General features: G+C 41.0%; 4 protein-coding genes across 6 annotated transcripts; all 4 read left to right on the top strand.

Annotated features, from left to right (window-relative positions):
- Positions 1 to 12,466: 12,466 nt before the first annotated feature.
- LOC131575180 (ovalbumin-like) lies at positions 12,467 to 17,409 on the top strand. The gene is made up of 7 exons (XM_058830241.1): positions 12,467 to 12,634; positions 13,269 to 13,319; positions 13,861 to 13,989; positions 14,631 to 14,748; positions 15,426 to 15,568; positions 15,742 to 15,897; positions 17,014 to 17,409. Exons 1-7 carry the CDS (start codon positions 12,467 to 12,469, stop codon positions 17,407 to 17,409), a joined length of 1,161 nt encoding a protein of 386 aa, XP_058686224.1.
- A 10,083-nt stretch (positions 17,410 to 27,492) lies between these two features.
- Positions 27,493 to 34,886, top strand: LOC131575170 (serpin B10-like). Of its 2 annotated transcripts, none has more exons than XM_058830216.1 (8): positions 27,493 to 27,762; positions 28,871 to 29,042; positions 29,996 to 30,109; positions 31,773 to 31,907; positions 32,281 to 32,398; positions 32,752 to 32,894; positions 33,471 to 33,626; positions 34,473 to 34,886. In XM_058830216.1, the coding sequence occupies exons 2-8, from the start codon at positions 28,875 to 28,877 to the stop codon at positions 34,875 to 34,877; spliced, it is 1,239 nt and encodes a 412-aa protein (XP_058686199.1). In that variant the 5' UTR covers positions 27,493 to 27,762; positions 28,871 to 28,874; the 3' UTR covers positions 34,878 to 34,886. The 2 variants fall into 2 exon arrangements, with proteins under 2 accessions (XP_058686199.1, XP_058686197.1); XM_058830214.1 differs by having other exon boundaries at positions 28,865 to 29,042.
- Positions 34,887 to 36,171: 1,285 nt separating this feature from the next.
- On the top strand, positions 36,172 to 45,456 carry LOC131575171 (heterochromatin-associated protein MENT-like). Of its 2 annotated transcripts, none has more exons than XM_058830218.1 (8): positions 36,172 to 36,287; positions 39,043 to 39,219; positions 39,563 to 39,646; positions 40,041 to 40,178; positions 40,719 to 40,836; positions 41,534 to 41,676; positions 42,733 to 42,900; positions 43,952 to 45,456. In XM_058830218.1, exons 2-8 carry the CDS (start codon positions 39,052 to 39,054, stop codon positions 44,363 to 44,365), a joined length of 1,233 nt encoding a protein of 410 aa, XP_058686201.1. In that variant the 5' UTR covers positions 36,172 to 36,287; positions 39,043 to 39,051; the 3' UTR covers positions 44,366 to 45,456. The 2 variants fall into 2 exon arrangements, with proteins under 2 accessions (XP_058686201.1, XP_058686200.1); XM_058830217.1 differs by lacking the exon at positions 36,172 to 36,287 and adding an exon at positions 37,314 to 37,610.
- Positions 45,457 to 46,619: 1,163 nt separating this feature from the next.
- On the top strand, positions 46,620 to 70,453 carry LOC131575525 (uncharacterized). The gene is made up of 15 exons (XM_058831112.1): positions 46,620 to 46,659; positions 52,212 to 52,387; positions 53,431 to 53,517; positions 55,091 to 55,228; positions 57,181 to 57,298; positions 58,047 to 58,189; positions 60,235 to 60,402; positions 61,283 to 61,673; positions 62,564 to 62,729; positions 65,411 to 65,588; positions 66,326 to 66,463; positions 67,102 to 67,219; positions 67,457 to 67,599; positions 68,111 to 68,278; positions 69,632 to 70,453. The coding sequence occupies exons 1-15, from the start codon at positions 46,635 to 46,637 to the stop codon at positions 70,034 to 70,036; spliced, it is 2,562 nt and encodes an 853-aa protein (XP_058687095.1). The 5' UTR covers positions 46,620 to 46,634; the 3' UTR covers positions 70,037 to 70,453.
- Positions 70,454 to 70,663: the final 210 nt, after the last annotated feature.

Below are 70,663 nucleotides of genomic sequence, written 5' to 3'. Positions count from 1 at the left end.
TCTAATTATTGTCAGTAAATACATTGAGGAAATGTCTAAGAGATACAGCTTGAAAAACATGAAAAACGTATTTCTCTTAAAAGGTGGACTACTTCAGCTGTCTAATTCCCACAAGAACCACACAAGGAAATCTTTGTTACTGACTTTTGATAACATAATCCCCTAGAGACATTATTTTCTATTTTGGAGTCTTTAGGGGGAAGGTTCTTCAGGTTACAGTTTATTCAATTGAAAGACTTATTAGTGTTAATCACTGACTTAAGCAATCCTCCTTCTGCTGGCATACACGTGCAGAACTGCAAATCACAGTACTTTAAAAGTGCTTAAAAAAGGGAAACGCTTGGCAGCATTTGGAGCTATCTCAAACATTTTTGAAGTCAGGATTAAATATAACTTGAAATGATGACTACAGGAAAACATATCTTTTTGGCTGCTGTGAAGCCTATGGGAGAGTTGCAAATACTGGTCTTCCCAAGACAGTTATAAGGGATTAGACACAGTTAACACAAGTATTCAAGCAAAAAAGTACTTCTTTTTATACATGCAATTTCAAGGTTTACTGTGCATATCATGTTCTGCTTCTCTTCTAGCCTAAAGCAGTAAACAGAGTTTTGCTACAACTAAAACAAACAAACAAAAAAAGGCAGAATATATAAAATACTGTTCTAAGGGGCAGAGGGTGAAAGTTTATATACAGTTATAAATCTGTTATTAAACTGAAACAAGCATTGTCACTCTGCGCTTTCTAGGTGAAAATGAAATTAATATTTATTGAATTATATAACACAAATATAAAAAAATAACTATTATATTGTTTATTTGCTCCTTTGCTTGATGATTATTTTAAAGAAAATAAATGGAGAAAATCAATGGTAATGAAATGGTAAATGGTTTCTTAAAACGATGTATGAGAGGTCCACCTAATGTCCTCACTGAGAAACAGAAGTATTTGGCTCATTTTACATTGGGCCATTAGGTGTCACTAGGGATACAAAATGATGCCTCAAGTCTTCTGACAGACTGTTGAAAACTAGTTTTGGGAGCTTAATGTAGGTTCCAATTTTGTTCTTAATTTTTTTGCAAGCAGATAATTATGATCAATACAGTGAAAATGTAGACTGGTGGCACTGGGCTTGAAACCCAGCCATTTTTGAAGAAAAAGACAGAAATATTATTTGGTGAAAAATCAGACATTTTAAGATGTCTGTGTCCTGGAAAAAAGATCATGGTCAAACACTATAGAATGTATAGAGCTGTTTTGTTTATGAAAGAGAAACCATCCTCCAAAAAGAGGCTAAAATCAGAGGTAAAAGTGCAGATTCAGCAAGGCTGGATAAGATCCATACCCCTGGGCTGGGCCCAGTACTGCCCCTGTGTGTTGTTGGTCTGGGCTGGCAGGACCCTCTGCAAAGGCACTGCCTTGGTCAGTGTGGCTGCTGCAGCTCCCATGGGAAGCAATTCTGAAAAGACCAGTGTGGAGGGTGTTACAAAGGGATGAGGGAAGAGCAGCTGTGTGGAGAGCAAACACTGCCTGCTGCTTCGCAGATATGAAGTCCAGCAAGAATTTAATAACACGAATCCCAGCTCCCTCAAAGTCTAGGTATTGTCCTACAGTTCTTGTTGCTCCCTGGCAGCATCACTGAAGCTGGTATGTCAATAAACTGTCATCTGCCCATTCACTACACTCCATTTTCACTACATCCCACGTTCTTCTGGATTTACAGTACTGCCAGGGGTCTGTGGAACAAAATCAGACACACGCACAGGACAGCATTTGAAATGCTGTGCGAACTGAGTGTGCCTTTCCTTCTCATGTCATTTGGAGAAGGGTTGGATGTGACATATCTTCCCTGCCCTTTTGGGAATACAAATTTCTGAGATCATTCCATATCCCTCTCCATATATGACTTGTGAGAGAGGGCTACAGTCTCCTAAGCAAACCAAATCCATGGCTGAAGGCACAAGATTTACCAGGCTTGTGCTTTAACCATTGTCTCTAAAGGAAGTGCAGGACCTCACAGATGGTCCCAAACTGGCACCCTGTGATGATGCTGCTGGCATATCCTTGTCTTTATCTTGAAGTGAAGCCACATTTTTCTGTGTTAGTATACTTTCTTTCATCAGTAGAAATGATAAACAGAACATACGTATAAAAGTGTCAAGATCACACCACCAGTGAACATCTGCATTCATGGGATATGCAGTGTGCTGTTCCCTCAATAAAGATCCATCCAATGCTGCACCACTTTGGGATCTGACCACTAGAAGGGACATGAAATTGTCTGTGCTCTCTCCTTTCCCCCTCTCATGTAATTTCTAATAAAATACACTTTAATAATTTTCTTACTAGTGTCCAAAATGAACACTTGCAGCGTCCATCTTGCTGACGTTCATGCCCAGGCAAAGGCATGCAAACCAGCAAGGACCTGTCAAGAGACTCCACTTAAATTCTTCTCTTGAGTGAGAGGGATGTAGACTCCCATGGAGGCATCTCACAGCTCTGCCACAAACAGTGCCCTGATTCACGGCTTGGAAGCTGCTTTGCATGTCCCACACAGTCAAACTCTTATGAGAGGGATAATCTCAAGGCTAGAGGTTTCTGAAGTCCTGAGTCTTATGTAGGCAGTGACAGGGGCTGCCTATTCAGTATATCTTCGACACAGGAACTTAATGGTATTAAAAGAGGTTAGTAGAAAGCAGTTTTAAAACCCCAGCACATAGAGGTAGCTGACAACAAACAGCTGAATGATGGAATTAATGGTCAAAGAATGAAGAAGATGATAAAATTTCACATGATTTTAAAGGGAAACTGGAAAAAAAACCCATGGAAGATAAATCGATTGAGAGGTAATAAATATATAGAAAATACCACCAGCTATTTAAGTTCCAGGACTGACAACAGCCAGTGTTAGGACCCTGAAAGCACTACCAGCTTCAGCAGATTTCCTCAACACCCTCTGCAGATGGGTCTGGAGCCTGTATTGGACACTAGGGAACCATTTGTGAGAGGAGGACATGAACTGCCCTTGGCCAGTTGCAGCAAACCTTGTAATGAATGAAAAGAACTCACGGTATGCCAGTCAGAGGAGCATACAGCACCTCTGCTCAAGTGTAATTAAGAGAGAGTGGACAGAGACATGTGAGAGATGTGTTTGGAGAAAAAAAAAAAGGGAGAAGACATGAGGATGTTAATAAGAAGGGGATGTTATTAAGAGCACAGCTGAAGGCACACTCTTGGGAGTCACCTCTGGGGCACTGCAGCCACAGGCAGCTCATGCCAGGGCAGTGATACTCCTGAGGGACTGCTGCCTGCAGGTGACTGATGCTGAAGCAAGGACATCCCTGTGGAACTGCAGCTCCTGAAGCAGAATAGAGCACAGGATAAAAGTGAGCAGCAACATCTGGAAGATATAAACAGTCATACACCAATCACAGCCTCTTCCACTGCTTGCTGCTTCACCAAAGGGACTGGTGAGCACTGAGTGTAACAAGGAAGCTGAAACTACTAAGCATAAGAGACCTTTTGTATTGAAGAGAAATGTGGGGAAGCAGGATGAAAGGTCTGTTTTATAGTTTGTTACATTGATTTTGTCAGCTCCCAAATAAACAACAAAAATTTAATGTCAATCAGCAAGAAATTAAATGAAACTCCACAAGTTGAAGCTGTTGTCCAAGAGAAGCCGGTTTCAGCCTAGACAGAGTGCTGAAGTACACTGCAGGTTCCTGTCTCCAGTTCTACCTCCTGACAGATCTCAGTCCTAAGCCTTGTAGCCTTGTCTCCAGGCCCATCTCTTTTGCTCGTAAGTGTATGACAGAGCTCTGAGTGCACTAACAAATTTTTAATAGTCCTGCTCAGCCATACCTGGAGTCTCTCCCACACCTGTGATCCCAGGAGCTCTAAGGTAAGTGCTGGACTTTCAGTTCCCATCTGTATTACATCAGTGGTGTGTCAGTCTCCCAGTTCAAACACAGCTGTGCCCATTCCTGGCCAAGGACTCCTAATGTGACCTTGGCCTTGCCTTGTGATCACTGGACCTGGACCTACCTCTGCTGTGTGAATTGACTTTGTGGTCAATGTTGTCTTTGCACCTGCCTCATAGCCATGACGTCGCCTAATGATCCAGACTGCCTGTGATCTCCAGGACTGCTCTGCTCAGCTGCTGAGCCCTGGCTGGTGAGGCATCATCTAGCTGTGGCATCCCCCTTACCTCCTGGTTCGTTCCTTGGGTTTTCCTTGGGAAAAGCTGGCCTTTGCTGCTTCCTGACAGTGAGCTCAGTCCTCCCTGAGCCCTCTTCCGAGCACCGAGGAGCCTGGGTCTCAGGTCACACAGGGCCTTGTCCTTATAAACATTCCTGATCTCCACAAAGCACCCACTAATTACTTAGAGCCAGGCTCCTGAGTGAGCCTCCTTCCACCCAGCCAGACCATCTTTCTTGGCTTGTTCCTTACCAGCCTTGGGCCTGTTGGGGTGGTCTGATCATCCCACTCAGTTCCCAACCTCTTGTGCCATGTCCATTTCATATCCACTGCCCCTGTCCCAGCCCTGTGTCCCCCAAAACAGCCCCCTAACCCCCTACAGCCATGGGGACACTGAAGTGAGTCCCTCCCAAGTGCAAGTCTCCCTAAGGAGCAAGGGCATGCTGACCTCAGGGGGGAGGCTGCTGGTCCAAGCCCTGAAGGCCCTAGAAGCCCTCAGTGGCCTTGATCTTCCATGGGGCCTCTACCACCTGCCCAGAGCCCAGGATCCCATGCAATCCACCCCGCCCCAGGCCATCAGTGTGCCTCAGTGACACCACATCAGGGGCTGGTCTGTTCCCCTCAGTCCTGCCCTGCTTGGCCATGGGCCCTCTTGAGACCAACTTGTGCACTCATTTCCTGGCTTGAGCTTGAGCCTACTCTGTCACTACTGACCTGCCTGGTAGTCACTGGATCTGACTGCAGCCCTCACTTGTTTTGGACATGCCCTGTCACTTATATTGCCTCATGTTCTGAAGGCTTGGTTGGACCTGTCACCCTTGCTGGGTCTGTCCTGTTTCCCTTGCTCAGGTGCTATGGGGCTGGGCCCTTGTCACTGAGCCTCCCATTCCACAGGCAGCAACCAGCTCTCATTGCTCCCTAACCCTAGGCTCTGGAAACAGACCATGGCCCTGGTTCTCTTGCTGTGTCCATGGATGTTGATGGACCCTGTTACTGACATTTGGTTCTGCTTCCCTGTGGTCACATAATGTGGTGTGGCACCCAAGAGTGAGGGCACTGTCCTCTCTGGAGGCTGACTCTTGGCCCAGCTCACTGTCCTCATGGAGCAGCCCTGCTCCTGCTGCTTCTCTCATAGAGACAATTTTCCACCCAAAATATTGCCTGCTTACTCAGCCTATAGCTTTCCAATTTGACTACAAGGATATTCTGGGAGATCATCCTGAAGGCCTTACTAAAGTCAGGTGTACAATATCATCTGCTCTCCCTTTGTTCATACAACAAGCTGTCACATCCTAGATGCCAATGATGTTTTTCAGGACCTTCATGTGTCTCAAAATGTTCCTCAGAGGCTTTGCTTGGAAGCCTTCTGCAGGGATTTGAGCTTGAATACGACTGTACACCAGGGCGTTAGTGACCCACATAGTACTTGACAGGAGAAGGCACAGGCCTGAGCTTGCTGAATGTGGAGGTTGGCTCTCCAACCTGTGCTGTCCTGCACATTGCCCTGGGCTGCAGCATGAACTTTGCGTGCAAGTCAGAAGGGAGGAACCTGTAGATAGCTCCCACTTGGCATGAGTGACTGCATCCCCTGCATCCTTGCATTTATCATGAAGTGAAGCAGCAAGTTTTCATGTGAACTTGTTTCTCAGAAGAAATTAATTGTTTTCTTCTTTAAAAATTCCTGCAAGAGCTCTAAAGACCAAAGTGTCAGTGAACACCAAGTGTCATCTCCATGGATGCCATTCCTTGACTGGTGATCTTTCCAGTGCTGCACAGCGGGGTTACCTGCAGCTAAGGGAATATCACAGAATCATAGCATCAACTAGGTTGGAAAAGACCTTTGAGATAATCAAGTCCAACCTATGGCCTAAGACCACCATGTCAACTAGACCATGGCACTAGACCATAACCAGTCTTTTCTTAAACTCCTCCAGGTATGGTGGCTCAACCAGCTCCCTGGGCAGCCCATTCCAATGTCCAATCACCTTTTCTGTGAAGAATTTCTTCCTAATGTCAAACCTAAATCTCCCCTGGTGAAGCTTAAGAGTGTGTCCTCTTGTCCTATTCCTAGTTACTTGGGAGAAGAGGCTGATCCTCACCTGGCTACAACCTCCTTTGAGGTAGTTGTAGTGAGTGACAATAAAAATTATATATATTATCCTCTTTTTCATTTCAGTGTTAGCTGTAATAAATAGTATTTTAAGCAGAATTTTAGAGACTGTGTCTTGACACAGATCATAATGAGTACTAATCCTTAGTGCCTTCAGCAGTGCACTACTTCTTCTCAGTGACCACAGAGACCTGTAGTCTCCTCAATTCTCCTCCTTTTTCTTTCTGAAAATTAGTCACTTTTCCAAATCATCAGGAATCTTCTCCAATCTTCCTGACTTTTCTTTAGTCTTCATTTTTCTGTTCTACCTAAAGAAACTTTTCTTACTGTCCTTCACATCCCTTGTCAATTTTCCTTACAGCACAATTTTTGCTTTTCAGGTTCCATCCCTGCATGCATGGTGAAAGTTTCTATACTCCTGCCTGGTGGACTCTCCTTGCTTTCAACTCCTGTACACTTGCTTTTTGCATTTGATCTTGGACAGAATGAAGGCACCTTTATCATCAGAGACATGTTGCTTCCACAGAAATATATGTGGCACGTGTGGAAGCAAGGCAAAGGCTTTGCATGTATGTGAGGCTAAAACTCATTCAGCCACAGTGAGGATGTTTTTCAAGATCTGAGTCAAAGACTCCTATCCAACCTGTGGGATGTGATCATTGAAAATTATGCCATGAAGGTCACATCAACCTATGTCAGGGGGAGCAGTAAGAAATCCATGGGAGAGCAGTAAGAAATCATCATCTCTACAATGAAGTCTAAGCCTGTGTCAAGTTGAAATTAATAAAGGGATGTAAGATGTCATATGGGATATCGCAATGACAATTAAGAGCAATTACAAATGCCTGGTCACAGTCTGTGAGGGATCAAGGAAGCACTGCAGGCCACAGTGCACATCTCCAGTGGCATAGAGCTGTTGCAGAAAGGTGCCAGGTGGGCTATGGGCACCTGTCTGAAGGAGCTTGACCAGATAATTAATTTGCTTTGTAATGGGGAAAAAACAGAACCACAGAACAATGAAGAGAGAAACCATCATTGATAGCTGCAGCATCTAGGTTTGCAATGATAACAAGCTAGACAGTCAGCTGCAATCAGTAAATCTCTCTGTGAATGCTTGCCTCTGTCCCTGATTGAAAGCCACTTCTAGAGTCACAATGCGGAATGCAGACAAACAAAACACAATTAATATGTTCCCTTCTATTGGCAAAAGAGCAGGAACAAAACCAGAACACAATCCTGAGTTCTGGGTAGATTTTTGTGATTGGATGACAGGCTTTGTTCTGTGAGCTAACCTGGACTTCATATCCTTTTGTAGAAGTACCTTTTACATTGTCAGTTGTCCAAAGCTCAGGTACTCAAGAGTGTTGGTTTAGGGACAGCTCCACAATGAAATGCCTGACAGAGGAAAGGGCAACCGAGCCTTAGCTGACCTCTTTCTTGGGACAAGCATTGTCAAACAAGGATGTGTGACTGAACTGTTTGTACTGCTTTGCACAGCTGTGCTGGACAGTTGTCCCAGGTAGTCTTCCAAGTGCAGGAAGGTTTCCTTACTCTAGACCTCATGTCAAGCAGACTGTACGAGACCTTTACGTGTTGATGCTATGCTGATGGTCTGCTCTGATCTTCATTTGCTCATGGGTATATTCTGTTGCTTAAAACTGGCCTTGCATTAATTCCCAGTCTGAGCACAGAAAACCACACCAGACTCCTCATAAAAGAACACAGCCTGCCTTTATCAAACATTATCACAGCAGAGTTTATTATCCTCCATATATTTGCTTATTGTGGGTGTGTTTTGAACCTGAAACACCAATTCTTGGAGAGAAAGCATGATTTTTTTGTATACCTCATGGAAAAAGCCTCTATATTAAATGCATACAAAGCTGCCCTGAAGATCTGGAACCAGGATACTACACAGAAGCCAAGTTTTATATCTCACCAGATATAAAAAACCACAGGGATAATTTTTATTCTATTCTTGCATTGTGATGGTGTGGAAAAAAAAAGATCACTAACAAAAGTGCAGTTGCTTCCTGAATATGTTTGTAGGTCCTAAAATTCAGGCCATATATGATGAGCTGGACTTGTGATACAGGTCTGGACACTTCTGTAATTCATGAGTGATCAACCAGACTAAGGGAATGGGAATCATGGTTGTTTAGCAGAGAGTGTTGGAGGACATTTGAAAGGCAGATTTCACTGAGTTAAATGCACTGACCAACTCTTACATGCAGCAATGGAAGACCAGTGTGGTGGAAGCAGAACTAAACCCTTGCGGACACAAAGTGGCCCTGAACAAAAAAGGGGTAAAGAGTGAAAATTGTGGCATAAATCTGAGATATACTACAAACAATGTGAGAAAACAGCTTATTAAGTGAAGACACACAAGTTTGAAGAATCATGGAGTATCTCAAATTGGAAGGGAACTATGAGGATCATTGAGTTCAGCTCTCTGATCCTTGCAGGACTACCTACAAATAAACCATGACTAAGAGCATTGTCCAGACACTCACTGAACTCTGACACACTGGATGCTGTGACCACTTCCCTAGGGAGCCTGTTTCAGGGTGTGACTCCTCTGGATGAAGAACTTTTTCCCAGTGTCCAATCTGAGCTTCTCTTGATGCAGCTTCATTCCATTTCCTTGTGGTCCATCACAGCTCACCAGAGAGAGGAGAGCAGCACCTCCCCCTCCACTGCACCCATTAAGGAAGTTGTAGGCTGACATGAGGTCACCCTTCACCCTCCTCTTCTTGTCCTTGAGGCCTCTCACTCTCCTCTGTCCTCTTTGTCACTCCTCTGTGCACACTCTTATAGTGTGATGTCCTTCTTACATTGAGGTGCCCAAAGCTGCACACAGGACTCGAGGTGAGGCCACATCAGCACAGAGTAGAGTGGAAAATCATAGAATCATAGCATAGTTTGGGTTTCAAGGGACATTAAAGATGCCCCCTGCCACTGGCAGGGTCAATCACCTCCCTCAACCAGCTGGTGATGCTGAACCTGATGCACCCCAGTATGTGGTTGGTCCTTTTGGCTACCAGGACACACTGTTGACTCAGATTCAACTTGCCATCAACCCAAACCTGCAGATCTCCTTATGCAGGACTGTTTCAAACGTCTCATCCCCAGTCTGTACTTGCAATGAGGATCACTGCATCTTGCACTTGCTCTTGTTAAATTTCATACATTTGGTGATTGCTGAGCTCTCTTGTCTATGCAGATATCTTTCTAAGACCCTCGAGGGAGTTCACAGCTCCTCCTAGCTCAGCATAGCTGCCATATGCCCACTTTGGCATGTCCACTTCAGCTTTTTCATCATCATCTTAGAAGGATGACTGATAATCATTATTTTGTGGGCACAAAGCTTAACAGGAAACCAATGTGTGATACATGCCCTGTGACTTGGGGTCCGGGCACACCTCCCACCTCTCTTAATCATATGTCAGATCTTCTTTTGGCTACCTGGCGCCAGAAAGCACTTCTACCTCTCCTGATGTTCATGTTACCACCTCACCTCACCTCCTGAGCTACACACTGACAGACAGCAACTCATCAAGGGGAATGTAGATTTATATGGCACATTTATTTTCACAAGAGGAAGCAGACTGAGGCAAAGAACACTGCACTGCCTAAGCTTTTGACAGCAATACAGGAGCCTACTCTTCTTAATAGAGATCACAGTTATGCCCCATATGTTCTAAAGAATTATGTTGTACAGACTTTGGGATCCTCCTCCTGCCTTCCCTCCCCCCCCCCCCCCCCCCCTTCTCCCCATGCTTTTAGTAATCACACAGTGCTTTGCAGAGGTCAGAATGATTTCTTAACTGTTTGTTCATTCTATTATTTCAATACAGAACAATAGCTTTTATAAGTGAAATGCATTTATAACTAAAATATATTTGCTATTGTGTATTATAATTGTCCCACAGACCATGAACATTCCTCTATCTGGATTTCACAGTGCCTCCATCATCTGTCAGACTATTAAGTTACTTAGGGAAGATCTGAGAGATACAAGGCAAGTCCATACAGAAATATATTTGGAACTGTTTTTTACTTTATCTAGAGTTTTATGATTTGCTGTTAACCCCTGAGAATAAAATACATTGCTATAAAACCTAACTCATAGAAAGATCTTTTATAAATATTCCAGCTTCTCAAAGAAAATGTTCCTGTTTTTGACTTTTATCTCAATTGGTTTTGTCACATGCACTCTACTTTATTTTCCCAATATTTTTAGGAGTATAAAAGGCTAAATCCTGTCCTCTCTCCTCTCTAGCATGCATTTTGAACATTCAGAAAGTACTAACAGAAAGAGAGTTCTAGTCTATTACTACAACCATAGTAACAAACTGACTAATTACTGATGTACTGACTAATAACTGCTAATTATGTGCGACATCAGTAGGGTTTTCACATTTTTTGTTTTCACTGCCATTCCAGTATCTAGCTGCAAATTTCCCAGCCTTTTCTCCAGCCCAATGGTCCTGATGTACTGGTGGAAAGCACTGTTATTCAGAATAAAATACTAATATTTGATCTCTCTTCAATCAAACCCATTGAAACAAAAACCTGACCTTATACCATTAATTTATTTTTATGGTGTCAGAAGTCAAACTTCTGAAGGACAGCAATGGGTGGGTCACAACTCAGACTGTATAAATTCCCAAGGGCTCAGCCAGTATACCCACATACAGTTGGAAAGCTGTATTGTCTTTGGTGCTGAAACTTGAAGGTAAGCATTTCTCCATGAAAATTTACCTTTTCACTGAATTATTTCTTGTTTCTGACTAAACTTAAAAAGAGAGAAATTGTCTTTTGTTTGATATTTTTCAGGGCAGAATATTTCCATGATACCCTCTACAAATCTCACCCGTGTATATGCATTCTACGCTATCTTATTATGTGCAAAATCTGAATATTTGTGGTTTTGAGGAGATTTTTAAAGTTATTCTGTGTGCTCAAAATATTATTTTGTGCTCAAAACATGATTTTATGTCAGAACATTTTATCTTCCCATTCAGTATTTTTTAAGATTGATTTTGACAGACAAGTAATAAGTTTTCTTGCTTGACCTCTGGTTCGAAAGAGTGCATTGAGAGCTCAATTGTGGTGTTCTGTGAATTTGCCGATTTAGTGTGAAATTTCCCTAGAAGTTGCATTCCTGAAAAATACAATTGGTAAACAAAAGACAACATAAAAAGGTACGTGGGTGGAGAGATGTACAATTTTAAAATAACTTTTAAATTGGAAGATGTGTACAGAAAGGAAAGTGAGAGAAGTATGTGTATGTCTGTATGTGTATATCCAAGAGGCCAGTCACAAAACACTTTGGTAGAGTTGAACACTACAAAGAGAAATTGAGATCCTAGCATTTAATTCCTACATAAAGGGCTGGATTTTGAAAAACAACAATTTAATTTCTCAGACAGGTTATAGTCTGAGAAAACATAGCATATTTAAGCAAAGCAAGCTACTTTTGAAAGCACAATACAATGAAACATGAATTTTGTGCATCAGTCTTGCTCCTAGATTAGGTGAACTTAAATGAATTATATTGCCTGCCCATTACTAGGGTAAGCTACAGACCTCTGAAGATCTACTGACAGTAAGTACTGTGCAACAAATAGATACTTTACTACACCTACTTATTTTTAGAAAATAAAAATAGCTAACCTCTGCTTTTACCCATATCTCTCCAGACTTAGACCAAACGGAAATGTAATTTGCACATAAATTTCCAGCTTTGCATGTATATGAAAGAGATAATATTTTCTTTTTTTCATCAAGCTACTACAAAGTACTAAGGAATTGTAGCCTTCAGTGAACGAAAATAAGTAGAAACAATTGTTGTCTGACTGCTTTGAAAAGGTAAACAGAAAACACATACAGATTCCAGAGTTCTGAGGAACTGTTACAAAAAGGTAAACGTGTAGAAATGCAGAAGGAAACAGATTTGTGAAAACAGTTTCTAACATGCACAAGTGGTGAGTATAGAAATAGACATGTTAACATAGAATGATTTCCAAATTACTTGTTTATATCTTATAGCCTGAAAACTCCTATTAAAGTGCATGCGCTGTGTGTGTATGCTGTTCCCATCATGACATTGTTATTGTGCTTCTGCTCTTTGCTCCAGGCAATACTGCTGCACAATGGGCTCCATCGGTCCAGTGAGCACAGAAGTTTGCTGTGACATATTCAGGGAGCTGAGAAGCCAGAGTGTCCAGGAGAATGTCTGCTACTCCCCTCTGCTCATCATTTCAACCCTCTCCATGGTCTACATAGGTGCAAAAGATAACACCAAGGCTCAGATAGAAAAGGTGAGACTACATTTAGGATTTAAATCCTCCTGCTACTCAAGAGAGCCACAGCCCTCAATTACATGATAATGCCTCTCAGAGACTAAAAAATGTGGATCCCAAGTTACCATAACATGGATCCAGGATTATCAAAAGCTATGGCCACCTGAAATTCCAGTGTTAAACAAATGCATCAGCCTGAAAGCTTGAGACTGGATTTAAATTTTATCATAGTTTAGCAGTAGAATTCTCAAAGACAAAAAGCCATTCCAGTGACCCTTCTTTTGGAATACGGAAAGGAGACAAAAATCTGTAGGGAAAGAGCTAAAACATATCCCCAGACTGCAAGGCGTTTCATGTGTTTCCTACAGCTCTCACTGTCTTCACAGAGAGTGGCTGGCTTGTTACATATAAGAAGGTTGGTATTATTGGTAGCACACACAGGAGCTGAATTCTAGATGTTCAATAGAAAAAAGGATCATCTAAGCAGGCAACAGTAGGCATGGCTATTCAGAGATGGCACAGATAGATTGCACCTTTTGAGTCATTCTCAGTTAGTCAACAGGTTTCCTTAAAACATTATGTGTTAATCTCAGTTGCATAACCTTTTTCTTGTCATACCAGTTATTCCAACTACTGTTATTCTTAATTACAGGCTATCCACCTTGATAAAATCCCAGGATTTGGAGAGAGCACTGAATCTCAGGTACAGAAAAAATTTCATCCCTTCTCTATGTCAGTTTCTCCTGGGAGCAAAATCTATCAGATAAAGCAGTCTCATAGCAGTTCCAGCCCTACTCCAATCTGTAGCTAGTGCTCCTCATCCAGTATTTGGGGAAACACTTCATTCATATGAATGAACAGAGAAGGCGGGAAACAGAGAATTCAGAGCAAGCATAAAATGAAACCCATCACCATATTATTGGGCCAATAGGGGGAAATTATAGATATTTGTATGATTAGGCCAAGTAGCTGGTGCTAGTGGTTAAACAAGACTGGTTGGGAACTCATCTGCTGGAGCTAGACTACTGTAGCAGGTAATTAAAAGCCCCTCCAAGAATGGTATGAGGAAATTATAGTAGAAAACAAGCACTGAATTGCATATACTACATCAGCATAGGATGAACAGTTTTGTAAGCAGAAGCATCTGAACTACTCTACTCCTTTCATATAGTATGAAATACCTAGTCATCATTAAAATTAGGATAACAACATCTGTATATTTTATGTGTATTCATGTCAATCAGTGTGGCACATCTGTGAGCATCCACACTTCACTTAAGGACATCTTCACCCAAATCACCAAACCAAGTGACAATTATTCGATCAGCATTGCCAGCAGACTTTATGCTGAAGAGAAATACCCAATTCTGCCGGTGAGTTGCTCTAAGATCTGATCTGAATGTCAAAACTGTAACTTTCTGTAATGCAAAAAGCACTGTCAAAAGTCCAGGTTCTGGTAAAGAAACTTTCTTCCACATGGAAAGATTCTCTCTATCACAGCCCTAATCCTTCTTGAGAAAAAATGTGACTAGCTAAAAAGATGTTTGTGCAAAGTACAATAAAGATCCAATCAAGTCAAGGCATAATTAATAAAGGTAATTTTTGTTGGCAAGAGATAATTCCAACTCTTCTCAACTTGCAAAACAAACCTTAAAAATAACTTCAGGTTCTCAAAAATATTCCAAGGTTTTCAATTGAAAGGAACATTTAATTTCAAATTCAAGGAGAATACCATTGCAAAAAAAAATTTAAAGTGCACAAAGAGAAAAATAAACCCGTACTTAACTGAAATGAATGTTGTTTTTAAATTAAACTAATTTCTGGAAAATATTTTTTAAAAATGTAGGCATATAGTCTTGCTTGAAACAGTGCATGTCAAATCTTAAGATGCTTATGAACTAGCTCATGGCTTACTGATTAGCCTCAATAAGCAGATTTATCATAATTCTTGCCTTTTACATCTGCAAAATGTTTTGACATTCTGAACTGAAAATGGCATACTCTTTCTTTGCAGGAATACATACAATGTGTGAAGGAACTGTACAAGGGAGGTTTGGAATCTATCAGCTTTCAAACAGCTGCAGAAAAATCCAGAAAGCTCATAAATTCCTGGGTTGAAAGTCAGACAAATGGTAAGAGGAAGTCAAATATCAGCATAGGTATTTTCCCTACTGCCACCACATTTGAACAACATGTGAGACCATTTAAATCAGGTGATGAAAAACCAACACCTCTCCATCTGCTCCTTTTTCTGGATGGTAGATCAGTTCCCAGATACAGAACTATCATCTAAAAAATTTTTTTTTTCCTCACACACACACCCCCGTTAGAGGACTCTCTCTATCTGCAAAGGCTTTGTCGATATGTAATACTTCCAGTCCTGCTAAAAGGGACAGCACTAAAATATGCTTTTTACACATTGACAATTTTTTTTACACCAATGTTTCAACTTTTGTTTGATGCAAAAAGTATTAAATGTTTGGTTGGGAGACCATCCTAGAATAAAAGGTTTCAATGGTTCTTCCTGTTGTCACAAAATATACTAATTCTGAACCAAGTAAATCTCTGGATCATATATCTCTCTGTATTTCTTCATAAGGAGAGAAACAACAGCCATTGCCAACAGCAGTAAGCAAATCAACATTGGAACTACAAGATAACAGCTACAAAACCAAATCAATGTCCCTGCCCTTCTCCCTCCTTCCCACAAATTCTTTACCCTCCATTTAACCTTGTAATTGCCAAGAAAGATGTGTTATATGCAGATGTTATATACATACATGTTCTCTTTTCTTATGCATTTTGAAAGGGACAATCAAAAATATCCTTCAACCAAGCTCCGTGAGTTCACAAACTGATATGATCCTGGTCAGTGCCATCTACTTCAAAGGATTGTGGGAGAAAGCATTTAAGGAAGAAGATACCCAGACAGTTCCTTTCAGAATTACTGAGGTTTGTGAGCATACATCATTTTAAAGGTGTCATCTTCTAGAATTTATGGAGTAGACATGTTGCTGTACAATCTTCCTGAAAAAGAGCAATTATCAGCTTTAACCATAAATAGGTATTTCTACACTCTAGGAATAATCTTAGGGAAAAAAATATTATTCTCTTTGACTTTGCAGCAAGAAAGCAAACCTGTGAAGATGATGTCTCAGACTGGTACATTTAAAGTGGCAGAGATCCCTTCTGAGAAATGTAGGATCCTGGAGCTTCCATATGCCAGTGGTCGGCTGAGCCTGTGGGTGCTGTTGCCTGATGACATCTCTGGCCTGGAGCAGGTATGGCCCTGGCAGCTGGGTTTCAGAGAATCATAAACACAGTGAGATTTTAGGTGCAAAGAAGTTCTCCACATTAAAGTTATCTTAAAGCACATCCCTACCACAGATCTGAATATTGGCAGCATGAGATTGTTGCATAGAGGCACACAGCTGTCCCTATGTTTGTGCTCTAAAGCTCTAAAGTCTCTATGTGTGTCTCTAAAGTTTGTGCTGAGGATGGATTGCTAAGCAACTGCTTTACTGGGTTAAATTTTTGTCACTGTAGAACAGATTCTTCTCAGATAAGCAGCTGTTACTCCAGCAGCTTGAGCTCCAAAGCTTTTATATCTCAATTTCTGCGTACTGAGGAATTCACCGGGAAGTTCATGTTAGCTTGAGTATTTGTAATTATTGAATGATTTAACAGCCTTCAACATGCTTCCTTCATACCTTCAAAAATTAAATATCTAAAAATTGAACATGAGTACTGGACTGGTTAAAGCAATTAATTAAAGTAAAAATACACGACATATTACTGTTGATATGAAAATAATATAGCCATTAGCAGGAATGCAATTTGAAGAGTTACGCAATAAATCTGAGTTAATTGAAATGATTGTGCAGTAACTCAAATTATAAAATATAAAATTATAAAAATAAAGACTAACTTGAAATGAGATAAATTTCTTCAGTAATAAATGAGCTATCAGTTATTACTGAAGAAATTTAGCTGTGTTCAAATGCCTCTGGATACTTCAGATATTAGTAAAACCATTAACACTTACCTGGAAGTCTTAAATGTTGATAGAGCTTACAACTCAAGCACAGAATGACTTTTGGAATATATTTCTGAAGAAAAGAAGATAAATAGGTCAAGAGTTGTGGGAAATTTGCTGAGTACCCATCTAATTAAGACTATTAATTGGCAGTGAGCTTATTAAAGAAATAGGAAGCAGGACAGAGAAGAGAATCATGGTTTGCTTTCCTCTTCTAGACACATTCATCCATATATACCCAGAAAAATACACCATAACAAGAGCAATCAGTTTAAGAATAAAACCACACAAATGGTAGTGCATTTCTACAAAAGAAGTTGTGCTCTCATCCCAGAGATCTAATTTGTTTGTTTCCCTGCAGCTTGAGACTGCAATCACCCCTGAAAATCTCAAGGAATGGACCAGTTCTAGTAAGATGGAGGAGAGGAAAATTAAAGTCTATCTTCCCCGCATGAAGATTGAGGAGAAATATAACCTCACATCTGTCTTAAAATCCTTGGGTATCACCGACCTGTTCAGCTCATCAGCCAATCTCTCTGGTATCTCTTCAGCAGAGAGCCTGAAGGTGTCTGGAGCATTCCATGAGGCATTTGTGGAGATTTATGAAGCAGGCAGTAAGGTGGTACGCCCATCAGGAGCTGGGGTAGATGACACAAGTGTCTCTGAAGAGATTAGGGCTGATCACCCTTTCCTCTTCTTCATCAAGCACAACCCAAGTGACAGCATCTTGTTCTTTGGCAGATGCTTTTCCCCTTAAAGAGAGGAAAGCTGAAAGAGTTTCTGTCCCTCACAGCAAGACGCAAAGTGCTGCAGTATCAAGGGTAAAAAGAAACACAAACTTTCTCTTTTATCCATATTTTCTAAAACCAGAAGGCTTTATATAAAAAAAAAAAAAAAAAAAAAGAAAAAGAAAACAAAAAAAAAGAAAAGAAAAGAAAAGAAAAAGAGGTTAAGGCAGAGAAATTTTGCCAGGAAAGCAGAGACCTTTTGCCCTTCCTTTCTGCTTAGTATTATTATTAACTCATAGATGAAGAATTAAGGGAATGAAAATCTGACCCAAAGAAAGTATGAGCATTAGCAGAGATGTTCCTGGTTCAATTTAACAATAATAGTGCTGAATCATCACACTGAAAAAACACATCACTTGTTTCGGGAAAAAAATGCGGTCTTGTAACTGAGCCAGTTTTCTTTACAGACCAATTTTGTGGTGACTCCTGTGGAATAAGTCACTCAAAATTTCCTAGACTAAGCTCTAAACTACTTCCAACTATACCTACTCTGACAATGCAATAGATTTTTATTCTTACCCCTGATACTGCAAGGCTCTTCCTCACTTTCTAAAGATGCATTATAGGAATCTTATAATTCATATTTCTTCTTAAGCCTTTTTGGATCAATCATCATGACCAAGCATGGCAGGTCACTATTCAAATTTTCTCTATGTATCCTATCCCTGTATATAATGGGTCTTGTGGATGTATACTTTTGCTCCTATAATCATAATAAAAACTTATTTAAGCAAAAGCTTTTAATTTGGAGTATTTTGAATGTACATGGGACAGGGTAATCCTAGTTATGTGTACAAATCTAGGGCTTTGGGTGGATGGCCAGTTGAACACGAGTCAGCAGTGCATTGGCAGCCAGAAAGGCCAACCCTGTCCTGGGGGCACAGCATGGCCAGCCGGGAAAGGGAGGGGATTGTCCTGCTCTGCTCTGAGCTGGAGCAGCCTCACCTCCAGTGCTGGGGGCAGTTCTGGGTGCCACAATGTAAGAAGAACATCACACTCTGAGAGTGTGTGCAGAAGAGGGGGACTGAAATGGTGAAAGCTCTCAAGGTCAAAACTTACAAAGAGTGTCTGAGGTCACTTGGCTTGTTCAGCTTGGAGGAGAGAAGGCTGAGGCGTGATCTCATCTCAGCCTACAACTTCCTCACTGGGGGCAGGGGAGGTGGAGGTGCTGTTCTCTGTCTGGTAACCAGCAAGGGCATGAGGAAATGGTATGTATCAGGATTGGACATCAGGAAAAGTTTCTTCATCCAGAGGGTTGGTCACTGGAACAGGCTTTCCCAGGGAAGTGGTCATGGTGCCATGCCTGTTAGAGTTCAAGGAGCATCAGGTCAATGCTCTTAGTCATATGCTTTATTTATAGATAGTTCTGTGAGGAGCAGGGAGTTGGACTTAATGATCCTTATGAGTCCCTTCCAACTTGAAATATTCTATGTTTCTGTGATTTTTCTGTTTGAGTTGGTTCATTGATTTCAGAGAGGTGAGGATTGAGTCTCTCATAACTCTGAGGGCTAAGATAGAATGCCAGGAAGGGACCTGTGTGACCCATACTCCCTCCACTCAAACTAGTCAGATATAATAATTGCTGCACAAAACATGATTCATCCAGTTTCTCTGAAACAGCAGTTGATAAGCAGTCTGGAAGGCAGCTGGATAGGTGCAGAATCCACATGCCACTGAGACACAGCATTGCCTCAGAGAACACAGGGGAATGGAAAATGGGAAGTTTTTTACTTATCTTTGTGGTGTGTTCACAAAGCTTTATGGGCTTTTACTCAGAAACTAATAATCATGCTAGGAGATGGGATGTCTATGGTGAATTATAGTTTTTCTCTGGAATTAATTTTTCACCTCTTTGTCACTGAAGGAAGGAAACACAATTGTAAGGAATTGTCACAAAGAAGCACCAGGAAAGTGAAACAGAAAGATTTTGGGGGGTGCAGTTACTGCAAGGCTATGCTCTTTCCTGATTCCAGTATGTACAGCATAGCAACAGTGCAGGGAGGATTGTGGTGGAATGTTTTTTCAGTTCCACTACACAGTATTTGCTTGTTCTACTTGTTTTGGCTTCCCCTGGTCCATCCTCCAAAATAACACGTACTTTGGCAGGACCCAGGTGACACGACTTGCTGATAGCAAACATGATCTTGCAAAAGAACAAAGATAACATGACACCACCTTCACTGGTATGTAAATAATTCAAATGTATTCCTTCACTTTCTTTTATCATGGCTGATTGCTGATCAAGAGATAACAAATGGGGAAATTTATTGCAAGAGAGCTAACAGTGTGTTTACTATGGTCCTAGAGTTTCTGTTGATCTGGTCATGGAAATAGGGCACCTAAATTCCTATGGACACTTAAATTTCAGCAGATTTGTTCTAAAACTGCAATATTTCCAGGCTGGTTTAGTTTTTATCAATTAAAGCATACTTCTTCACACACAGAAGACACAAAGAGAACATCTGCTTCTGCATGTAGACAGATATTTTCAGTGCTACTTCCTGATTTCTGTTGACTTCAGCTGCCAGGACAACAACAAGCAGTCATATTCTTGTCCTCAGTAGTCACTTCCTTAAAAGAAAAAAAATCCCATGCATTCCCAGTCCTGTTTTCAGAAACCATTTTGGAGTTTGGCAGATCATACCCCCATTAAGGAATGGATGCTAGAGTTCTCAGATCACAGATAGAGAAATATTTGTTTGAATGTTAAAAGTTTCAATAGCCTTCCACATCTGAGATAGATACTGTAACTTCTGTAATAACAGACGCCCAAAGTACAGGACCCTAGAGGAACAAGCCTGGATCTAGCCCCAAGCTATGTGCCAGATATCAGACCTCCACCACTCAGCATGGAACAAATCCTCTCCTTTGTGCCAACAAATGAGGCTACACCTTCTTCTCACCATCCTCAAAGAAGCAAAATAGTTAGCATCATGTCCTAGAGACTTCAGCTTTCTGCTGTGTCATGAAGTACAGGTGGATTATGTTCTTGTTTGCCCACAGAATGTCTTTCAGCACAAGTGTGGAAGAAGGCTCATACTCACAGCTTTAGGATCTGTCATTAGAGGCTTTTATTGCTTTACCACCACACCCCACATATATTTGTAACTTCAACCATGTAAAGAGACAAAATTAATTCAAAGGATTAATGAGTTGTGCCAATACAAGACCACACTTGCTTGCTTTCTTGTGGTCTTATAATGGGAAGGTAATTCCACACAGATGACAGAATTTGACCCTGAGGCCTTACTGTTTATTCCAGTACTAACTCTTCTAATACCTAAGAATGCAAGTAATATTGCTTGGTTGAACAAAGTTAGTTATTTGCAAAAACTGGTCTCCTGAACTTCACAGCACTGGAGAATAACTTGTGTTGGAATGGGCAGCTGACAGTCATCTGGTCTTAACTTCAGAAACAAATCAGGGCCCTTTGCAGCCAAATGATGCATATCTTTAAATTTAGAGAATCCACAGTATTAGGACTAATTTAATTTTAAATGTAAATCCAAATATGTAGACGTAATGTAGACTATCTAGCCAACTTAGCTTTCTCTCAACAAATGACAGTTGGCCACACGTGAGAATGAGCCACACCAGTTCCTTCATTTTGATTCTCCCATGCCCAGTCCACAAAATTCTCACTGTTTTCCCTTACTTTTAAACCTCTTGGAGCCAATGCAGAATACCTCTGAAAATCCCAAGGAGTATTTAGTCAACCATGTGAACAGAAAATTTCTAGGATGGCTTACAATGCTTAGAAATAAAAATGCTAACAGATAGCTTCATGCTACACATTTTTAGTCCAGAAGCATAATTTATACTTGATCTACATTTTATTATATGGGAATATCACTGGGATATTGTTTGCACCTGGCCTCTATTTCCTCACTGCTACAGTATTGAACATCACAAGAAAAAGAGTTTAATACCATATAGTCCAATTGTCTTGTGAAAGGAACAAACAGTCTCAATTGCATTCTATTCCTAGAAAAAAAAAATTTAAAAAATCCAAACTAATTTTGTGCTCTGATTTCTTTAACTCATTCATCACTTTCCTACTTTTTCTATATGCTAGCAATAGCATTCCACAGCAGGCAAACAATCAATTCCTCTTATGGCACCTTCAGAGAACAGGAAGAGGTTCCTAGAAGTGAGAAAATCCTTACAAGAGAGGCTGACTTCTTAGTCACACAGGTAAAATTCCAGTTTTGTGGCTCTGATAAGAAGCCAGTATGGAGTGGGAGAATAGTGAGATGCCAGATGTGTTTTTATAAGGAACGGAATTACAGATTAAAAGGGGCAGAGGAGGAATCATTGAACTTCACAGGGCTGTGTGCAGAGCAGTTCCTCTTTCCTCTTCCCTCTTTTCTCTTTCATTCTGCCTCATTTCCCTTGGATGTGGTTCATTAACTATCTTTCCCCAAGGTGCTGACTATCCCCACCCTTACCATGCCCTCCTTTTTCCTCCTTGCCCTCCAGCAATCTCTACTTCTGTGGGCAGTGAGGGAAGAGGGCAGTGCTGGAGTCAAGGCTTGATTCTAAGAGGAGAAATGTCAGGGAGAGGAAGAAAGTGGGAGGACAGTTTACCCCTCCTACTGCCTGTAGGGACCATCCTCTATGAAATTATGCTGTGTCAGCTACAGAGGCCAAGCTGCATCTTTAGGAGGTGGGGGGAGAGCCCCTTCCTCCAGCCACAAACAGAGAGCCATTGCTCTGCCTTTCCTTACACATCCTCTGGTAACTTTCCTTAGCCTGATGTTGCCTCTGTTCCACTGAATTCAAATCGGTTGTGACTATGTGTGGGTCTATCTATGTTCCCAGAGAAGGAATTAGCAACCACAGAACCAAGGGATATTAAAAAAGATAAAGGATATTCAAGAAGATAAAGCTAAAGATCTAGAAAAAGAAGGGAGATACACCAAGAAGAAAGTCTAAAGCAGCTGAAAGGGACACTGCACTAGTTTTAAGCTATACAGAGTTCTGCTTTTGGCTTTCAAAGAGTTAAAACAGCCACAGATATCACTACAAAAGATAATAGAGCCATGAAGATCTCCTTACAGCTGAATCAAAAGAGTTTGGAAATGCTTTGGTAAAGAGCAGATGGTCATCAGCATAGTTCAAAAGAAGGTCCTCAGTGCAATACCTTTCAAGTTTTGCCACTTTTTGCCACTCACAAAAGTTTGAGGAACAAAATGAAAACTTTCCATCTCATTTTACCTGAGAGCAGAAATGGACATGAGATCATCTTGTATTACTTGTTGTGTATCATGTCATTATTTCATCCTTGGTTGTGAAAAGCTTGCTAACTTGAACCATGCAAAGGATGTCAGGTCTCAAGAGATTTAGATCCTTTGTGCAACAGGCAAGGAATGTGAGAGATGGAAAGATGCAATAGAAAAGGCATTGATGAGACATGTTCAAGTGATGCTTATGACACTACAGCTTAGCTGAGGTCCTTGTCAATCCAAAGGGAAAATTTCACTCCAAGCTCTCATTTTTGGGGTTTCCCTCTTCCAGAACAATACATTACTGCTGCTGTATGTGCACCTATCCAGGTAGCTCAGATCAATTCCAAGGTTAGCCTAAAAAGCATGAAGTGATGAAGAAGCAGCAGATCAGTGAACAGCAAAGATTTTCTGTACACCTCCTCAAGTGAGTATTGGAATAATTCTCCTGACAAAACTCCTGAAAACACCAACTGCTTTGGGAAACTCCTGGTCATTTCACCAAGCAAGAATATTTGCAATCAAACTGTATGAAAACAGAGAAAATCTCTAAATGGGTTTCGTAAAAGAGAGTCTTTCCTCTATATTCTGCTCTGGCACATCAGCACAAGGCTCCTGTTTAGGGTGGGCACTTGTTTCAAAATGTGTGTTGAGGACACACTGACTTGATATTCACATTCTTCACCCCATAATGTGGCACACTATAGCCACTATAGCACTGGAAGGGGTAGATGGGATCAGCTTGCTGATTCACAGTTGTGCAGCTGACTTACAGTTTCACCCTTTGAGAGATTTCTTTGGAAAATGACAAGTTTCAGCCAAAGGACATACAAGTCACACATACATCATTATTCATAATGCAGAACTGTGTATCATGGCTGAGAAGTTCATGCCACTCTTCGTATTTTTGATGTCATCTGTGACCTGCGATACTTTTAAAATGCTCACTACCTGAGTCATTCAAAGGAAAACTGCACCCTTGCACATGTGGAAACAGTATTCGTATTCATTCACAGATAAACTGTCCCTTTTCAGATACACAGATCACTCCTTTATCAGAAGTGATGCTCTTTTTAACAGGGCAGAATTTCTCAGGACAAACACTGTCTTTATTAATTACAGTGCCTAAGCCAAAGCATGTAGAAGTAATACTAAACTAAGAGGAATTCTGCTGGGACAAATTTTACCACACCTTTGCCTCTGCAGGTGTGGAACAAAATGCTTCAATAATATTTATACAGGAACCTCACCACACCCTTTGGGAACTCATAAGGTTTTACATAGTGTTAGAGTATGTCAGCAAGGATTACTTGGCAAGGGGAGGCTTGCAAATTTACTTGTAGGTGGTGCACAACAGATCACTATCTTCTCTGTTTCAAAATAAAGACACGCGTATTATCGACCAAAGCTTTAAAGGGAAAAATGATACTCAAAGAATTAATATCTCTTTAACTTAAAAACTATTTGAGATTTGAGGCTGATAAAAACCTATCATTATACAAAAAATTCCTTTACAATACAGCCCAAAATCTGTTATAATCAGTCTAGGTGATGCACATAGTTTTTTTTTCAGTTGACAGTGTTAGGTACAGCTCATGCCATGCTCACAGTTACACTATGACAGAGTCATCACCAGGAAAGAGCCCTCCTTAGCACAAAAGATGTTATGTTTCTAGTTGTAGAATAATATGCTGATGTAGAAGAGACCCATGAGGATCCTGGCCCTGCACAGGACACCCCAAGAGCTACACAATGTGCCCTGCAAGTGTTGTCCAAATGCTCTTTGAACTCAAACAGGCTCAGTGCTGTGACCACTTCCCTGGGGCTCCAGTGCCCAACCACCCTGTGGGTGAAGAACCTTTTCCTGATATCCAGACTAAACCTACCCTGACTCAGCTTCATGCTGTTTCCTCAAGTCCTGCCACTGGTCATGAAAGTGAAGAGATCAGTACTTGCACCTCCATTTCCCCTCATGAGGATGATGTAGACCACAATGAGGTCACCCCTGAGTCTCCTTCAGGCTGAACAGAACAAGTGACCTCAGCTGCTCCTCGTGTGGTTTCCCCTCCAGACCCCTCCTATCCTCATGGCCCTCCTTTGGACACTCTCTAATACCTTAATGTGTTTTTTATATTGTGGTGCCCAAAACTGCACACAGTATTCAAGGTGAGGCCACACAAATACAGAGTAAAGCACTTACCACTCTTACTACTTTTTCATTTTCTGTGCCCCTGTCCTCTTTACAGTTTTTACATTTAAATCACACAGAGATTTAAAACAAAACAAAAAAAACCACATCACACCTACAAAGGGATTAAAATATTATCATATTTCAAAACTCTTCTCCTCCCCATGCTTCTTGCATCTTGTAAAGTCCTTTTAAAGGTTTGGGGGTATTTAAAATCCTTTCATGTTTAAAATCTACTGGCCAGATCCAGCTGAGTCAAAAACTTGAATAGAGTGCTGTAGTGTGTGCTCTGCTGGGTGAATCAGAAATTCTTCCCTGCCAAGTAAATAAACAGTGCTTGTACTTGTAAAAAATACTTGAGGATGTCAGGGAAACTGAAGAGCTTTACTTTAAACACCAATTTTTCTTTTGATCTACCTGAAACATAGAACACGTTTGTTGTGAATTAATCAGATTTCCAAGACCTATACAGAGTTGATAGTAAAAATAAGCTACCAATGGGTATGAAAACCAGCCATGGAAAGTTATAGCCTAAGAGTACAGTGTGAGAGCAGAAGCTACCACTTTTCTGTGACAGCAAGTCTTTTTCCTAAGACTCTGAAGAAATTTCATAGGGCACTTGATAATGTTCTGTTCAGACATCAAACATATCACTGACTCCTGAATCCAGGCACTAATGAACAGAGCAACACACTGTGTAGTCAAAATGACGTGTGCAAAGTTACACTGAAACTGGAGGAAAACAAAATGCCTTTACATAGCTGGCCAGCGTGCTGGTATCCTGCCAATATTTGCCCTAACCAAATGGAAACATGAATGACTGCAGTGAAAGGGATCACAGGTTTACTTCCCACAGGAAGGACACTATTAACACAAATATAAGTCTCCTAATGTGCTGCTGTATTGACTTAGTAAGGAGTGGGAGTACCACTGCTACTGAGTCAGCAGTAGCACCATGCAGCAAGTTGTGTCCTCCAGTGATGCTAATTTAAAAGGGTATTAGAGAATATTATCAACGCACCATACTGATAAAGTATATTTTTTCTTCTGAGATGAGTAGAATTTTAGTTACTCAGCATGTTTTTCTTATTTTTATTTCCTAACTTGCCATTCCTAAATTGCCATTCAAGAGGTGTTCTAAAAAAGGTAGCTGTAAAACCTTGTGCAAAAGCACAAACCTCTCTTTCAGCCTAACCCAGCATTTCTGTGTAAACAGAACACCTCAGTAACTTCTTGGAAGGCAGCAAGCAGTAGCACTAGTTAGCAAACTAAGTTTACCCCTGCTTTATAACCAGAAAATCCACACTAATTGCTCTAGGGGGATGAAGCCTTTTCACGGTATCTGTCACTCTTCAAGAACAGGGCTAAATTTGCAAAGATTATTCAAATCATTTATGCTTCAGAAACCATTTAAGGCTAATGTAAACAGATTGCAACTCTCCCAGATGCTATGGGAGCAATTAGATCTGAATACCTCTCCTACACTATGCTGCTCTCTGGAAAACATAACAGATACATCTAATTACAACTCACACTGAAACATTCCCCTTTTGCATAGCTACCATTTTCAAATACCTGAGGGGCAGGAAAACACCATCCAATTGAAGTAATGTGGCTCCTCACAGGTAGGGAAGCAACTTTAGCAAAGCTTTAGATTCCCAACTTACATTGATACAGAAGTTTCACTATTGTCAAGGGATCCTTTGCAGCTATGCCCTGCACCAAATTTTGCAGGTATTTTCATGGTTCATTCCTCATTATGAGATCCTTCATGCAAACTTCTGCCCTACTACATAAGTCCACGTTAAATGTATGCTCACAGTCAGCAGGTCAGAAGAAAGCTCTCCAAAGGCAGTTTATGCTGAGGAAACAGACCTTGTGAATGAGTCCAGCTCAGTGCTGGGGAGGTATCCAATTCATACTCAGGTTTTCAAGGTGGAGGTATCGGCAGTTACCTCCACCTTGAGTGCAGAGAGAATAAATTAAATAAAGGTCAAGGTAGCATTTTAAAGGGTGTTTCAGTTAGGAGTCAGAGTGGTAAAGACAGGTAAAGGAAGGACTACAGAAGAAGGGACAGAATGATTGCAAGGAAAATTAGGGAAGGAGGTATTTTAGAAGCCCAGAAAAGAAGAAATAGAGGATTTGACAGAATATTCATCTCTGGAATGGAAAGTAAGGAATAGATCTCTGACATACTACATGGGTCAAACAGCTTCCAGACTGGGTGGGGAAGTAGAAATGAGGCCTAATCTAAGACCCACTTTAACTTTGAGTGATGTTGCCCACTGCTAATACAAGCAGGCGTCTGGTGCCTGTCTCTTGACCTTCCTCATCTCACAGTTACAGAGTCTGCCTGACTGTACAGTCTTAGAATCCTTCAAGATTAAAAAACCTCATTTTTCCAAAACAGAAACCCACCAGGAATGACAAATACTTTCTCAGAAGGAAGTGGGCAGTAGAAAAACTCACACATGAGAAGTCACTTTCTTTTTTTCTGTCTGTCTGTTTCCCAGAGATAAATTCTGTAAGACAAACCATAAAAGAAGTAGGTCAGTGACTGCCTTTTTTTAAACTCTCCAAACCACAAAGGAAAGATTGTTCAAAGTAGTGTGGGTTCAAGTTGTTACTAGCCTGTTGCCACAAAAGTGTTTGTAGAAATACTTAAGCAGTCACTTTTGTAAAATTCTTGTATGGTATCATTCTTACCATCACTTCACATCCTACTCTGAGGTGATTCAGTTCTTCCGCAGGGATGTGGCCTATAGGTCATATTACATTGCAGAATCTTGAGTCATAAGAACCTTTGCAGAACCGGCCAGGCGCACTATAAATTCATCCTACCCTTCATGTGAACTGCAGAAACCTTGGAGACACGCAGAGCAGCAGTGTTTCTCCCTGCACAAAACAAGGTACTGTAATGATTTCTAGATACTATTTATTTCACTTGTTCTTGGCTGATGTTGCTTTGTTGACAAATGTGTAGGAAAAAAGCAGGTATCTGAACTGGAAACAACTAATGCTTGGGAAAGTAATTAAGACTGCACAGGCAATAGCCTAGAAGATGAAGTCTTAAAAATATACAGAAAGAGTAATTTATTGTTCAGAGTTCTATAATTTCTAGAGTTCACTGACTAGCATATATATCTCAGCACACTAAGAACCATTGTGTTTGTTTAAGTCAAGTAATTTGTTCTTGTACTCTTTGTACTCTTGTGCTTAGAATTATCAGTTTAGGTCCTGGTTTGCATGCTACTAGGGTCACAAACTATCTTTTATTCTAAGGCCATCCTATACCAACCAAAATAGCTCTTAGTACCTGAATAGAACCCTCAGCTAAACCTGCAAGGCAAATGACAAATGACAAATAGCAGCCTTTGTGGTCTGCTGAATATAGAAATCTTGTATTGCAGAAGAACTGGGAAGCTAGGATCCGGGCTAGTGCTGTAAGACACGGTTTAAGGACATTTTTAAAAGTCAGAAAGGTAATTCAGGATGCTTAGCATGCAATAGTTGGGGCAGTGCTTGCTCAAGTATAGGAAGGAGCATTTTGTCTTGACCTAAAGAAATAGTTTGACTGCTCCTGTTACCAGAGTATTTGTTCTCTACAGAGATGAGCATCAAAAGGCTGTTGGACAAATTGAAGCATAAAATTTGTCATAAGAGACAGTTTATCGGCGGTCTCTAGCCCAGGCTTTTCTGAGTAAAGCTATCAACTGTCAGTCCAAGATGCTGCAAAGTGCAGTGCAATAAATTTCCTGGTGAACAAATATGAAACACAGCTGAAGGCTGGTTCATCGCTGAAAATGATAGCTGTTGCCATTAGTGAAACAGGACATGCTAAACTTTATGTGACTTTATAGTTAATGTTCCTCATTCTTTATACAGGCAATTTTAGAAAGCTTTTAAATCACAAAAAAGTTTAAACAGTGAAGAGGAACTTCTAAACAAATAGCAATCATAGTTAGCAGTTCATTAATCCAAAAAATCCTTCTTTCCTGTCTTTCTGTGCAGCTTCAGGACAATGGATGTATTGAATAAAGCAAACACAAGCTTTGCTCTTGACTTTTTCAAACAACAATGTCAGGAAGATGGTAATAAGAATATTTTGTTCTCTCCTTGGAGTATTTCATCTGCCCTGGCTACTGTTTATTTGGGAGCCAAAGGTAACACTGCAGATCAGATGGCAAAGGTGAGTCTGGACTTCAAAAAGTAGCTGTCTGAAAGGCTTGATCTCTTGGAGCAATGTCTTCCATGCCAGAAATTTGCTCTGATGGAACAGAGGAAAGCCATAATATGTGCAGAGTTTTGAGGACTCTCTCCTATAGTTATTTGAAGTTTTACACTTTGCTAAACATAAATCCACGTCTACAAGATTAGAGAAAAACCATGCTGAGACTACAACTCTTTCTTTGGGGTATGTATTTTAGAGGCAAAATTACTGACTGAAATTGCCGAGTCACACTTTTTCAAATATCATGGTGTCATCGGGGGCAGTGAGAACAGCCCCAATGCATGGTTGCCAAACACCTAATGCAGGTACCTAGCTCCTGTTGGAAGAGGGGAGGCTTGTGAGTTTGCATCTGCTAAGGGAGAAGTTGTTCCACCTGCTAAGGCGGTGATCTAACTCCTGATTTACACGACAAAAGAGACAAAAGAGAAAAAAGTAGGGTATAAAAGGAGTGATCTTCTATTAGGATGAAAGGAAAACAAAACAGAACAAAAGGCACAGCTCTTTTCAAAAATGTTCCAAGGTTGTTTGCACCCCTTTGTAGCCTGGGTAAGGTGAACATGCCCAGGAGCTCTGTTTAGACTTCTCCTTTGGTAGACTCCGTCTGGGGGTAATTGGCTCTTCCCCGGTATTAACCGGTCATCCCAGAGCATAACTCAAATCAGGCAGATTCCTCAATAAAGGCCAGGTATGTAAGAGTTTCACCCTGCAGCCCTCAGCTTAGTTTGCATAAACCATTTTGTAAAAATGGACATTGAGACCTAGACAAAGATTCCATATTCACTAAGGACTGGACAGAAGAATGAAATTTGAGCTTGACTGTCCTCATTACCAGTCCCCTTGACAACGCTAAAAATTTCACTGAAACAGCAGATTTTCTATTGTTGCATTAATTACTGATTTTCCCACTGCAGGTACTTCACTTTAACAAAGCTGAAGGAGCCAAAAATGTCACCACAACCATAAGGATGCAAGTGTATTCCAGAACAGAACAAAGTCTGTCAAATCAACGTGCTTGTTTCCAGAAGGTATGTCATCCAAGCTGATGATCAAGCTGTGGTCACATCTTCTCCTGTTTGTATTTTCCTTCCACATTTGCATTTGCTTATGTTTGCCTTCCTCAGATTTAGTGTACACAATTAACTGGTGCAGCATTCTGTGATACTTTCATCTAATGCAACATTTATTACATGCTTCCCCCTTTTACACAGAATTGCATAATCTAACCTCAAATTTGCAAAATGTAACACTTGATGATCAATAGATCTCTTGATCTTTTTCCTTTAGTTCTGATTGCAGATTTCTTTCTCAAACTATTACTATTCAAAAGCTAGCACAGTTCTTACCTCAGAGAGCTAATCCCAAGAAGAGCTGCTCTTCCACACATTTGATTGCAGCATCAAGACAACGAAAACAAGAACATTTACTTTTCCAGGCTACCTATTCTTGATATGTTTCAGAAATTAGTCTCCATTTCAATTGAGAAGATATCATCATAAATTTAAATGTTGATATTTCCCAAAGTAGACAGACCAGTTGTCTGCAATAAAACTTAGAGAAATGGGAATAATTTTATTCTTGAGCTAAGTCCTTGCCATACTGGCAGGCATCTTGTCACAACTTATATATAATTCAACATAGCAGAACAATAGAGAAGACCAAATGCAATCCCACTGAGTCAGTAAAGGCTTTTTCCTAGTTGACCGTTCAAACATGGTGATATCAAACTCTTCTCCCTGCTCTTTCCCATCATCCTTATTATTTAGGGGCTGAGCTGTTTCCCTGCAGTCAGCCCAGAAAATCCCAACTGCCGCTAGTTTTGATGAATGGATCTGCACCCCACAGCCAAATCCTATGGTGGGAAGATTTATTTTAGGGGTTATGTCAACATGTCATTTGCACAGCATGAACAGGAGAGGGATTGTTCCTCATGAGTAACACTTCCCCTAACTGTAAAAATTACAGTGCTATGGGTAGTGCTACGAGTTCTAACACTCTGGAGATTTAAGGGTCTCTTCATGCCTCTGATTCTGATATAATGATGAGATGAATACAGCACAGGTGCAGATTTTTAATTTACTAATTCATAGCTTCTTTCTTGAGCTCACTGGAGACTCTGAACCCATTTTAATTTAATCCTGCCTCTTCAATATAGAGAATTTACTGCAATTACTGAAACATAAAAAAAAAAACAAAAACAAAACCCACAAAATATTTAGAGAGAGTTTAAGAAATTTAGGGGCAAATCTTCCATGTAACACTTTAGACTTTCATAAATTAAGGGAGTGACAGAGCCAAATCTCATACATTGTTTAAGAATTACTCTCTGACTTTTGTGTTCAGGATATCCAAAGTTTCATAATATCTGTTTATAAACCTTTAAATATTTTACATTGTTCAGGCTCTTAACACTTGCATTCCAAGATACCCACAGTGTCTATACCACATTGGCAACTTCTAATACTTTAAAATTATTTATATTTTATAAATATTTAAATATTAAATATTTTATAAATATTTAAAATTATTGTTTTAATAACAAAACTGTTCAGTTTAGAGTATCTCTTCTTTTGTAATATAGGTAACAGATCACCTGAAGAGAAGTACTTTACTTGGATTTGCGAGAAGGAAAAAAACCAGGATTTTGACACAACAGATGAATAATGTCCTTTTAATTTTTCTTTCTCCAAGACAGAGATTGGCAAATCAGATAACATCCACACTGGATTTAAAGCCCTCAGCTTTGAAATCAACCAACCCACTAAAAATTACCTACTTAAAAGTGTCAACCAGTTGTATGGAGAAAAATCATTGCCTTTCAGTAAGGTAAGACTTTTAGTTGGATTTTGAAGTGTCATTTAATCTTCATGATCTACCTATGGCAACAAAAGCCATGTACTTTAAAATATTTTCGCTACATTTGCAAACTATGTTATTATCTTTAATTAGAACATTTTCTATGATATTTTTCCTTAGACTTTGGACCCTAAATTTTAGTTTTTTGGGATGTATATCTAATCCCAGAGTGATTTAGATGTAGTTAGATGAGAATGTTTAAATTGAGTGTTTCTACTAAAAAATACCTCGTTCCTTTGAGAAAAACACTGTGCTTATGTCCATGTAATTTTTATCTCTGGCTGTAGTAGTACTCAAATTGGCAGGCTACAAACCTAAGTCAGGTGTCTCTCTTGCACTGCAGGAATACTTAATGTTAGCCAAGAGATATTACAGTGCAGAGCCGCAATCGGTTGACTTTGTGGGAGCAGCAGATGCAATCAGGAGAGAGATCAATTCCAATGTTGAGAAACAGACTGAAGGTAAGTTCCAGCCTTTCATCTCCAAATGTAATTTTGGCTTCTCTGTGCCCAAGGGGCCCATTGCAGGTGAACAATTCAGCTCAGAAAGGTAAATCAGACTTTTCCTAAATTACTCGTCGACTGAAAAGCTTTTACTAAAATTAGTGTCCTCCATCTCAGTGTGTGAGGAATATGGCTTATTCTTTGTAAATCAAGATTACCCCAGCAATTACATAATTGCAAATAATCTCAAACTAGATGGCTGCTGTCAGCACTTAGAACTTCTCTGGCTTATATCCCCAGAAACTATGCCAGCACTTAGACTGAAACAGAGGAATTGCAGAGATGTGTGAATGTCTCTCTGTTTTTTCCAGGTAAAATCCAAAATCTGCTGCCTTCTGGATCTGTAGATTCACTCACCAGGCTAGTCCTAATAAATGCACTCTACTTCAAAGGAAACTGGGCAACAAAGTTTGAAGCTGAAGCTACCAGGCAAAGACCTTTCAGAATAAACATGGTATGGCCATATACTGCCCTATTTCCTACACTGCAGGTGGAAAAACCTGGAAAATATGGGGGGAGGGGAGGAGGAGGGAGAAATCCTGTCACCCTTTAAATCCATGTGGAGGGACAGTTTCTTTATTTAAAGCATTCAGTATATTTATTTCACCACACTTTTAGCACTAAAACTGCACACAGATACCAGGCCCTGAGGCACAAGTAAATCAGAAGGTCAGAAGCTGACTTCAAAAAAATCTTCCATTCTCCAAAGGCAGGGGAAAAAAAAGAGGTGAACAAAGGTGTATAGGTTAGTTCTTTACATTTTCACTTTCAACCATTCAACCAATCAGAGTGGTATACAGTTTCCTACATCTGAGACAGCTCAGATAGCATGCCATGCCTCCTAGTGCCTTTCCAGTGCCTTGCAGGGATCCTCTGAAGATCCTGTGCTCTGTGTCCTATTCATAAGGATGTCTCAGACACACTGGGCAGCTTGTAGGGTAAATACAATAAACCTCCACTGTTCTACTTTAACTCAGTCTTTTTACTGTTAAGAGTACAAATGCAAAACATTCAATTTGATTTCTTGCAGCATACAACTAAACCAGTGCCCATGATGTATCTGAGGGATAAATTTAACTTAAACTACATAGAATCAGTTCAGGCTGATGTTCTTGAGCTTCCATATGTCAACAACGACCTCAGCATGTTTATCCTGCTACCGAGTGACATCTCTGGCTTACAAAAGGTAAAAAAACAGAGAACATAAATAATGTGAAGAAGTAAGAGTGTCATTATTTAATCACTTTATGCATGTGTGAGGTAAAAGACCAGGTTGCAGTCGTGTTTCCAGGAAGGAGGGTACTGATCAGGCTCAAGGTAAAGCAAATGCCAAATCTGGTCTAGTACTCTGAGCTTGAAGCTCTTGAAGCTCAGACTGGACTTCTTAGTCTTGGAAGCCAGCACATCTGTGGTTGCTGAAGTTGATCAGTCCTAGAAACAGGTAACCCAAACCCCATAAGATTTCCCCTTTTCCAGCTGAACAAAAATGAGGACGGAAAACCAGCCCTGCTGAAATCCACTGTCTGCACCAGTTCAGACAGATATGATTTCATTCCAAGAAAAACCCAACAAAAATCAGGCAGTCTATGTTATGTTCCAGGATGCCCATAATTAATATGTATGGACACTGCCACCTTCTGTAAAAAGCCTGACTCTGCCTCTGGATAACAAACCCTTAAGAAATTTTCATTTTAAGGTGTTGTGTGGGCAGGGGGAAAGCTCTCTTCAGTAAATTCTAGCATGTGGGAAAGACAGCACTGGGAACAGAAAAACAACCAGACTATTGCAGCTCTGCTACATTTCCTGGAAGTTATATGAGAGCTAAATGAGAACATTTCAAATATTGCATTGATATACCATAGGAAAAAATTCTCCTTTAGTTAAAAAGATCTCCAAACTGCTGTTTCATTACTGTTTTTCTTGTACTCTTACAACATCTTGAAAAGTTCTCCATTTAAGAGAAGAAATAGCCCTTAGGACACATGTTTTTGAACCTTTTTTAATTTTCTAATTTTTTTTTTACTTACTGCAGCTAGAAAGAGAATTGACTTTTGAAAACCTGTCTGCATGGACGAATCCAGAACTAATGGAGAAAATTAACACGGAAGTTTATCTGCCCAGGTTCATGTTAGAAGAGAAATATGACCTCAAATCTACTTTGAGTAGGATGGGGGTACAAGATGCCTTCACAGAAGGTCAAGCTGATTTCACAGCAATGTCCAAGACTGGTGATCTGTTTTTGTCACAAGTTTTTCACAAGTGTTACCTGGAAGTCAATGAAGAAGGCACAGAGGCAGCAGCCGCCAGCTCGGCAACACTGGCATCACGAACTGTTGGTGCTACTGTTCTCTTTTTGGCAGATCACCCTTTCCTCTTCTTTATCAGGCACAACAAGACCAAGACTATCCTCTTCTTGGGAAGGTTTTCTTCTCCCTAGGAACTTGATTACTAAACAGGTTATTGCAACAACAAAAATACACACCACAAGGAACATCTCAATAGCCTGTGCACTTCTTAATTTTCCTGTACTGTTGACAAATCTCTCAGTGTAAGAAGAGAGTATTTATGCAAAATAACCTCAAATTTATGCCTCTGGCTCTTTTTCCTAGCCAAAGAACCCCAAAATGCTAGAACTACACCCTAAGCACCAAATTGTACAAAGAACATTTTGGCACTTCCTGAACTAGAACTTCCACAATTCAGAACAGACTGAGCTGAGCTCAACCAGTAATTTTAAAGTTTTGATATCAAAGGAAAAAAAACCCAGGAAAATCTCCTTGTTTTAGCATGCTGATGCATCTCCATTGGTTTCAGCTCATGCTGATCCTCAAGGCAGGCTACTCACTTGCATTCTTGTCAATTTTTTACCAACTTTGCGGCCTGGCAGAACTGGCAATGAAATAAACCTGCAAAATCTTTGTTCCAGACACTGGTGCTTCTTTTATGCTCGAAAAGGGGTTAACACATGTACCTTCTAATCTCTGTCCCACAGAAATTGGAAAATATATAACAACACTGTAGAACTAGGAAAATAAAACACGTGTCTTACAACCTTCTCCTTTGTAAACTTTCAACCTTACGACACTATTTCCAGCCTAGCACCATACTGCTTTGCTCTCATTTTACTTTGCCACTTATTCGCTGGTTTGAGACAAGATCAAATGGGAGAATTGAGTCTAATACTAATACAAGTAATACTAAAGGCCATAAGTGCTTTCTGGAAGATGAATGTGAATCTCCCCGGTGATATTTTTATTATCCAGGTCACATTATCCTGTCACTGCTTTTTCTCCTAAGAAAGTGTCCTGTTCAGTCATGCATATTTGCAGGGAATGCTCCTGACTATCTGAATTCACAACAGAGAGATAAGGAATGGGTTTCTAATGGACTTGCACACACTAACAGCATCTTACTACAAATGCATCTTCTTGAAGCAGCAGGACACCTTTTTCCTGGCAGAGCATAGGCTGCTGACTGTCCCTGAGTCCTTTCTCTTTCCTTTCAATCTCTCAGCTGCTCCCAGGCTCCCTTTTGGTTCTGCTTCCAATGGGAAGGAACAGAAGAAAAGTGTTATGAAGCACGTGCTTTACACTATCCCTTATACAACCCCAAGAGAGGCCTTCTGCCTGTCTCAGTTGTGGAACATGACACCTGTACATTCAGACCCAATTCTGCCATGTCCTCCTTCACCTCATGGAAGAGCGGCATGTCCCCATGGATAAACCTCTTAAGCACTTCCTGGTCTGCCTTGGGAATAAAGACAGAAAAGCCACACTTGGAAGGCTAAGGAACAAAACCATGACAACATGAACACAAACTCACTCAGGCCTTTAAAGTCAATGGAAATGTGAGTCACCTTTTCTCTCTCCTTCACTATTTTAACCATGATTGCAAAGATGACACAGTTGATGTCCTTTTGGCTGTGCCATGTCATTCCCGAGTGGCAGTGGCCACAGCACATAAAAAGTGAGCTGTACATTAAGGAACAACCTTTTCCCCTGGTCAACAGCAGTGCTGGAAATATTGTGAAAGTCTTGAAAGGGCTATGGCTAACCTTATCTATTCATGGACCTGCTCCAAGCTCCTGGCTTGGCTTTCTCACCACCCAACCATTCAGTTGACTTTTCTCCTATCCAGATTTCTGGAGGACTTACCATACTAAAACTAGCACTTGTTTAATTTCTGGCATTTCTTCACTGCCTTGCACAACACTGATTTCTGACATTTTTTAGAATTCTTGACCCACGGTATTCCTGTAATCAAGCTTGCAGTAAAATGCTTAGCACACAGTGCAATTTCCTTCCTCTGCTGCATCTTCCGCTGCCCTCTAGGGTCTTAGAGCTGTTGCCACCACATTCTTCTTCCATGACTGTCTCTCTTCTGGGACTTCAAAGTGACAGCTCTTGTGCCATGTTTACCTCTCTTATTTCTCTCTCTCTTTGCTTGAACCCTTCCAGTAGGGTTGTTTCAATTCTTGCTCTCCTCCTTACAGCTCAGTAACTCAAGGTTTTGCAGTGTTTGACTCAGATGATTCCCAGCCATGACTGCACTGAGATTTCTTCACCAACACAACCAGTGGGGTGCCCATCCCTTACTCCCCTTCACAGCTTTGCCTCTGTCTGTGTTCCTAGTGATCTTCAGTCTAAAGGTGGGCTCCCAGTCTCCAATTCAATCAGTAAGCTTGATTTTATGTTGAGGTACTGCATTTGAAACTCAGGAGTCACAGAGAGGAGAATCAGACTCTCAATATCTGCTTAAATCCAGAAGCCAAAAACCAAGCATTGTGTAACCTTCCTACAAGTCAGTTATTTTAAACAACAGAGCAGTTATCTCCACAACACCAGAAAACCCTTGGAATCAGCAACTTGCTTTGCTATCCTGTCAGTAGGCTATTGTGGTGCAACAGTAGACTTTCGATTTTAATTCCATTGTCCTTTTGAAATGTCTAAACCTGTCTAAAAGTGACCAGGTCAACAAAAAGGTAAAAATTTCATAAGATGTTTTGGGGATGTGGTAGAAAGGAACTTTAGGTAGGTGGAAGCAACCTGGATGTAGATAAAAATGAAAGGGAGGGGCAAGCAGTACTATGTTCCTTAATTTAAAAATTGCTTAACACACAATCATAGAACCTGACTGAGGACAAGACCTAAGTGTGCTCTCTCATTAAAAGGTAATTACTTAATAATAATTTAATATATTAAATTCATATCTATATTACATATATAAATATTAATAGATAAGTATTTCTATTATATATATTATATAAATATATATAAAATAGAAATAAATAAAATATATGAAATATATAAAACAATAATATATAATATATAAAAATAAATTTATATTAAATTAATAATTATTTTATTATAATAAAAGTAAATATTTATATCAATTTAAGTAAATTTTATGATGTTTTAAAAAAAAAATCTATGCCATGTGTGACTGTATGGATAAATGATAATATACCTGTGTTATAATGCATTATTCTTGCCTTGTGTTTTTCTAAATGTCAAACATTAGAGAAAATATTTCTGTAAGTCTAAAGCAAACTGCTCATTTGGGGCAAAATTATTCACAAGCAGGAAATTTTTCTTAGGGCAGAGACTGCATTACATCTTCATTTTGATAAAAGGATTCCATACTTGACATGAAGGCACAGCACTGCACATTATCAGGACAGAGACTTAGGAGCATTCCTTAGCTGAAAACAGATTTTCCCATCCTGATGCTCTCTTGGTTGCAATCACCAAGGAGAGAAAATCACTCTGTAGCACACACTTGGTCCTGAGGACATACTATCAAAAATAATGTAGTTGTTTGAAAATCAAACACTTGATAAATACCTGCAGACTTCAGAGCTTGCCCCTCAATTTTTGTTGCTCCATTCCATAGATACAAGCATTAACACCACCACCAACAACAATAATATAAGCATTTCTGGTCTCTTGAGTGGTAAATTACATGAGGCAGGTGTTACTGGGTAGCCTGGAGTACTCATAACCTCAAGGCATCTGGCAGTTTCTGGGGAAAATAAAATTGCTGGAACATACAGAAGGGCTGGTAGGTACACACAATGAATAAACTGCGTAAGTCTAAATGGAAGCAACATCTTTGCTGCTCATGAAACCACTGCATTCATACATTTCTGGCCAGGAAAAGCAAAAGAGACTAAAAATTGTGCCTAAATCCTTCCTCAGTATCAGCTGTCAATTCTATACAGATCCAAAATCTAGTAGTGGGGAACTCAAACATGTTGAGAACCAATGTACTAAAAATTCATATTAGTTCCCCAGGGAACATTAGTTAAGGACAAAAAGGAAAAGAAATACAGAGGTTAAAAATCTGCACATCTTTGAAAATCAAAGGCAGAAAGAACCACAAAGAAAACTGCAACTGTATAAAAGAGGAAAAAAATCTAAAATAAATTGGTGCTCCCAACAAGTGGCAAACAGTATCTGTGTGGAAGATAAACATACAACTGTTCTACTAGTTTTAGTGCTTTAATGGAATGTCCTGCACGTGCAACATTTCTCACCAATGGGTACCCTGTACAAAAATTTCAACACACAAATAGTACAATTCTGTCTGTTGCCTCTTTCCAGGTTGTAAAAATGGAAGCGGTCTCCACATCAGTTGGCAAGTTTACTATTGATCTTTTCAACAAGCTAAATGAGACCAACAAGGGAAAAAATATTTTCTTCTCCCCTTGGAGCATATCAGCTGCTCTGGCTCTGACATACCTGGGAGCAAAAGGAACTACAGCAACTGAGATGGCAGAGGTAGGTTGCTTTTGTACTAGTATTGTGGGAAGAACCGTTTGGATTTGCACAAACACATTCCTATTGCTGGGAGAAACAGCTGTGGAAGTGAGTTCTGCCTTGCAGCATGCAGAAAGGAGCACTGTGTTTGTGGTCTGGGAGGGGGATGGTGCTACTCATTGTTATTCCACGGGATTTATTGTCACTACAGCTTCAGTATCCCTTTTATTAGTCACCTAAGGAGCAGATAGCACAGTGAGGTACCACGAGGAGAGAAATATGAGAACCATTTGAACCCCATTTAACTTTAAATCTCACAAGGTCCTTCATGCCTATTTCTCATCTTTGGAAACTCTGCTTGCAGGTCCTTCATTTCACCCTGGGAGCAGCAGCTGAGGCTTCTTCTGTGGCCAGACCTTCTCGGGGGAGACCAAAGAGAAGAAAATTGGTATCTATTAGAACTGAAATTCCATGATAAAGAACCTCCAGAATCAAAATGTCCAGATACAGCTTTAGGAGACCAATATTTATTGTCTGCGCCCCTCTTTAAAGTACAAACCCCAGCCATACTTCACAACAGGTTGAAGTTCAGTTCCTTTTACTCACTCAGACTCTCAGAAGCTTGAAAGGATGAGTCACAGGGATAGTCTGGAAGGTTTGTTACATGGCAGCTCAGTTAATCCAGTCATGAACAGAGCCCTGCAAATTGCAGTGATGGTAAACTTGGGAAATAAAAAGTAAGGAAGAGAAACCCAAATCCCTCTCCTATATACATCACTTAGCATGTTTTGAAAGCTTCATGCAAAAATGAAATTGCTGAATGTTTGGTTTCTTTTTCCAAGGATCCTGAGAACAAGAAAGCTGCAGATATCCATTCTGGCTTCAAGAAGCTCCTGACTGCCATCAACAAACCCAGGAGCACCTACTCCCTGAAAAGTGCCAATCGCATTTACGTGGAAAAAACCTTCCTATTATTGCCTGTAAGTTAAATATCAGAGAAGAGTAAGAAAAGGTGCAAAAAAAATATTTATCTGTTTAATTACTTACTATTAATAGAACAGGTTGGAAGCTGACCTTGAATACTGCAAACAGGAGCTCTGGACTCCTGTAATAATCTTAACAGGAGAATACCACCCTGCTCACAGAATTTAAGGATGCCATGCCCTTTGATTGTATTGTAGGAATTCCTTTACATGCAATGTGCCTTTAGTATTAGAATGCCCAATATATAAAATTGTAAATGAGAAATTAAAATAAGCACATCCACAGCATGAAGGATGCATGCAGCCTTTCTCATTTCTCCAGCTAAATCTTGGAACAAAAGATGCGAAATTTCTGTTCTTTGGTTATTTCTTAATTGTTAACCCACAGTCCAGCAGAAAGTAACAAGCAAGATCCTGCAGTCCTCTAGGTCCAAGAATCCATCAAGTATAAGAGCCAACAACTGCCTTTTGGGACTAAAAAAATAGTATATTTCTCTAGTACAGTACTTTTTTGCTCACTTTTTTATTATTTTTCAGACATACATACAGCTCAGTAAGAACTACTACAAAGCAGAGCCACAGAAGGTTAACTTTAGGACAGCACCAGAACAGTCAGGAAAGGAAATCAACACTTGGGTTGGAAAACAAACTGAGGGTAAGCTGAGCTCAACCCCAACATCGTTGCTCCCCCACAAAGTCAGTCTGCCATTTCCTTTGGGCAGGTGCCCTTGCTTCCCCAGGTGCTACTGCAGCAGCCAGGTCATGCCTTCCGATGCGGATGTGGGCAGTGAGCAGAGATGCGGTGGGAGGACAGAGAAAGAACTCCACACTTAAGCTGCTTCAAACACCTGATCTGGACCTCAGTGCCTCCCTGAGGAGATTCCCATTGACTCCGCTGTGCAGTGCAGCAGCTGTTCCTCAGGCACAACCGTGCCCTGGTGCTGCACCCAGGCACCACTGGCAGAGCAGACAGAGGGGAGAGACACCTCTGCCTACCAGCATGCTCCAGGGCATGGGGGGATGCCTGCCTTGCTCCACCACCCTGCACTGGGAAAGGGGGCTCCTCCTACCTGGTGTAACCAGCGAGGCTTTCTGCTTCTAGCTGCTTGCCATTAAGCTGAGACATTTTTGGAGGAAGGAGTAAATCCCTGTCAGTTAGCCAGGAGAACAGGTCAGCAAACGGCTTTGGAAACTGTAAAGAAATGCACTGATTTATGTCAGGGGAGCATTTTAGGGAGCAGGGCACTGAGGCATAGATTTTTTTACTAAGAAGCTGAACTGAGTAAAAAACTGATCAAAATGTCCTCACTGTGCTGTGATGGAATGAAACCTAACTTTCGTGCTTTCAAAAGGCAAAATCAAGAATTTGCTGGGTCCACGAGATGTGACAAATTCCACCACGCTGATCCTGATAAATGCCATTTACTTCAAGGCAGAATGGGAAGTGAAATTCAAAGCAGAAGATACAGAGCTGCAACCCTTCCGACTGAGCAAGGTAAGTTCCTCCTGCATCCTTCTTACTGTAAACAATGTGGTCACAACAGCTCTTGCTGAAATCTTTCCATTTCATAAGTCTTTTAGGTAGCTCTATGGCAACTAGACTCTAAAAATCTGGTTGCAGCAAAATCTGTCAGCTCACTGAAAACATTAGGATGTGCTCAGGTAAATGTTAGTGAGCTCCAGGTAACAGCTGCTGTTTCCAAAATCAATACAATCATTTAAAACCTTTCTGTAAAACAGTGCTAAAATTGACTAAATTGTAAAAACATGATTTTGAGATGGACGGGAACTACATGCCATGTCATAGATGAGTACAGAACCAGGCCTTTGTGCTGTGCAACCAGGCTGGGCACAATCATTCCTGGTCAAACACAGCTGCAACAGGGTGCCCTAAACAGGTGCATGGCTGCGTGAAGCTAAAAGCAATGTTAATGACATGTATCCAGAAGAGATGTTAATGAATTCACCATTAAAGACAAGAACTCTGTGCAAAGTGTAACTTCTACCTTCTGATTAGCACGTACACATGGTCTGCTTCCTTGAATGAAGGGATATAGATGTTAATAGAAGTTATATACTCCTGAAAAAGTGACTGCTTCCCAGGAGCTCCTCTTATCATGAGCCCTTTTGCTCTGACACTAGTGTTATCTTCTGTCAAGCAATCTGCTGATCACCTTTTATCACCAGAGAGAGGAGACCACTGATAAGACGCACAACACTCATCCTCTTAAACCACAGCTGTTTTGCTGCCAGTGTTGTAAGGCCATATTCCACAACTGCTCCATACCCCTAATACTTGCAGACATTTCTAACTCTCTTCCTCCTTGGCCGTGTTTTGGGGACAAGAGAAAAATATCTCAGTTCAGCCCCCAACAAAAGCTTTGAAACAGACATAAAGATAAGCAATGATGCCCAGGAAAGCTTTGGAAACTGGATGATAAATAACTGTTTTAAAAGCTTGTTATAAAATTTCCTCTCCCTGCACTGCACTGAGACATCATCACCCTTCCATTCAAGGAATGATTTCTTACTTATAATAAATACTTTCCAGAACAAGACTAAGCCTGTAAAGATGATGTACATGAGAAAAATATTTCCAGTTCTCATCATGGAAACAATGAATTTCAAAATGATTGAGCTGCCATATGTGAAACGTGAACTCAGTATGTTCATCCTCCTTCCTGATGACATCAAAGACAACACTACGGGTCTTGAACAGGTAAGAAAGCATGCTACAACCATTTTGTAAAAGTGGTTAAAAAAAAGAAGGGGAGGCTGACAATATCTCACTTTGTAAGGACATGCTATCATGCTGTTTGACCTCCTCCACTAGCTGAATTAATTTTCTTTAATACTTATCTAATCCCAAGAAAGTTCTTCCATGCTGAGTGCCCTTAGCTTGGTAGGAACTAAAGGCAGGCAACACTGTGCATAATCAGATGCTCAGCTCTTCAACAGCCCCCTTGACTGACACCCATTTCACATGATTTGTAAGGGTTAAATCTCCCTTCCTTGCACGTTCAGGAGAGACAGCACCACACAAGAAGTCATAGGTTCATAGGTTCTTCCTGAGATGACACCTTTTTTCCATGGCCCGGAAGGACTCCATAAATATGGATTTATTTCCATATTGTTCTCACTCTTTTTCCACCTCTCCCTTCCTACCATTTTTCTGCTCTATGAAAAGCTAGGATTTTGGTGAGACTGTGTTTGCTACAATAACGACATCTGATACTGTAGTTACTATAATTCCAAGATCGTTAAATTCTTGGAGTGTACACCATTCATTTCTTTCCACCATCTGAACTGAGCTGAACAGTGGTGGCATAGTGCCCAGGACACAGAGGGGCAGTGAAGGACTTTGCTGGAAGCACTTTGTTTCAAAGCCATCAAGCAAATACATGCAGTGACGTTAACACCTGTTTTTATAGAACTGCCACAGAGCAATTTGATTTACATCAGGACTGAATTAAAAGAGAGGAAAGAACTACCATGGGGGATGGCAGCTGTTGAATGCTCTTCCCATCTCTCTTTTGCGAAGAATTTGGAAAGGGTGCTACTCGAAACTTTGCAGCATTAAGACTCAAATACTTGTGCACCTTGTCTCTGATCATCAGTAAAACCAATTTCTATTTCATGCTTTCACCTAAATGTTAAATTTGCTATTTAAAACGTTTAATTCATTACATGGCCATAAAATTGATTAATTAATAGTTAATTAATTGTTTTTCCCTGCAAACACCAAATTTTTTCTCTTTCTCAAATGATAGCTGGAAAAAGAACTGGCATATGAGAAGCTGTCCGAATGGGCTGATTCCAAGAAGATGACCGAGACTCTTGTGGATCTGTACCTACCTAAATTCAAAATGGAAGAGAGATATGACCTCAGCGATAATCTGATCAGGATGGGAATGCGCAGTGCCTTCGGCAGCAATGCTGATTTCAGCGGAATGACTGAGAAGGATAAAGTGATGATCTCCAAAGTTTTTCACAAGTCTTTTGTTGCAGTTGATGAGAAGGGCACTGAGGCAGCTGCTGCTACTGCTGTCAGTATAGAACTAACAAGTGCCTATGTTAGCCATGCTCTGAAATTTAGGGTTGACCATCCTTTCTGCTTCTTTATCAGACACAACAAGTCCAAGAGCATCCTTTTTTTTGGTAGATTCTGCTCTCCTCTAGAATGAATTATTGCTTGCTCTCAGACAGCCACCAAGGTTCACTGTTCAATGGAAAAATGTGAACTGCAGTGCTAAAATCTCAGCCTTAAGCCATGAAGCCACCTATACTGAAAGTGCCTGTTCTTTTTCTTTCACCCAGCTCCCCTCAAAGAAGGCAGCATCCAAAAACCATACTGAGCCATCACAGAACACCCCTCTACTGCTTCCTTCTCTTGTCCTAATGAGACAGTCCTAAACAGAAAAGAAAGAGTAGATTTTTGCTCCCTTTTATCAAATATGCTCTTCTGGCTTTACTGTATAAAAGTAAGGTGGAGTCATAAAAACTCTCTGCACACAGGCCATAATCTCTCCCTATGTCAAATGCTGACTTCAAGGGAAATGCAGTTCATTCTCTTGACTGTCACAGAGAGTGAAGAAAAAACAAAGAAACGAAAAAAAACAAACTTGTAGAAATCTGTATGCTCTCCTTTGCTTTCTTTTCCTCACTGGGAAACCTGCATTTGTACTACAATGCTATTTCATAACCTTATTTTCAAATTTCAGTGACTGTTGGAAATTAACAAAATTTAATACAAATACAGAATAATCTCAGAATGCCCCCAACATCCCTTGTCTCATCACATGTATATAGGCACATCACATTCATTCTCTCCTGCTCTTTCAGCTTTCTGAAAAAGTGAGGCTGTGAGGGAAAGTTTTCCATCTTTTAATATTAAATTGCTAACTTCTAATCATATTGCATTTTTTCCTCGTTTCTTCTAAATTTTGAATTTTAAGGTTGCTGAGATTTCCAACCAGCAAAAATGCTAAGAAAACTATTAGCAATATGCCTTCTTGCCACCTTTTATTGATATGTAATCTAAACCTGTTAGAATTTAAATTTGCTTCCTCTTTTTAATTTTACTTATTTATACCTGTTTCCAGGTTAATACCTGCAAAGCTTCCTTGCCACCTGTAATATTGACCAGTGTTTGATTTGTACCTTCTGAGTGCATCTCAGCAAAGATATTCGTGGTATTGACAGAAACATAAGTGAAATTTTGACTGCTGCTTTACTTATTAATTTACCATGAGCTGCATTTAATAAAGTAAATAAACCTGAAGTTGTGTTTGTGTTATTCAAGACACTGAGTTAAGTTACTTGGTTCTCTTGTAGCATCCTGCAATCTGCCCGGCTGGAGCACGTTTCTATTCTTGTCCTTCCAAATTAAACCACCACACCATCCCAATTGACAAAGCTGAGAACACAGTGGAGTCTTATTTTCACTAGGCTTCAAGTAGGCCTCCAAATACTGTTATTCTGAATGTCATCCTAGGTATTTACAAACATACCTTGCACAACACACTAGAGATAAGAAATCTGACCAGAGGCTATGTCCCAGAACAGCACTTTCCAAATACCACTTCTGACTGTGTTCAAGAGTGAACAAGCAATGTGAAAAAAATGAACCTTCCACACATCCATCTTGCCCATGTGCAATAATGAACAAGCCATGCTGTACTGGCAGCATCAGTTTCCTCTGACAGCCTGGGAGGGCAGCAGTTATGCTGTCCCTGTGGTCATAAGGAATAGCATAAAGTTTTGCAGCCATTGTGGTAATCCAACTATGTGTCAGAGAACATTACATAAGACAACAGTATCTGAACGCAGGAGAGAGATACTATAAAATCATTTACTCTCAACAAAATTCCACCTATAATCACAACTTGCTCCACCTCCCCAGAAGGTATTCTGCTTGGAACTACATCTCTTTTCAACAAAGTATATCCACATCTTCTTCCCTGTACAAAGTTCTGCTTCTAAAATCATGCCCTCCCTTGCCCATAAACCACAGCTCAGGATTTAGTTGTCTGCCTCTCAGGACCTACCTCAGCACAGCGCAGATGTGTGCTATTGACTCAGCTTTACTGAGAAGTTTGTTCTTTAGGTGTAGAAGAACATGTAAGGCTGTGAAAAATAAGAAGAGTGAAAACAGAACCTCTGAGGCCCTCTGAGGAGCTACAGAACAGTGACTGCCAGTTGGCGAGAGGTGCAAAGAGTCAAACAGGCTGAGTTGGATACCAAGCCACTCCCAGTCTCAGCTTTCCTTGAAGAGGCAAATTAAAGGAAGAATATTCCTTGAAGAGTACACATTCCAGTGTAAGACTTGGAATACAAGTGAAAAGGGTGAAAGAGAAGAAAAGGAGCCTGTCCAGGGTGGGTGGCCCTCTGCAGAGCTCATCTCCTGCAAGCAACACTGGAGCTGCTTCATTTGTGCTTCCCTGCATTACTGTCATGGCAACCAGCATCTGGCTTTCAGGTCAGGCTAACCCTTCCAGAAAAAGAGAATTGTTAGGGTAGAAGTGGCCATTTGAGATCATCTGGTCCCACCCACTATGCAAACACGCTAAGCTGATGCTGGCTGCACAGGGCAATATCCAGTTGGATTTTGAATACCTGTCTCCACCTGTCTCCTGTATGGAGGATACACAAGCTGTCTTGGCAACCCGTGCCAGTGTTTGACTATCCTCATAAGTGACCATCTTCATCCTCTGATTTTCAAGTTTTCAGCCTGTGCTCATTGCCCCTTGTCATCTGTTGTGGTTTGACACTGGCCAAATGCCAGGCACCCACAAAAGCTGCTCACTCACCCTCCCCTGCCACAACTGGGCAGATGACGGAAAAAAAAATTGACAAAGGGTTCATGAACTGAGATAAGGACTGGGAGAAAACACTCCAAGGGCAAAACAGGCTTAGCTTAGAGGTACCAAATGAATGTATTACAAACCAAATCAGAGAAGGATAATACAAAATTAAATAAGTCCTTAAAACACCTTTTCTTCCCCCAACCTCTCCCTCCTTCCCATCAACAGTGCAGGGAGACAGGGCATGGGGGTTTCAGTCAGTTAATCACTGAGATTTTCTTCTGCTGCACAGGGAGAGGAGTCCTTCCCCTGCTACACTGTGGGGTCCCTCCCATGGGTGACAGTTCTCCGTAAACTTCTCCAGCATGGCTCCACTCTCACAAACAGCAGTCCTCCCAAAACTGCTGTGGTGTGGGTTACTCTTCTATGGGATGCAGTCCGCCAAGGACAGGCTGCTCCAGCCTGGAAGCAGGGCCCTATTTCCACCAGGCATCCACCCACTTTGGCATGGACACATCCCCCACAGCTGCAGGTGGATCTCTGCATCCCCCATGGATGCCCACGGTCTGCAGGGGCACACTTGCTTCACCATGGTCCTCACCACGGCCTGCAGAGGAATCTTGGCTCTGGTGCCTGGAAAATCTCCTGCCCTTCCTTCTCCACTGACTTTGGTGTCTCCATGTTGTTTCCCTCACATGTTCTCACCTCCTCCTCTTCTCTGGTTAGAAAAAAACCTGTGTGCACCTTGTTTTGATTTTCTTCTTAAATCTGTTAGCACAGAAGTGTTACCAACCGCTCTAATTGGCCCAGCTTTGGCCAACAGCATGTCCATCTTCAGAGCCATCAGAGATTGGCTCTGCTGGACATCGTGGAAGCTTCTGGCAGCTTCTCACAGGAGCCACCTCTGTGGCCTTGCCACTACCAAAAACCAGGCTGTGCTAAATTCACAGGAACCGCTGAGAAGAGCCTTGTTTTTTCCTCTGTTACATCCTGTAAGGCACTAGTCAAGTAACAGGTGCAACATGACTGCATTTCCAAATAACTGTTTTCAAGAAGCCTTGGGTTTGTTCTGTATCATCAAAATTTGCAACTTCAGGTCCATTTACACCTCTTTGAAAAGTCACATTAACTTTGAAAACAAAAGGTAATAAACTTGGAAGGTAATACTGCAAGGTATTTACTGGAAGGCAATAAAGCAAGCCTCACCACAAACACATTGTGAGCATGGACTTCTTGTCACTTAGTGATTCCATGCTTGTCAAAATGCAGCATATTAACATGATTTCAGCTTATACTGCAATGAAAAATGGGGATTGGATATTCCAGTACCAATCTCAGATTCATAAAATAATCCCTGGCACCCCTGTGGTAGATGGACTTCATGAAAAGCAGAAATGGGGGACATAGGTTGCACTAATAATGCCAAGAAAATTTTCAGTGTTGGTGTCCTGTTAGTATTCAAGACAAGGACATATAAACCCCCACTGTTTTCTAACTGCAATGCAAATGCATCCATATTTTAAAAGTTTTATTTTGCCATCAGAAACACGCACAAGAATCCCCCTTTTCATGTGTTATTTATAGTCCTGTCTTTAGAGTTCTGTTGCAAAAGATGTGATACTTGGTCTCATTTTTTCCCTAGAGAACATAGCTGAATAGGATTTTCTGCAGAGTAAGAATCCATAATTTGACTTAGTGTAACACTGATTTTAAATTCTGCTGCTTATCACTAGCAATAACTGCAAGAGAACTCATCTTCAACGAATGCCCAAAAAGCCTAGTCAGAGTGGATCATTTACAAAGCACAGGTACAGGAATGTGGTAATCAATCAGGCAGAAAGAGACAACTTCCCTGCTGAGCCAGACAGGAATGAAAGATGGCTTCAAAAAATGACCAAATTTTGTCATCAGTATGCCAGAGGAAAACGACTGGTTTTATTAAAAAACTTTTTAATGACCATTTGTCAAAGGTCAATCTACTTGAAGTCAATAGGTCAGGCATTGTGTTTCAGTGAAACCTCATTTTTACCATTCTGTCTGCATCAATTCAATATTTTCTCTCACTGTTTACATCTGGCACTGCAAAACCAAGAGAATTTCTTTGGTCAATGTGTTCCCTTCTGTAACTTCAATGTCTCCTACCAAACAGGATCTTGCAGCACCTGGTATATACCACAAAGAGTTTCTGCACAGTTTGGGAACTCTTTCTTCATTTTCCTGTAGTTTTGGCCAATCTTTGCAGCTTGTAGTACCACTAAATGCTTGTTTGTTTTTTTGTTTTGTTTTGTTTGGGTTTTTTTTGATGAATTTATCTAAAAAAACAAACAACAGCAGATTAAGATACACAGCAGAAACATTTCTTAAGGTCATAAGTAAATATTACCATGCTTTATACATTTCTGAAGAAAAAAAAAAAAAAAAAAAGATAAACATTCAAGGCAGAAAAACTGTGCTTAAAACCAGAAGTTATAAAGAAAGCCAGGCACACATATCTCTCTTGAAACATTGCATGGCATATGCAGCAGTCAGATTTTAAATGTATAGAAGCACTAAAATATAATCCTTGTTCAAAACACAAACTTCATACTGATGTTTTTCCATATAGATTGACAGCATGCAGGTAATTTTTTTACTCTGAATGTGCCATACTGGTGGGAAGGGGCCATTCTTTGCTACGGTTGAATGTAGCAGAAAAGACAGATAATGATCACAAATGAAATTTAACAATACAGTTTAATCTGAGTTACACAGACTAAGATCAGAATTACACTGGTTTAAAGTAAAGCATTTGTGTAGATCTTACATTACACCTTTGCTGATAGCCAGTTTTACACATTCTCCTGTTTCTGCTCCCTACTCTTATACGATAGTTCCAATAAAAGATAGTTTCCAATAAAAGAAATCATTACAAGCAGAGTTTCCAAGCAGCTTTTTCAGCTTTTAGTGGATGATTCAAACTCCATAAATCAATCGGAGAGGGTAATAAAGTACAATTTATTGTACAATGCAGGGCCTGTAGGTATCTAAAGCACCTTCACTGACTTTGCTAGGAGCAGCAGTCTTTAAAAACAACATCCACCAGTTCAAATGAGCCCAGCCTTCACTCTTATTTCATCACTTATTTTAGGTGACTGTGTAAATACCTTCTGAACTTCCTCTTTGATCTGTTTTCTTAAAAGAAAAGAGCAAAAATGCAAGATATCCTTGTACAAAATAAGGGCTTTATGTGACCTGAAGCCTACAAGTATTTAGATGCTTCCACTCAAATTTAACCGGAGGATCAATGAGATTAAGAGTCTACTTCAATATTCCTTTTTAGCCATAGATTTGACATCAGTTTCTATGAATTTCCCCAGTTGGTAGAGTATAGAGAAAAGGAAGCTGTGAAATTATTTCACCATATCTGTTGGCAATGCAGTGTGGTTGAATTATTTTCTGCAATTCCTACTTTATTGTGGGCAAACTCCAAGGCTGTGGAGGACACCTGTAGGGAACTGGAATACTGGCCTTCATGTTCCAAGACATACACCCAACTAACAGTGACCTTGAATTGTGGAGGTCTCTAAGTTCTGAGATCAGGTAATAGAAAAATTAGAAATAAATGAGGGAACATGTACATTTAATACCAGAAGAGGATGTAGATAAGAACAGGGAGGTGCAAATATTTCTACATTTCCAAAAGCACTCGTTGCTCCACAGACTGCCACAGATCCTGACTGAAGACAGATCTTAACTCTTTTCTCTCTCAGGATTTCAGGTATTTAGATATTTGTATCAAAATAACTAGCTTTTATTTGAAAGTCTGAAAAATTAATTTAAAATTCTTTGGAACTGAGAGGTTAAATGACTGCACAAAAGTCATTCAGGGGAAGGGAGTGCTTATTTTTTACTGCAAAGTGTAGCCCTTAGGAAAACCCTGTGCCAAGGCACAGTGGACAGAACGCAAACCGGGGTCAGGCAAAACCTATTGACCCTGGGAGGGCAGAAAGTTTCCTGACCTGTAGGAAGGGTGCCTTAATCATCAGGGTGTATCAGCATCTCCAGGAACAGCAGTAAGATATGTGATTTGAAGGACCTAAAAATGCTTAGGTATGAGCTGGGGGGCATGGCATTCACCTCTGTAGTACTCCTGGGAATGCTTCAAAGCTGTTGCAGAGCTCTAGGAAGCTTTAAAAACAGAACTTGAGGACCTCAGAGGCTCCAAGTATCTCTGACACTTCATGGGAGCAGCCTGCTTTGAGGACTGCAGTTTTGATTTAACCACATAAATTGTGGATGAAATTGTGGGTTAAATGTCCAGTTGATGTTGTTGATCTAATCCTTAAATTTTACTTGATGCCATCTTACGCTGACTTTACCAAATGTTTTACTAGTCTTTATGCTGATGAAGACACTGGAAATTTCTGAGTTTATCCTAATATTTATCAAAGTATTAGATGGACCAAAAAATGCTAATAGGATGCACAGGTTTGTTCTGGATCCATGTATGAAAAATTAGTATAATCCTGGGGTTGTGGTTATTTGTTTTCTTTGGTTTTGTCCTGTAAAAACATACTTAGGAAAAGAAGCAGAACACAGATGGAAAATGTGCAAGATAAACCAGCAGAAAACCAGAGAAAATTTGCTGTTGGTTAAAAAAGGAACTATTTGGGGTTGTATGTAAGAGAAAAAAATTTTCTTGCAAAACAGAAATTAGCAAATCCAGCTACAGCTTCCAAGTATGGGTTTACCTACACCAAGAACATGTAATAATCTGTATGTGTCTAGTAGCCTTCAGGATATATGCAGTGAATCACCTGAATTCAGCTTTTTTTTCAGCAGAAAGTAATAGCACAGGAAGTTTAAACAAAGAGACAAAAGCCCAAAGCAGCACAGTGAGAAATTATTCTGTTTCACTCTTTCAGAATCAAATAATAACTCTATGAAAATTAGGGAAAGAGCAAATAAGTTTTTGAAACAACTCTAAACTCTGAAAACATTTCAAGCTAAAATAATACTCAACTGATGAAAAACAAACCTGGCAAGGACACTGAAAGTGATAAGGAAGAGTTAGGTCTTAGAAAGAAACCTACTAGCTGACTGTACTTGGTCTCTGTGCAGTATTTTACCCAGGGATACCTTCAGACTGTACTTGAGAGGTGCAGGCAATCTTCCACTGCTAGCTTTGTATTTTTTAAAAGAAGTGAAGAGGCAGTCACCACCTCTCTCTGACACTCGTTTGTCTCAGGTGTACCAATGGAACCTCTCTCAGTGTCAACCAACAGATTCACTCTGGACCTTTACAAAAAGCTGAATGAAACTTCCAAAGGCCAAAACATTTTCTTTTCTCCTTGGAGTATTGCAACTGCTCTTGCCATGGTCTACCTGGGCGCAAAAGGTGACACTGCAACCCAGATGGCTGAGGTAAGCTCTGAAATTAACTGTGTACCATCTTACAGGGGGTTCCTACGTAATTTGCACTGTTATTCTACCTATGAAGTATAGCAAGGAACAACATGTGAGGACAGGGATCTGCAATTCTGACAGCATGAGGGGGGCTCTTTTCTGTACCAACGCTATGGCAGGTCACTTCCACTCTATTTCCAAGATCTCTGCTCTCCACCAACCCTACATTTAGCTTACACTTACAGCTCACAGAGCATTGCAAGCGGTCTGCCAAGGAGAAGTTACTGACATTAGAGCCTACTGTTTGTCTTGCTTGGAACTCTACGTTCCATTTTAATTGCCCTCTGAACAGAATAATTAACCTAACATAGAGCTCAAATGGTAATGAGGAGACATCTTTATTAAAAAATGAATATGAAGATAAGATATGCTAGAGAAAGGAGATATGGATAACATCAATACTTCTAGACCTCAGCTGGTTCTGGCAGCAGTATTTCTGCTTTCTCATACTGCATACAGCAGTTAGCAAGCTCTCCTGAACACATGTTTGGCTGCAAAGGAGAGGCACAAATCTTTGTTTGTGACATAGTCCATAAAAATGGTAATTCTTCCAGGAATAATGGAGATATGGGAGTACTAAAAATATCAGTCATAGATTATAATGAGTTGTAATGCACCCATGAGGACCATTGTGTGCAACACCTCACCCTGCTCAGGACACCACAAGAGTCACAGTTGATAGCCTACCTGAGAGTGTTGTCCAAACACTCCCTGAACTCTGTCAGGTTTGGTGCTGTGGCCACCTCCCTGGGGATCCTGTTCTGGTCACAACACTGATCTATTATTAAACAGTCCATGTTGCTAAAATCTATATAGCAATGATACAGTTACAGAGATTTAATCAAGGGGAGAATACTGTCCTCAATAAGTTCAATAAGTCAATAAGACTGTCATTGGGCATGGCTGGTGAATTATCATAGAAAACTAAGATACTTACAACCCTTGAGCATATTAATCTCAAACAAACAAGCTGTCTTTATGATAATTTATCATCATCACAGGTTCTCCATTTTAACCAGACTGCAAGAGAAGAAGGTTCATCTGAGACAACAAGGCCTTCTTCAGCAAGACCAAAGAAAAGAAAGATGGTATTTATTACAACAAAAGAATCTGAGATAAAAATCTCTGAGAATGGGATAGTCCAATGCAACCACTGCTTTAGGCTTTTAACATCTGCTTGTTCTCAGTCTATTATCTACTGTCTGGCTTCAGTAAGAACTATATACAGAAAAGGTGAACAAGCAGGTAATATGACTGTAAAACTAATTAATTCAGTCTTTCAAAAGCAGAACTGAAGCATTAACAGCATTTTGACTGGCCATAATACTGCCTCGCTTAGTTTTAGGTGGGCTGTGGAAATATCAAAAAATCATTGGTCCTAATAAGCTTTGGACAATTCCATTTCTTATCACCTTCAGGTTGGTTGGGTTTTTTTTTTTCTGTAGTGATAAACAATTACTGCATTCACACTTGACTTCAGCCCTACCCAATAAACTCCCTTCCTCCTTTTCAATGCACAGACACATCACACAGACAGAATTCCCCTTTCAGGTGTGTTGACTCACCCTTGCTCATCAGCTCCCCAGAGACTTGCCAGGAGGAGAAATACCAGATTTTTTTCAATAAATAAACTCCATAATCACTGAAAAGTATTAAATTAAAACAAGCCATGTTTGTTCTTTTTTCAGTACAGAAGCTAAAAGACAGCTGAAATGAATTACATTAGACTAACTGCAAATAAAAAGGGCAAAGGGATTATATAATTCTCTCCCTTGATGGTGTGAGATTGTTCTTCAAGACGAATCACCGGACTCACATTCATTTTAGGAACTTATCAACTTCATAAATAGTAGCAAAGTCTGTCTAATTTTTTCCTTTAGATATTTCCCCCTATTGCCTCTTTGTTCTGTTCCCATCCCATTGAAAAATGCTGCTATCCTGTGTCCTCTGGCTACCAAATTCTTTCCTAGGTGTCCTTCCTGGCAGCCCACGTCTCAGCATGAGTGAGAGATCATAGCAAGGAATGACAGATAAGTCACTCTGAGTCAGTGGCAGAGACTCTCGGTGTCTCATGTGCAGGGCACAGTACATGACATGGGGGAGGACACTGCATCGAGGCAGCTGGTGGGGAGCAGCTGGCAGGTAGCAGCTCATTCCTCCATTTGCAAAGCAACAGCTGGCAACAGCTGGCAATGAACCTCATCTTCCCTAAAACCATCAACACTGACATCCAGAACAAGCTCCCTCCGAAATCCAAACAGCAACAAAAAACACCAATGTGAAACAGGGAAAATTTGAATATTTGGTAAGACTGTGCCCTGACTTGAGTTTCTGTGAGGGTAGAACATCTTCTCAAAAGCTGCCAGGCAGCATTGATGGATTCTTGTGAAACTGAAAATCAGGCCTGAAAATGACAAAAATGAGGAGACTCCTTGGAGCACCATCAGATAATGCCCCCAAATACTGCAGAAAAAAGTCATTGCCCTACAAGTAGAAACCCATTTATCTAGTTATACAGAGTGCTGCAATCATGCAACATACTCAAAAAAGAGTTAAATTCCCTGAAACTCCTTTTTAATTAAAACAACATGAACAATTTAAATAAACATAGCAAGTGCAACAGAAAAAAATAAATCCATATAATTGCTGTATCTTTCCAAGGATCCTGAGCATGAGGGAGCAGAAAACATCCACTCTGGCTTCAAAAAGCTCCTGTCTGACATCAACAAACGCAGAAACACTTTCTTGCTGAAGAGTGCCAACCGACTGTACGAGGAAAAGACCTATCCATTATTGCCTGTGAGTTGAACATCTTAACTTGGGAATATGTTGACATTAAGAGTGATTATCAATACAGACAATACAAAAATTCCAAATGATAGCACTGGGGTTTGTGTGAGAACACAAGGACAGACATAGAGGGTAAGTCTTGGACAGGCAAGAGGTCCATGTATTTTCAGCAGCAGGCAATAGTTTGGCAAGGGCACAAGAAAACTGTAGTGATTCTTCTCCAGAATCTGCTGTGGCCACCAACTGACCTGCAGCTCAGTGACTTCTTGAACCAGAGGCCATGTCTACTTAGGAGACCCTGATGAGCTGTTGTTTCAGGGCTTTGCACACTTGTCTTTCAAATCTACTTCAGTCCCCAGCACCAGGATTTCCACAGCTGAGCTATACACTGCAGGAAGCCCCTGCGCTTTTTGAGCTTCCTGCCTGTTGGCATCATTGTTGATTCATTTCTGTTCTGAAGGACATTTCTCCACATCTCTGGTCACCCTTATCCCCTGCATCTGTATTTTTTATACCGTAGTATTTCTGAAACTGTGGAGGCTACAGCTGCACTGCAAACTCAGACAGTGGACACACTATAGTAATATAAAGTGCCATTATAGAAATTTCTCTTTTGTTGCCTACTCTTTTCTTCATAGTTCTTAAATTTTTATTTGCATTTTTGGCCATGATGAGGCAGATTTTTTCATGCATCTCCATTACAGCTTCAATACCTCATTCCTAAACCATAACAATCACTTCCTATATCTTACACTTTACTGGATCACCTATAAATACATTAATATAAATATTTTAATGTAAACATCCTGGCTTTGGTTTTATAGAAAAAATACTGTAGCACAGATGCCAGTACACATTTCCCTGTGGTACTCCAGTAGTAATGATCCTTCATTGTGAATGTTTTCTTCCTCCTTCTCTTGATTTCCAGTCTTTTAAACAAATGAGACCTTTCTCTGTAGTCCCATGGATGCTCAACCTTTGGTGACAAGTCCTACAAAATGCATTTTGGTAACCCAAAAAGACTGTAATGGCTCAGCCCTTTTACCCATATGCTTCCTAACACCTTCAGAAAACTCCAATAGATTTGTGGTTTTGGATTTCCTATTACAAAACATTATTGGCACTCCTCCAATAACGCACATTAACCCATACACCCACTATGCCCATTCAATTCATCTGACCCACACCGACTCATGAGTTTCTAATTATCTGTATCTCTGAAATCTTTTAAAAAATGGTGTTGCATTAATCATCTTCCAGGTCCTTGGAAGGGGGTTTTAAGTGAGCTTACTGTTCTTTGATTTTGGAGTCTGTTTGGTTTCCTGAGTAATCAGCAATTTGTCCTTCTGAATGTGTATTGCTCATTTTCTCCATAATCTCATGTACATTTGCCTTACAGAGAATTGAGGGAATTTCCTGCTGGGAATCTCCATGAATGATTTCACAGCAGACAACAATGCAAACATTAATTCTGCTTTTCTACCATGATCTTATTCTACCAGAACATTCCTTTTATTGTCCTCACTAATTTTTGGCAGGTTCCTCACCTCTGAAGCAAACTAAAAGCCTTTGTCCAACTTTATATGAGACTATTCTTCTGTCTTGTACTGAACACTACTTCATAAAGCAGGGGAAAAAAGTATTTAAATTACATTAAAAATGTCATTTTGAGAAATTAAAAAAAACCATATAGGTTTCATGTATATTTCAAAATTAAAAATTTCTACCTTTGATTTCAAACACAAAAATTTAAAGTATGTTTCCTTGAGACTGAAGTTTGATCACTGCTAACTTATTATTTAGAGTACAATGTATCCAACCTTATCATAAAGATTGCTGCATATAAACCAAATTTTCTTAAATTATGTATTAGCAGATTGTATAATCTGTTCAATTGATTATTACTAACATTTTTATAACTCAAGTTTGACTAAAAAACCACACTGAATCCTATCTTTCAGGAGTTCTTACAACTCATTACAAGCTATTACAATGCAAAGCCCCAAGCTGTAAACTTTAAGAGAGCTGCAGAACAAGTCAGAGCCCAAATCAATTCATGGGTAGAAAATAAAACTGAGAGTAAGTATCATTCTGATGGCTTTTTTCTTGTCTAACTTCCAAATATTTTGCATTTCCACATTTATTGCTTTTGCAGTCAAGGATCCATAAAAGGTAGAAACTCAGGGCGGGGAAGAGATGAGCAAAGTACAACTAAATAGTCCAAAGAATGCCTCTCTCTAGCCTAACTGCTGCTCCTTACAAGGTCCTTCCCTCAATCCTTTACGTTGTAGCCTTCCCTGAATCATTGCTGTTTGAAGGGATGCACAGGCAGATAATGTGTGGCTACAGAAAGATTAGTGAGGATTTTACTTCTGCATTCTTCAGCTGCTTGCAACCAACTATTTGGCTTTAGCCACTTTTCTATGCCATTTTCTACCAAAACTCAAATAAATATAATTTTAAAAAACCCAGAGAATTCATAGAATGGTTTAGGTTGGAAGGGACCTTAAGCATCCCTTAAGATCATCTCGTTCCAACCCTCCTGCCATGGACAGGAACATCTTCCACTAGACCATGTTGCTCAAAGCTCCATCCAACTTGGTCTTGAAGACTTCCAGGGATGGGGCATCCACAACTTCTCTGGACAAAGGATACAGAGATACTTCAAAGATCATTTTTACCATATGTGCAATATAAAAATGTATAGTAAAAAAAACTCCCAAATGCAAAAATTTTTGACAGAGAGGTAGGCACAGACAAGAAACAGTTAAAATTGTCAAGTTATGCAGTCACATTGGAATAACAGTCTCCTTGTCTGATTTTGAAGGGAAAATACAGAGTCTGCTGCCTGCAGGATCTCTCCATTCTCGCACTGTGATGGTCTTAGTAAATGCCATTTATTTCAAAGGAACATGGGAAAAGAAATTTCTGGAGAAAAATACTTCTGAGATGCCCTTCAGAATAAGCAAGGTAAATTTCTTGTTGATATGCCTGTTGTCCTACGTCAATATGTCTGTAACTGAGGAGAAAATACTACACCTGTATTTCACATGCCATTGCAAGACTACTTATAGCTGGGAAAGTGGTACAAAGTCAGGGAGAATACCAACGGTGAAAATAACTCAGCATTGTCTTATTTATGTATATCCATGAAAACTTTAATTTTAAACTTCTAACTCCTCAGTGTAAAAATACTTGTGAACAGGTAAAGTTAATTTTAAAAAAAAAGTAAGCAAAGCAGGTTAGGGAATTAAATTAAGGATGAGGAGAAATTTCTCTAATTACCATTTTCAAACAGGACCAGGTTGCTTTTGAGAACAATGTTTACACACCTAGAGGTCACTTTTGCTCTTGGGACCCTGAGATCATGGGATCTCATCCAGCTGTTCTTCCCACATGCATCCTGGGGTGTTGGGTCAAACCCCACAGGGAATTTTCATGGGGTTTGTCATTTTAGCTGAGTGTGTGAGGGTGGTTTATTCAGATGATCTATTCATTGAGCTAACAGTATTTAAATGATGCACTGGCAATTCCCAGTAGCTGACTGCATGCATATTTTTGGACTGTGTCAAAAGCAAGCAAAACTATTTGTCAATGGAAACAAACATTTTGTTTGACATAGATTAAGGGTGCAAATACCTTCTGTATGCCAGACAATGTGAAGCAATTGATGTGACTGTGTACCCAAAACATAATACAGTACGTGTGCCATTTTAGGATCTGTCATAGCAGTTGGTGGTGGTGGGTGACCTCGGCCCGACACTAGGTGCACTCCAAGATTCCCTATCAATGCCCTTCCTCAATAGGATACAGGGAGAAAAATAGGATGAAAAGGTCATTGGTCAGGGAAAGAACAGGGAGAGCATTTACCAATTGCCATCACAGGCAGAACAGGCTCAACTTCAAGCAATTGATTAATTGCCAGTTCTCAGAGTAAGTTAGTGAAAAGTAAACCAAACATAAAGTGCCTCCCCCCACACCCCTTCCTTCCTCCCAGGCTCAACTTTACTTGTGACTCCCCTGTGCTCCAAATCAGTGCAAGGGACTGGAAAGGGGCTAATGCTGTAGTCGGCTCATCACATGTTGTCTCTACAGCTCCCTTCTCCAGCTCCCCCTTTTCCTCTGCTCAAGTTTGGAGTCCTATCCATGGGATATAGTCCTTCACATCCAATGTGGGTCCTTCCCACAGTCTGCAGTTTTTCAAGAACTACTCCAGTGTGAGCCCACTGCAGGGTCACAGGTGATGCCAGAAAACCTGCTCCTAAGAGGGTTGCTCTCCACAGCATCACAGGTCCTGTCAGGAGCCTGCTCCAGCAAGGGTTCTCCATGGGTTGCAGGGTGGATATTTGCACCACCATAGCCTTCACCATGGGCTGCAGGAGAATCTCAGCTCCAGGGCTTGGAGCAACCTTTTCCCCCTCCTTCCTTGCCGACCTAATGTCTTCAGGGCAGTTTCTCCCATATCATTTCTCTCAGCTCTCCCAGCTGCTTTTGTGCAGCAGTTTTTACACTTTCTTAAATATGTAATCACAGAGGCACTACCAATGTCACTAACTGGGTCAGATTTGGACAGTAGCAGGTCCATCTTGGGGCCAGCTGAAACTGGTTCTGCCTGAGAGGCATCTTCTGAGGTCTCCTCACAGAAGCCATCCCTGCAGCTACCTCACTACCATGCAAACCAAATACATCGGTGCCAGAGAGGGTTTAATTCACAGGGTGAATAGCAAGGCCTGCAAAGAGTGACTTGACTATCAAAGATAATTCCTTTATTTTAAAGTTAGAAATACATTACATGGGATTCAGTCAGCAGGTATTTAGCTTGTGTGTTCATGCTAATTTTTTATAAAAATCTCAAAGACTTTGAAAAGGAGGTGTATGTGATACTGTCTAAAGGAAAGGGTACTGCGTATCCAGATGCTGCTGAATCTTGTATTTGTTTTCAGTTCAACAAAGCAAGAAAATTTTACCATCCTTTTAATGTATAAGGTAATTTTTATGTCTGAATATTTTTCCAGACCAAGACTAAACCAGTACAGATGATGTTTTTGAAAAATAATTTTTTCATACTCCATGAAACCACCATGAAATTCAGAATCATTGAGCTGCCATATGTGGAAAATGAACTCAGCATGTTTGTTCTCCTACCCGATGACATCAGTGATAACGCTACTGGCCTGGAGATGGTAAAGCTCCTACTGCGGCATCACATACACTGTGAAAAAGTAACAGAAACAGATGAAAAGAGCGAGGAAGAACAAGCTTCAAAATCACAGTAGAATAGCTCTGATGTGCTCATATTTTATTTCAGAAACTGTAACACCATGATTTTCAGCTTAGGATCCAGGACATGCGATAACATTGCAAACATAGCACATCTAAAACCTATGTCCACACAACTGTCTTAGACTATTTTGTATCCTCTTTCCTATTGCCAGTATAGCATAGGGAAAGCAAGGATCACCTCTGAATCACCATGTCCTAGAGTTATCTTCTCCTGAGGGCTGTATTAATTCATTTTTATGTCATTTTCAGTCTGGATTTCCAGCTGATAATTTGTGGTGAGGTTTCTCAAACTAAGTGCTGACTACCCTGGCCCAGAAGGTATCAACAGCAACTCATGACTATGCCAGGATCAGTTTCAGATTCTATACAGAGCAGGGGAAATATTTTTATTTGTACCTCAGTTCCCATGCATCCCATTTATTTATCACTACTAAGAGAAAATTTATTCATATACACACACATCAAGCACCTATTACTATTGTTATAAGTAATACATTGCAAAAAAAGCAATATTCTTCACACCACAGAAAAAAAAAAAGATGAACTACTCTGAGGCTTCAGGCCTACACCTCACCACCTTTCAAAAAATAAACAGGAGTATAAGTCACTCAGCACTTTGTAGGATTATGTCCTCTAAATATGATGCACGTTCCATCTATAGTCACTGCTGGTAGCTGGGGTTTTTTTTACATATTCTTGATGAGCATTAAGACACTGGTCTGTGCATGTGTTGACTCTGTCATTTACATTCCAAATGTTTTCTTCCTCAACTCATTGCAGGTGGAAAGAGAGCTGACGTATGAGAAATTGGCTGAATGGACCAAATCATCCAATATGATGAAAGCTGAAGTGGATCTATACCTGCCCAAGCTGAAGGTGGAAGAGAATTACAACCTTAAATCCCCTCTGAGCAGCATGGGGATACAAAATGCTTTTGACCCACGCCAAGCTGATTTCACAGGAATGTCAGTGAAGGAGGATCTTTTCATCACACAAGTTATTCACAAAGCTTTTGTGGAGGTCAATGAAGAAGGTACCGAGGCAGCAGCTGCCACAGGTGTCTTGATGATGAGATCAAGAGTCCCAACAATGACTTTCAAAGCTGACCACCCTTTTCTTTTCTTCATCAGACACAACAAATCACAAACCATCCTCTTCTTTGGGAGGTTTTGCTCACCCTAGTTAGTGAGTCCTTGCCCTGTGGAACAGGAGAGGCTTGCTAGGACAGAGGCAAACCCCAAACCTAAAGCTCTCTGTAACAGGGAGAGCGGGACTTGAACCCCTCCTTCATCAGACCTGAGACACAGCTCCTCCAATGTCTCCTTCCTATGCTTAAGGAACAACCATGGCACTGCCATGGGGAGTGTGCAATGCCTTGCACCCACATGGCAATCCCAGTTGTCATTAGGATCAGGCCATCATGGGTAGCTGTGTCCTTACCACTAGAAGCGATGGCATTTCTACCTCTCCCACTCACAGCACTGTGCACAAACATTATTTTGCCAAAGGCTTTCTCCTCACCCTAATGATGAGGGCTGCTTATCTTGGTGTGGTCCTAGCACATACCCCCAGCCTGCAGCAATCAGACCCAGCTCCTGCTTTTTAGCCCTAAACAAAGCCCTTGAGTTATTACTGTAGTCAGATCCTCCCAACCTTTACCCTGTGGCCATCCCCTTGCGTTCCTCCCACATCTCAGCTGCAAGTCTTCATCAGCTCCCAATAACCCCCATGCTGCTCCACAGGTTCCTTTTAATTAATTAATTAAATAAATAAATAAATAAGGAATATAGCTAAGGGCTATTTTACTCACTCAGACCCTCAGGATTGCGAGGAAGGGTTAAGCCAGTACCGTGTCTGGCTACGGCAACAGCCCGGTTTGGCTCAAAGATACCCTAGCTTCGGAAATAAGTAATAATCATTAATAAGGCCTCATGGACCAGGAGTGTTTTCTCTCAGCTCTGCCACGAGAGGGAGGCAGAGGTGGAGAAACACGGGCCGTGGCCGGCGGGGCTGGGAAGGGAAAGGAGGGGAGAGGGGAGGTGATTCCCAGGACTCACTGAGGCGGGGGGCCGCCATTTTACAGGGAGAGGCTGCGACACCCGCCTCTTCCCGGCGGCCAAGGGTGCACGGCCTCAGCCTCTGGCTCCATCCCGGGAGGGGCCGGGCTCCCGTCCTTTCCCCCCGCTCGGCTGCGCTTCCGGGAACAGGGAGCGCGGCGGCCGGCGGGGTGAGTGCCGCGGCCGCGTTGCTCTTGCTGCTGCGTTGTCCTGAAGGCTTTCTACGGGAAGCCTGTGCTTGTGTTTTTTAGGGTGTTCTTGTTTTGCGTTTTTTTTTGTTTTTTTTTTTTTTTTGTGTTTTTTTTTTTTGTTTTGTTTCGTTTTGTTTTTTTTGTTTTTTAAGAAGTAGAGCTGACTGGCGTTGCTTTTACTGTGTTTTGTCTTTTTTTCCTTCCCTCTTTCGTGACATTCTCTAAACACCGCTGCTTCTTGGCAGCTGGAGCCACGGCAGTGCGGCTCGAGCACTTCTTGTGGGAGCACCCCGGGGATGTGGGGTTGGGACGACTCCCGTAGGGCCAAGCCCCGAGCGGGGGTGGAAGAGGAACTCTTCGCTCCAGGGAGGAACAAATCTTTGGCTTCTTGTGCCTCAGCTTGCTGGGACAGTGTCAGACTCCTCCCTGCCCCTCCCCGCCCCTGTGGAGGCACAGGGGTCAGGAGCCGGGCCGCAGCGGGACCATGTTGTTCCCTGCGGCCCAGGTAGAGTTGCGATGCCAAGGGCCATCACCAGCAGCTGTTCGCAGTCTCGCCCTGCCGGTGTTTTAACGTCGCTCCCAACTCTCCAAATCCTAAATGAAACCTTTTCCCTCAAGCCTGCCTTGATTCAGCGGGTGGGAAAAGGAATGTCTGCCACAGACAGAGCTTTGTCTGTGGAGATGGACACAGCCTGGTGTTCACTGCCCTGAGTTCCCTCTGGGGTTGAGTTGGAAAGACTCCTCTGATGTAGCTGACACAACATGGGGAAGTGTCCTTGTTTTATGGACACTGATTCACGTTATAGTTTTGGTGGGAAGTGTCTATTGGCAAGTGGGCTGGAGGAGAGCTGCACCCTGCTGTGGTTTCCCCATGGCGAGGCTCTGCAGTGGTTGTCTGCTGATTGATCTACATACAACCTTTCAATCCATAAAGACTGTCCTGAAGCATAGGTGTCGACTGCTGAGAATATACACTTGAAATTCAAAGTGGTAGGAACACAAAACCTCCACACAAGTGTCTCACTGCTGACCTGCAGAGCATGGGGAGAGCAGAGTGAGGAATGAGTTGCTGTCAGCAAACCCTTTTGCAGCAATTTATAATTGACTGACAAATACATACTTGTATTTTGAGATTTTTTTTTGTTCCTTAAAGTGCAGTCATTGTGTATTGTCTCTGGAACTGTGGATTCCAAATTGTGCCTTATCTTTGATGAGAAGGGTGTCCATAGTTACATTGGTCCTCCTGAGCTGCAGAGAAAGCATAGTTAACTGGGCAGATGTAGCTCCTAGCCTTGTGCTCTAGCTGTTAAATATTACTTATGATTTGGTTAAATGCTGCTGATTTTCAGGCAGGCAAATAGTGTCAGCTGTGTCCTTTTGTCTGTAAATTCTTGCCTGGCATGGAAGACCTACAGACACTTTCTAGAAAATAACTGCCTGCTGGTGTCACTATTCCTGTGTGTTTTGACCCAGAGAGCAGAAAAACTGCAGATACTGGAACAGTAGGAAAATTCTGGTCTTCATTGTAACCAGTGTGAACACCGTGTGTCTTCTTTATGCTGCACAGTGCATAAATTATTCATTCAGACACAACTGAAGGATGTTTTCATCTAAGCATGCTTGGTTTTGGTTGTATTTTTTTAATTTATGGGAGAAGAGAAATAGAATAAAATTTCTACTGTTTATAGTAAAGCTGCTAACAAATAATTTTCTTGGGTGGAAATACATACATGTGGAAACTTGCTCTTTTCAACTGTATGTCTAAGATAATGAATCAGTAATGTGAACTAGGTGGTGGTTTTATATTTGTTAGCAACATGTCAACACTATGCCCTGCCTAAAGGGAAGAACAAGACACAGAGATAGTAAAAACTATCAGCATTTATCTTATGATGACTTATGATACTTGGTTGTGGTTAACTCAGTGTTCTAGTAGCTATTGCTCATTTAATAGGTGTGGTGCTTAATCTCAGATTCACTGTCTATAGCAGGTGTGTATCGAGTATGACAGGCATTGAGTTTATGATTGTGTATGTTGCCATGTTGCAGCCAAAAAAATGGAACTAAAATGAACTTTGACTTTCTTTTCTTTGTAACACAGCAGGAAATTGCAGTCACCTGTCATGCTGGCAATTTACATTTTTTCCTTTCCTTCTTTTATCTTGCAAGCCAAGTCATTCTGCCAGCTTCTCCCAGCCTGCCTGGCAGGTTTAAAACGCACTGTGCACACGTAGAAGCAAGCTGCAGGTACCACTGAAGGTCTATAGACTTAGAGAAGGTAAGAGTTGGTAATTCTGCTGTTCTCTAGGTGTCTAATCTTGGCTCTGGTTACCCTAAAAAGGGAAATGATTTTCTGTGTGAAGTCAAGAGAAACTTCTTTCAGGAAGTTGTGAACAAAATGCTGCTGTGCCTGATCACCTCAAAAGATGTCACACTGTGTCAGTGTGGGATTGAAATCCAGGAGCAGTCTCTAATTGGCTGCACTAATTGCAATGTGTAGTATGGGATCTCAGGTGCTTGTGGCACCAGATCAGTCTGCAGTGAGCTGATAATTTTCCAGCCTTTGCTGCCTAGTTGACCCTGGGGAGTGGAAAGGGAGAAACAGCTGTTTGGTAGCCAAGTAAATTTGATCCATTCTCATTCTGTGTTTTATGTCCCAGGCTCGGAAGCATGGAAGGCCTCTGTGCAGCCAACACGACTTTTGCAGTGGACCTGTTAAGGATGCTGTGTGAGAAGAAAAGTGGGCAGAATGTGTTCTTTTCGCCCTTTAGTATTTCTTCTGCTTTGTCTATGGTTTTGCTGGGTTCTAAAGGTAGCACAGAAGCCCAAATAAGCAAGGTAGGTCAAAATAAACTTGGTGGTTTGCATTGGATGGGAGCATATGAGGAAGAGCCTGTGACATGGATTTGTGCTCAACTGTGATTGTCACTGTGGTGTGGGAGAACGGAGCTCTTTGTCTGGTGTGTGTGTGTATCAAGAGAACCCATTTTCTTTGTTTTTGTAGTGTGAGCTTTGTTCAGTATGAAATGCAGAGGTTCCTGGTTTTTGTTGTGTGGGGCTTTTTGTACTTTTTGAGATTTATCTTCTTTAATATATAATTAAGAGGTTTGTGGAATTTTTTTATTGATCAGTTGGTGGCTACATCAATTATTTTCCTTTCCTTCCTTGCTTGGGCTTAATATCATACGATACATGCTCTGCAAATGAAGCCAAGGAGATAAAATTGTTTTTAAAAGCCCACTGTCTACATTTCTAACTGGTAATAGCAACATGATTTATTCCTTTTTCAAATTTTGCTCTGGTAGTAGATATCTCTTGGCATATGTTTTATGTGGGAAGTGAGAATATTAAATGCAGAACCGGTTCCTGTGGTGCGGGTATTTTCTTCAGCTGTAGGTGTCCCGGCTTGGGATGGGCTTTGTAGCAGATTGTCCCCACAGGTCCCTTCCCACCTGAGCTGAGCTATTCTGTGATCCTGTAGTGCTTGGCTTGAGGGAAGGAAAATCAGGACTGGTGGGTACAATACTCCTGAATTTATGACTTGTACAAGCTCTGAGGATGTTGTCTTTGTGCAGGTGCTTTCTCTGAGCAGCACCCAAGATGCTCACAATGGGTATCAATCCCTTCTCTCTGAAATTAATGATCCGAACACCAAATATATCCTCAGAACTGCGAACCGCCTCTATGGAGAAAAGACCTTGGAGTTTCTCCCAGTAAGTAGCCATGATAGTTGTGGCATTTCCTAGTATAATGCACTTGCTACCTGTTTCCTCTGGAGGTCAAAGGCAGGCTTTGGGGTTTGCCTTCTAACCTTTCTGGGCTGGGAGCCAGGAGTGCAGTTGATTGTGACAGAGCCTGGTGTCTGAACTTGGTAGAGAATTTCCTTTTAAATAACTCGTGACCTGAATATGCCAAGGCAGGGTAAAATCCATCAGTCTGCACACTTGAGGATTCTGTGATCCATTCATATATTTGGCTGTGTGACAAATGGTTGATATCTCTTTTAGCAAAAGTCTGATGAAAAAACTTGTAAAATAATATGTTACATCCTTGAAGCGTAAAATAAAAACAAGAAAAAAAAATAGCCATATCATTTTCAATGAGTTTATGCAGAAGTTTGTAGTGGAATGCATAAGACATTTGATTTAATAATAATGCCTAGTTCAAAGAAGTGGTATAAATCCTAGTAAGAACTTGTCAGTCAGAAGTCAATCCTCAGCCAGAACTTTCATGGCTCTGTATGAAGCAGGTGAAGGAAAGCGGGCAGATTTCCTTGGAGAATGTAAGAATCACCTGTGGCTGAATGAGAGTAAATCTCTCGCTGAAAATCTGTTGTGAATGTGCCTGTTAGTCTTTTATAGAGTCGAGTCAGAAATCCTACCATGCTGGCCTGGAGCAGATGGACTTCCAGCATGCTTGGGAGGATTCCAGGAGGCAAATCAATGGCTGGGTAGAGGAAAGGACTGAAGGTGAGTGCTTTGCCACGTGCCCAGTTGTGTTTAATGGCAGCCATGGTTTGGGTAAACACCTGCTTCAGGATGTAGAATTGTGAATTGAAAGAATTGAAATGCTGAGGTTTTGCTGTGACTGGTACATAATTGTCTTCTCCATTGTGTATTAAATGCAGGTTAGGTACTATCTTGGCTAATAATTAGATCCATGTCAAGGTATTAAGTAATGTGGTTTTTTTCCCTTATATCATAAAGGTAAAATTCAGAACCTGTTGGCAGAGGGGATTCTGAATTCTCTGACCAGACTTGTGTTGGTGAATGCCATCTATTTCAAAGGCAACTGGGAGGAGCAATTTGACAAGCAGAGTACCAGTGAAAGGCCATTCCAAATTAATAAGGTATGATGTGCTAAAATGCTGACCATGCAGTGTTAGGTGGATGTTGTCTGAAATGACCACCTTTAAGAAGAAATTAAATCTTTCAAGCAGGGTTACCTCGGGTAGGCTGTATGAGATCACTGATGCTCTCTCACTTTCATATGAGCACTTAGAATCACATGGACTAAAAATACATATATTGATATGACTTGTTCATTTATAGGGAAGAACATTGTCCATGCTTACTAATGGATCACTTTAGTGTTTGTCACTAGTTCTTAAGTGAACAAAAGGATAAGGACACGTATTTGCCTTAAAGGAATCTTCTCAGACATTTCTACATTAGTAATTAAAAACTGAATCTTAGGATTTTTAGTTATGTACGAAGGCCAGCATGGTGTCTGTGCTCTTTGGTGCGTGATCAGTTGTCTTTTTCAAATCATTAAGGGCCCTGAGTAAATGGCCACCTGCTGCATATTTTGAGGCCAGCAAAGAAGCTCAACACTAACTGTTGACATCTCTGGATTTCTAGAATGAGACCAAACCTGTGCAGATGATGTTCAAGGAGGCACGTTTTAACATGACCTACATTGGGGACTTCCAGACCAAAATCCTTGAGCTCCCATATGTGGGTAATGAGCTGAGCATGATCATCCTGCTCCCTGATTCAATCCAGGATGGATCCACAGGCTTGGAAAGAGTAAGTAGTTGAGCTGAGTGCAAAGACAGCCTGAATCCTTGCAGGGAAGAGAGTCTGAATTTTCCCCCCCCCACCTATGTCAGTGCTGCTCAGACTTGTGGAGGCAGGTGAGCCTACCAAGGCTTTCCCTTGGAGGAATGTGCACTGAGGGAGCTGTGATAAGCTTATCTCAACCCTCTCCTGGAGACATACCCCTCCATCCTCTCCTCATGGTGAGCTATCCCACCATACTTTGGTGACTATGCTGATCCTTTGTAGCCCATTGGTTTTTCGCCCCTGGAACCACCCTGGCTTTCCCCCATAAAAGTCCCAGCTTCTGCCCAGTTCAGAAGGGAGCTGCTGTCCCTTGCCACCCTTCACAGAGCTGCTGGACAATACAAGCTGTCTCTGAGCAATCACCACACAACTCTTCTGTCTCTCTACCTCTGAGTTGGCCTGGGATAATCTAGTAAGCAGACCTGAAATCACTTGCAGCCACAGGCTGCCCCTTGCTGAGGTTACCCAGTGGCCAGGGATCACCAGAGACTCCCTGAAGGCTGTCTCTTGTGGGACTGCTATCGCTGGGAAAGTCATGGCATCCCAGGTCAGACCACTGGACCTGGCCTGGCCATCAGGCTGTGTGCTGCTCCTGTAGCCAGAGGCTCTGGAAGAAGAGCTGGTGCTGCTTGGGAGCAGAGGTCAGCTGTGGTTGTGGTGAAGGCAGAGTATGGTGATGATGGAATGTGGAGAGAGGGATTTTTGGTGGGTTCTTTGCAAGTCCGGTAGCTTGTCCTGTAGATCTCCTGTGCTGAGCAGCTGGCAGGTGGAGTGTGGCTTACAAGAAAGGGGAGGATGTCTTTTGTGGTGAGGGTAGGTTACAAGTTTGGGCTCTTTGGCACTCTGGACAAGGAGTTTATTGATAAAGCTTTCTAAGACTGATGGCAAAGGGTGTTTGTGAGCACACTGTTTCCATGATGCTGCTGACTGACTTGAGGGATGAACATTTGGTAAAGAAATAGAAGAATTTGGTTTGGTTTCTTTGGGTCCTTGTTAGCTTATTCTTCTACATTTTCTTTCCCATAAGTAAAAATTAAAAAGCCCAAACAATTTAACATAAAACAGAAGTAAACTTGATATGGAGGGGATTGATCCCTATTATAGCTACCAAAAAAAAAAAATTTGGTAAAGATCTTGGCAGGAGCAGTATTCTCAAGTGAGAGGTATAACTTGTAGTTTTGGTGTGAGGCACACTAAGAAGGTTAAAAAAGCTGCATCTTATGCACTGTGTAAACAAACCCCATAGTCAGTTATTTTGCTTGTATAACACTGACCCAGTTCTCATTGTAATTAAGTAAATTTGGATTTTTTCTTCAGCTGGAAAGAGAGCTCACATATGAGAAGTTAATAGATTGGATCAATCCAGAAATGATGGACTCTACAAAGGTGCGGGTGTCTTTACCCAGATTTAAACTGGAAGAAGATTATGATCTGAAACCCCTTCTGAGGAGCATGGGAATGCTGGATGCATTTGATTCAGGGAAGGCAGACTTTTCAGGAATTTCATCTGGCGACCAGCTGGTGCTCTCTGAAGTGGTTCACAAGTCCTTTGTGGAAGTCAATGAAGAAGGCACTGAAGCAGCTGCTGCAACAGCTGCAGTGATGATGATGCGCTGTTCAATGAGAGTTCCGGAATTCACTGCAGATCATCCTTTCCTCTTCTTCATCCGGCACAACAAAACTTGCAGCATTTTGTTTTGTGGTAGATTTTGCTGTCCCTAAGGAGGAGGTGTCTTGGCAGCATTGCATTTATTGTTCCATGACACAATAAATTTACATTTCCCTGGAACAAGACGACTCCTTTTGCACTAATTGTCTCTTTCAGCTGTGCCTGAACCCTCTTCTGTGGCCTTGGTCTTGGGCTTGGCAGGAGTAACAGAGCTGCTTAGACAAGCACAGCACCTGCCATGTCCAACCCCTCCTGTGCCTGGCTGCAGAGGTCTCCAGGTTCTTGCTGACACAAGAACCATCCCACTTGCTCTGTGGGCGCTTCTTCTGTGCTTGACCTTGCCTTGGGTGTCCAGCGGGCAGAGTCAGGTGGTGACAGCCCATGGGAGAGAAGAAGCTCCTCTTGCTTGTGACAAGGCTGGAGCACATTTTTAGTTGCCCTCCCCTTTTACCTTCCAGGCTCATCCCTTTAGTGCCTTGATCCATTGCCTGGAGCTGAAGGGAGTGCTTGGCAGCCTGTTCCAGGTATTGCTGAGTATCCTGCCTAGATGTGTGTGTTTGGCTAATAACTGGAGAAGCCCTTTGGCAAGAATGGGAATGAAAGTATGCTTTTGTAGCCGATGTCCCTGAGAGGTTTCTGCATGGCAAGTATCGTTGTTTCATCAGCCCAGGACACCAGGA

Source organism: Poecile atricapillus, chromosome 2 (genome assembly GCF_030490865.1).
Source record: "Poecile atricapillus isolate bPoeAtr1 chromosome 2, bPoeAtr1.hap1, whole genome shotgun sequence".
Taxonomy (NCBI): domain Eukaryota; kingdom Metazoa; phylum Chordata; class Aves; order Passeriformes; family Paridae; genus Poecile; species Poecile atricapillus.
This window is presented reverse-complemented; position numbering and strand designations above follow the sequence as displayed.

Coding starts and splice junctions, on each gene's coding strand:
- LOC131575180 (XM_058830241.1), top strand. CDS start 12,467: ATGGGCTCCATCGGTCCAGTGAGCACAGAAGTTTGCTGTGACATATTC. Junction 12,635..13,268: donor CCAAGGCTCAGATAGAAAAG/GTGAGACTACAT, acceptor TCTTAATTACAG/GCTATCCACCTTGATAAAAT. Junction 14,749..15,425: donor GGTTGAAAGTCAGACAAATG/GTAAGAGGAAGT, acceptor GCATTTTGAAAG/GGACAATCAAAAATATCCTT.
- LOC131575170 (XM_058830216.1), top strand. CDS start 28,875: ATGGATGTATTGAATAAAGCAAACACAAGCTTTGCTCTTGACTTTTTC. Junction 32,399..32,751: donor TGTTGAGAAACAGACTGAAG/GTAAGTTCCAGC, acceptor TGTTTTTTCCAG/GTAAAATCCAAAATCTGCTG. Junction 32,895..33,470: donor GACCTTTCAGAATAAACATG/GTATGGCCATAT, acceptor GATTTCTTGCAG/CATACAACTAAACCAGTGCC.
- LOC131575171 (XM_058830218.1), top strand. CDS start 39,052: ATGGAAGCGGTCTCCACATCAGTTGGCAAGTTTACTATTGATCTTTTC. Junction 39,647..40,040: donor GACCAAAGAGAAGAAAATTG/GTATCTATTAGA, acceptor TCTTTTTCCAAG/GATCCTGAGAACAAGAAAGC. Junction 41,677..42,732: donor AACCCTTCCGACTGAGCAAG/GTAAGTTCCTCC, acceptor AATACTTTCCAG/AACAAGACTAAGCCTGTAAA.
- LOC131575525 (XM_058831112.1), top strand. CDS start 46,635: ATGGCAACCAGCATCTGGCTTTCAG. Junction 61,674..62,563: donor CCTCTTCTTTGGGAGGTTTT/GCTCACCCTAGT, acceptor GGACTCACTGAG/GCGGGGGGCCGCCATTTTAC. Junction 66,464..67,101: donor AGACCTTGGAGTTTCTCCCA/GTAAGTAGCCAT, acceptor TGTGCCTGTTAG/TCTTTTATAGAGTCGAGTCA.